Source organism: Anolis carolinensis, chromosome 2 (assembly GCF_035594765.1).
Source record: "Anolis carolinensis isolate JA03-04 chromosome 2, rAnoCar3.1.pri, whole genome shotgun sequence".
Classification (NCBI taxonomy): Eukaryota; Metazoa; Chordata; class Lepidosauria; order Squamata; family Dactyloidae; genus Anolis; species Anolis carolinensis.
In genome coordinates, this window is record NC_085842.1 from 218,943,683 (window position 1) to 219,004,630 (window position 60,948).

At 39.9% G+C, this 60,948-nt stretch overlaps 1 protein-coding gene and 2 long non-coding RNA genes across 4 annotated transcripts in view; 2 read left to right on the forward strand and 1 right to left on the reverse strand.

Moving 5' to 3' along the window:
- LOC134296545 (uncharacterized) overlaps positions 1 to 1,239 on the forward strand; it is a 3,169-nt gene extending 1,930 nt beyond the window's left edge. The window contains exon 2 of the long non-coding RNA XR_010003335.1: positions 906 to 1,239. This is a non-coding gene — a long non-coding RNA (uncharacterized LOC134296545). The remainder of the gene's footprint in view (positions 1 to 905) is intronic.
- A 12,097-nt stretch (positions 1,240 to 13,336) lies between these two features.
- Positions 13,337 to 15,964, reverse strand: LOC134296546 (uncharacterized). The gene is made up of 2 exons (XR_010003336.1): positions 15,345 to 15,964; positions 13,337 to 13,512 (listed from the first exon to the last, which is right to left on the reverse strand). It is a non-coding gene; the product is annotated as an uncharacterized LOC134296546 (long non-coding RNA).
- Positions 15,965 to 21,294: 5,330 nt separating this feature from the next.
- wars2 (tryptophanyl tRNA synthetase 2, mitochondrial) lies at positions 21,295 to 59,147 on the forward strand. 2 transcript variants are annotated; one of them, XM_062971804.1, is made up of 6 exons: positions 21,295 to 21,395; positions 45,178 to 45,435; positions 53,671 to 53,751; positions 54,904 to 54,989; positions 56,027 to 56,145; positions 58,682 to 59,147. In XM_062971804.1, exons 1-6 carry the CDS (start codon positions 21,351 to 21,353, stop codon positions 59,128 to 59,130), a joined length of 1,038 nt encoding a protein of 345 aa, XP_062827874.1. In that variant the 5' UTR covers positions 21,295 to 21,350; the 3' UTR covers positions 59,131 to 59,147. The 2 variants fall into 2 exon arrangements, with proteins under 2 accessions (XP_062827874.1, XP_062827875.1); XM_062971805.1 differs by lacking the exon at positions 21,295 to 21,395 and adding an exon at positions 33,417 to 33,455.
- The last annotated feature ends 1,801 nt before the right edge of the window (positions 59,148 to 60,948 follow it).

Genomic DNA, 60,948 nt, shown 5'->3' on the forward strand with positions numbered 1-60,948 from the left:
TCAAATTTGTTGTCCAACATGATGTTTTGGTGCTTAATTTGTAAAATCATAACCTAATTTGATGTTTAATAGGCTTTTCCTTAATCCCTCCTTATTATCCAACATATTCGCTTATCCAACATTCTGCTGGCCCGTTTATGTTGGATAAGTGAGACTTTACTGTACTGTATATATACAGTACACTCCACTTGCTTCACTGCCAACAAAACCTCTGAAGATGCCAGCCACAAATGCAGGTGAAACGTCAGGAGAGAATGCTGCTAGAACACAACCATACAGCTCAAAATATTCACAGCAACCCAACCCACTCAATACTGAATACTGGTCAGTCATTCCCCCCCCCCCCCGACAATTTTACTTTGTTGTTAGGGATGGCCCATATCTATCCATCCCTTCACATTAATTTTGTCCACAAGGCTGTGGATACTGTTTTTTCCCCATCGTGCATGTGAATAAACATATTTTCTGTTTCTGTGCATTAAAACTAATCGATTGGTATGTGAATATCTGCACACATGAACTTTCTTTTTCCAAAAATAAATTCAACCTCCCACCAATCAGTTCTGCCCATAACTTCTCTGCCGAGAAACACGGCAAAGCAATATTATCTCTAGGATAGACCACATGCCTCCAAGTCCAGATTTTCTGCAAAACCTTGGGTTAAGAGGTAAGGCTTTTTGAAACGGTTTAAATCCCAAAGAAACATATTGCAAAATAATTGTCACAAATGCAAAGAGTCGGGATCAAAGCACTTTGAGGGGAATATGATTTTTTTTAGTCCGTGAACACAAGCCCAGTTCACATACATATGGTTGTCTAGATCCTATGGGAAACCCTGTGGGGCACTGCAATGTGTTAACCTTGGCAGATAAGTTACATTATTTGTGTTTCTCCACTTCATGCAGCTGTGAAGGTGGGTAGCATTCCAGCCTCAGTGTCAGAGGATTTTCCAGCATCAAGGAATGAGAGGCCGCTCCCATCCTCTGCAGAAGCTGGAGCAGTGGCTGCGCAGAAAGGATGTCAGAGGTGCCAGAACTTGGAGGCAAGGAAAGCAAAGAGAATGAAGTCACTGTAACGGGAACTGTTGTCTGCCTGTCCGTCTGTCTGTCAGCATGAGATTCAGAGTCAATAAATACCAGTCAAAATGTGTGAGTCCTGCTGACCCACCATCCCGCTCTCTGTCTCGGGGGAAAGTAAACAAGGGTTTGGGAGTATTAAAGCTGTTGTGCCTTCTTCAGAGCTGCCATTGTATTTGTATTTTGAGTCAAATAATACTCAGTAGTGTTAGGTCCTCATGGGTACTTTAGTTATTTTATTATAGGATAACCTCTTTACGGTGAAACTGGATGATGTGCGTGTGTTTCTTCATTCGGTGAGGGTGTCTTCTTTCATATTTTGACACTGTAGCAAATGTCATGTATTGCTAGTTACATTGAAGCCCTGTTGCTGCTTTCTCTTGAAATTTGTTTGCAAGATGGGCTACTAAAGATGGTCAAAATGAGATGAAGCAGTAACTTTGCCATTCTGTACATTATAAGTAAAGGTAAAAGTTTTCTCCTGACATTAAGTCCAGTCGTGTCCGACCCTGGGGGTTGGTGCTCATCTCCATTTCTAAGCCAAAGAGCCAGCGTTGTCCGTAGACACCTCCAAGGTCATGTGGCCGGCAAGACTGCATGGAGCGCTGTTACCTTCCCGCCGGAGTGGTACCTATTAATCTACTCACATTTGCATGTTTTCGAACTGCTAGGTTGGTACATTATAAGTGATTAATAAAGTGGAGTTTTGATGCCTTTGGTATCATAATGGTTTATCACCCATTTCTTTGTACAGTATTACAAATTATTGTCCAATGGTATGGCCACCATGAACACCAAAAGCCAACTGCAGGGTGTGTTAAAATAGGTTATCATAGTGTATAACTGCTCTTTGTAGTTATACACTATGAATCCGCTCTCTAGATTCGAACCACCGTGTTAGATCCCAGCCACCCATAGCACCAGGGCCTGCAGTGTTTCAGGACATGCACTTTGACACAGATAATGCTGAGGATGATACTAACATTTCACCCTCCACGGAGGGGCCTTTACAGCTGCAGGTGCCCAAAGATATTGACTTTAGAGACTTACTAATTGGGGAAGATTCTTCTACTCCTCCCTCGCAGATAGAGCCAGATGTTGCTGAGACGCCTGAGAATGTGGTTTTTAATTGTAGACATTTTGTAACCAGAGAGAGAAGTGCAAAACAAGGGGTTTGCCAGAGACTGGCAAATAGATGGGATAATGGGTAGTGTTCACATGAGAAAGTTTAGGCAGTTCGTACTCCCTAAATTGTGAACAGCCCGGAATCTGTTAAAAGTGTTTCGATCAGTAGATTTGTTGCAGTGTCAACGTTGCTCTTCCTTGAGAGAGGTTTTATTTATTTATTTATTTACAGTATTTATATTCCACCCTTCTCACCCCGAAGGGGACTCAGGGCGGATCACATTATACATATAAGGCAAACATTCAATGCCTTAACATAGAACAAAGACAGAGACATCTCTATCTCCAGCTCTTGTTTGTTTCCAAGCCAAGTTTTTCCAGTTCCAGTCGGGCCGGGCTGGGCCGCGACTTTTGAGTAGACCTTGACTTTACTTCAGTTGATTCCTTGTTCCTGATTCAAGTTTGCCTGTGTAACGAAGTATGAATTTTTGGTTTACAGATGTTATGTTTAATTGTGTGTTTGTGTTTTAAAAGGGTAAGTATTACAGTTATTGCATCTCAGCACTCAGAGGCTGGTTGCCATGGAGAAGTAGGCGGAGCCAACTGCTGTTTTGTTAAAGAAGTGCAGAGTTTAAAAAAGGGATTCAGTCTGTGCTCTGATGAGGCACAGGGAAGATTGATCCTAGGTTGAGGAGATCAAGGAGAGTCAATTGTTCATTTTTTGAGTCAGTTAAAAATAAGTTTGGTGACTTATTTAATGTAGTCTGTGTCCTGGTAAGGAATATAGAATCTGTGATCGTATATCACAGGGTGACTGTGGTTTAAAAGTATCAGAGGAAGAAGTTCTAACTACTTTAAGTAAAAGAAGTGACACTTTAGGGAGTTTGACTCACCTCATTCTAGTATTGTAACTGTTAATAAAAGTGCCTCTAAGTGAGAAACAAAATTGTAACCACTAAGCTCTGTGCCTGAATAAACTTGTTATTGTTCCTCCAACATCAATGCCTCTGTCGCATATATTATAAACCAAGTTCCATCTAAAGTGACTAAGAAGAAGAAAGAAAGAAAAGAAATTTTAAAAGTCTCCTCTCTGAGTCTTTGATGGTTGCATCTTCACAAATTGGTGGCAGCGGTGGGATAAAAAGATTCCCCCCTTGCCTGAAAGAACCTTAGTCATTATTAGTCCTTTACAAATTGGTGGCAGTCATTATAAATACCTTTACAGCCTCAGCCTTGACTACCTTGCTGTCTTGATTGCTACGAAGTTTTTCCAGTGGATTGATCTCTGTTTCTGCCAGCCTTGTTTCTCTGTTTCAGCTCATGGACACTTTGATTTCTTTGGAGAGCTATCGAGTTCTCATTTTGGATTATAATATCAGACCTTTTCCTTTACCCATTTGGAACTACCATTGACTTTCTAAAAAGAACTATTCCTTACTCAGACTCTATACCTAATTTCCTTTGGATATATAATTGCTTTAATAGTGTGTTATATTGGCTCTTGTCTGGTTTTCGAGTGTTCGTGCTGCCTTGGGGTGTAACCTTTTGGTCAGCAAGTTCAGCAGCTCAGCGGTTTAATCTGCTGCATCACCATGGACTTTTTATATTAAAAAGCCTATTTTTAATGTCTCAGTGTCATGGGTCCCAATGGGATTGTGACTCAAAAAAGGTTGGAATCACTTCTCTAGAAAGTGTTTCAGCCAATGAACTGATGACATCAAGAAACATGGCTGAGCTTCTGAATATCATCCAGTCTGCAGAGTGGTTAGGAAATTCCCTCCAAAGGTTCCTCACCCCTGAAGGGTTTTGCCAAACAGGAAACACGTGGTTGTTGAGATCTGTGCTCTACATATGCCTATCAGATATTTACTTGTGTAGCTCATTCAAACATAGGTACTACTGGGTAGCCCAAACAAGCTGATGGGATGAGAAGAGCAGCCAGAAGCAAAAAAGGATAGGGTACATACCTGTATTTATGACCTAGCCATGTGCTGAATTTTTCTCTTCTTTATGATTATCAAGAGTTCAGATCATCTGTTGTATTGTCTTGTTTGCGTACTATGCACACTTTGGCTGCTAGATAGAAGCAGATATAAATAAGTGCAATGGCGGTGGTGGTGGTGCTGATGATGATGATTGATTGAGTGGAGAAGGCGTTGTCTGCCATTGCATTGTATCAGAGAGCAAAATGTTTTTGGTCAACCCTCATTAACCATATGGCTCCCATTTTGTCTCCTGTGTGGCAGACACCAGGTGTTGAAGCGGGAAGGGCTGAGTCAGAGAAACTATCAAAGTTCAGAGAAAAGAGATGCTAACCATATTTTTCCTATATGCATACATCTGCCAGGCTGTTTGTGCAAAGCACTGTTCACTCTGTGAGTTATAAGGCTGGATCTTTAAGCCAACAGAGTGTGGCAATACACCAGATCACACCCATATAGTCACACCATGGAGCTTCTTTCAAATCCCATTTCTCCTTTATTGGAAAATTTTGAGGTATATACCTCAAAAACCTGAGTTATATTTTGGCCACATCATGAGGAGACAGGAAAGCTTGAAGAAGATCATGATGCTGGGGAAAATGGAAGGAAAAAGGAAGAGAGGATGACCAAGGGCGAGATGGATGGATGGTATCCTTGAAGTGATTGGCTCGACCTTGAAGGAACTGGGGGCGGTGACAGCCGACAGGGAGCTCTGGAGTGGACTGGTCCATGAGGTCACGAAGAGTTGAAAATGACTGAACGAGTGAGACAACAACGACGATACCTCGCAACCTCTGAGGATGCCTGCCATAGATGTGGGCAAAACGTCATGAGAGAATGCTTCTGGAACATGGCAACACAGCCTGGGAAACACGTAACAACCCTGTGATTCTGGTCATGAAAGCCTTTGACAACACATTGTAAGGCAGAAGTGTTGCACAAGAGATCATACAACTGCATCTTCAGTCCTATGCCATTTACATTTACTTATCCGTCCCACTTAATTCAGCTGGACCTGCTCTCAGGTGACTATGTACACTCAACACTACCTTTCCATCATGGTGGGGCTCTATGCTTTTATGGGGCAAGAGGGTACACTGCTGGCAGCAGTGCCACTTATGTCAGACAGGCTTTTGCTGAGGAACCCGACTTAATGTGCCAAGTAGCTACCGATCAGCAGCAGCAGCAATGAAACAATGGTAGTGTCACTTCAGCTAACTTTGAAGGACTTTGAAGACAGTGCTAAACCATTTCTGAATGCCTTTTACTTTGAAAGCCCTTTGGAGAGATTATCTAAAATGAAACAAGAAATAGAGTTGGAAGGTGAAACTTCCCAGATGGAAGGCACTCAACCACTTACTGAGGAACAGCAGAGGACAAATATGAGCCAAATAAAATTCAGGTGCTGACATTCTCAGAAGTGAAAAAAAGTCTGAAACTGTACAATGTGTGTAGCAGAACAGAATGTGAGGAGCATGGATCAAGAAAAGCTGGCAATTGTAAAACAAGAAATGGAACAAATAACATAGTGATGCTTGAATGGGTTAAAATTGGCTTGAATGAGACATTTTCAATCCCATAATTACACAGTTTGTTACTTGGGAAATTACTCTCAAAGAGAAATTAAATAGGGTATATACTTCACAACCTCTGAGGATGCCTGCCATAGATGTGGGTGAAACATCAGGAGATAATACTTCTGGAACATGGCCATACAGCCCAGAAAAATCACAACAACCCTGTGATTCCAGCCATGAAAGCCTTCGACAACACACAAAAACTAAGTACAGTAGAGTCTCACTTATCCAACGTAAACGGGCCGGCAGAATGTTGGATAAGTGAATATGTTGGATAATAAGGAGGGATTAAGGAAAAACCTATTACACATCAAATTAGGTTATGATTTTATTAATTAAGCACCAAAACATCATGTTTAACAACAAATTTGACAGAAAAAGTAGTTCAATACGCAGTAATGTTATGTTGTAATTACTGTATTTACGAATTTAGCACCAAAATATCATGATGTATTGAAAACATTGACTACAAAAATGCGTTGGATAATCCAGAATGTTGGATAATCGAGTGTTGGATAAGTGAGACTCTACTGTAGCATGAATAGTGAGATAGCAAAGGCAGTCAAGGGATATGATGCAATGTTTTATTGAATAATGTTGATAAATCTTAGGAAAAAAGATATAGTCATAATTCAAATGTATTGTCATATCACAGAGGGAGATGAAGAAATATAATTATGTGCAGCCATCCAATAAGAAATTGAAGACATGTTGGTAATCATAAGTGATCGGACTGCAAAAATAGGAAACACAGCAGACTATTGCAGAAATCATGGTTCCAGAAATGATGCAGAAGAGCAACTAATTGGATTTCATTAGGCCAAAACATCGTTCATTAAAAACATATTATTCCGACAACCAAAAGGACAAGTGTATGGACATCACCTGACGGCCAATATAAAATCAATCAGACTGCATAATTTGAAGCAGAAGATGAAAAAGCTCTTTGCCAAAATAAGTCTAAGAGCAGAGTGTGGCACAGATAATGAACTGCTAATATTGAAAATTAGAATAAAGCTACAGAAGTATGCAAAATCAATAATTGCGCCAAAATACAAGCCCAAAAATATATTTGTAGAATTTAAAAACCACGTGTAGAACAGATATGTAATTAAACATATCTGTTCTACACGTGGTTTTTAAATTTGATCACAATTAAGATCACAAGACAGAAGAACTCTGGGCTTCTTGCCAAGAAGAGATGAAGACAACTGCTGCTCAGGTGACAAACATAAGCAAAACAGTGGGAGATACTTTGGAATTAAGCCTAAGACATAAAGAAAAACTGTATAATATACAAAGGGATTACATAACTTCAATATAAATGGGAACACCAACAAAATAGAGACCAATGTCTTCATATTTGCATTCATTACTTTGACGAAGAGGAATACCAGAATAATTTCCTAGAAACATTTTTGGTATGGTGCAGAAAAATAAGTTCAGCTATCTCAACATCAGAAGATGACATTGAGAGAATTCACAGAATTGGGAAAATATTTAGATAACCAACTACTCAGAACTCCATAGGAAATCTTATCATTAGATTTGCAAGATATCCTAAAAATAATACAAATCTATACAGCTCTGACTAAGAATAAAAGTTTAGCTTACAAAGGGAAAACGGTTGAGATCTATTAGGACCTGGCACCTGAGACAATAAGGAAGAAAATGGAATGGAAATCTATGACAAAAGCACTTAGAGAAGCAAATTTCAGGTACAGATGGAGTGTTCCCTTCACAATCATGTTATACAGGCAAAATAGAGGTGGCTGCAATGAGACAAGAAATCAGTTGCAATTTGTGTCAGGCTGGAAGTGAAAAGGAATTATTGGTAAATATGGAACTGTATTTGCACAAACACAACCAGATGAAAGCTGCTAAATGTCCAGCAGATGTGAACACAGCCGGAGTGTACTTGCAAATAGGCGGTAACAATGTGCCTCGCTAAATGATTCTTGCCTTATGTTGGTAAAATATCAGTAAAAACAACACACAATGAATGAGGAAGACGGCGACTGAGAAACTAACAGCTATATCTAAGAAACTAACATACAAATTAAGGGAGGATAAATAAAATAATATTTTTGAGGCCATATGTTTATTAGCTATATGTACCAAAGTAACAGGAAATTCAAACCACCTTTACATACTTTAGTTAGATAACTAGGTGAAATACCTCTATTATTAGAGAAACTGGATAATATAATAGAAAGTAATGTACTAGTTAGAAGACTGACAGGGAAGTAGTATGTAAATGTCTGTGACTTAGGGAGATGAGGGCGGGTGGATGAGATAACAAAGAATTGAAAATCATGATTTGTAACTATTATATTGTATACAATGAGTAATAACAATAAAAATAGAAATATTTAAGCAACAAAAAGAAGAGTTCTATAGATGCCGTGGACTGCAAAAGTATAAATAAATGGTGCTTACAGTAAAGCAGCCCTGAACTCTCACAAAAAGCAAATATGACTGGCCTGAACTGTTGCAGTTCAGACACATCATGCGGCAACATTATGGTTTAAAAAGATGCTGCTACAGTAGAGTCTCACTTATCCAACACTCGCTTATCCAACGTTCTGGATTATCCAATGCATTTTTGTAGTCAATGTTTTCAATACATTGTGATATTTTGGTGCTAAATTCGTAAATACAGTAATTACTATGTAGCATTACTGCGTATTGAACTACTTTTTCTGTCAAATTTGTTGTCTAACATGATGTTTTGGTGCTTAATTTGTAAAATCATAACCTAATTTGATGTTTAATAGGCTTTTCCTTAATCCCTCCTTATTATCCAACATATTCGCTTATCCAACATTCTGCCGGCCCATTTATGTTGGATAAGTGAGACTCTACTGTACTTGGTAAAGTTTATGTCAGAATGAAAAGGGGAAACCCATACTACACATTTGATTGATAAAATCAAGGAAGCCACTGTCATGATTTTGAAAGACCTGAGCAGGGTTGCTGGTGACCAGGGTTTTTGAAGCTTTCTTAAAGTTAGGAGATATTATATATATATATAATAATTGTACTCTGCTGTACAAGTTCTTATCTAGCCCATAAAATTGACCATGTCTACCTCGAAGCCTTGATCACGGGTACTTGATTCCTGATTGATTATATCTGATTAGATTTCTAACTGTGTCTACTTTAATAATATTTTAATATAATTGTTTTGGTTCTGTTTTGATTATGTTGTTTTATTTGTTTACTATGTTTCAGTTGTTGTATGCTGACAATTGACTGTTTTTGTATACTTGTTGGAAACCATCCTGAGTCCTCTTGAGGAGATGGAGCGGTATATAAATAAAGCCTTCGACAACACAAAGTTTTTATTATTATTATTATCAACACAACGACGTTGTATGGCACAGCAAACAAGATAGATATGCTGGATTTCGTTTCGCAAAACCACAAGTCGAACACTTCCCAAGTGTCTAGAGGGGATTATTATTATTATTATTATTATTATTATTATTATTATTATTATTATTATTATTATTATTATATACCAGTATATCGGTGACAGACAGACACACACACACACACACACACACACACATATGTCTGTCACAGTTACTGTGTTATATATATTTAGTTAGACAGATTATTGTCTAAATAAGCTTTGTGACCTTGCTCACCATCCATATAGTATCATTGACCAGACAGCAAAGGCTGTAGTCAAGAGCAGATAATTACTCTGACTGGGGAGGGGTAAATCTGGTTCCAGATTTCTGTTTGTTTATTTTGCCTTCAAACAGCTTGATTTGCAAGAATTTTTTTTAATTGCTGCAGATCAGACTTTGGTTAAAGATAGAGGGATCAGCTGCTCAAAAGCCAAAAGTTACCCCAGATGTGAGCTGTAGCAAAACTGTCAACCAAACAAAAGCTCAAGAGGTGGTAGATTCAAAAAACATTTCAGTACAAAGTGCTGTGTACCTTCCTCATGCTTTTGCTGCCACTGAGCAGGATCTGTAAAAACGTACAATGCACTCTGATGGATGGCGTTTCTCTGTATGCAGTAATTGCGTGCTGTTTTATAAGGCCATACATGAATAGTTGAGCTCATTCTGCAAAGTCAGACAGCAAATCTGAACACCTGCCCAGCACCTGAATTCCATCATGCCCATTGTTTATTTGTTCTGCATTTCACAAAATCAGTCCAGGTAGTCCCAGTGCTCAACCTTTTTTTCAAGATGTGTTGAAAGTACATCAAGATGCTCCAGCTAAAATGGTCTTAAACAGCATTAATTGTTGACAGTTTCAGTAGCATGCGCATGAGTGTTCCAGGGAGTTAATCAGCTATGTAGAAAGGGAATTAAATCCTTTTTCTTCCAGAAAATGACAGATTGCTTTAAAGCCCTTAGAGTGGCAATCCCTGTTTGGACGAAATACAAAGAAAGTGAAATACAACTGTTCATTTGCATTTACCTCCCTGCATTATATTTCAGCATTGCACAGTGTTCAATGCGCATAATCTCACTAATTCCAACAAAACTTCTGTAGGGCAGGACAATGATCCTATCCACATACAGCATTTGGCTCCAACTATAATCACCATCAGTCCTTGCACTTTATCCCTGTCCTTTTGTCCTATAGGTCTCACGTTAAATGACATTGCTCCTTCAGTTCTAATTTATTATTATTCATTTTGTCCTCCAGTCCTATTTTAGAAGTATATTGCACTAGCCCCCCCCCCCCCCCAATATTTCAGTGCTCATTACAGGATAGATTGTTGGTTGATGATGCTGTTTTGTGTTATGTTATTATCTTTTGTAATGTCATTGATTTTGTAATGTTATTGATTGTTTTAATCTATGGTTGGTTTTAATTGTTGTTGAATTGGGCATGTTCCCCATGTAAGCTGCCCTTCGGGGAGATGGAGGCGGGATATAAAAATAAAGTTATTACTATTATTATTACAGTAGAGTCTCACTTATCCAACATAAACGGGCCAGCAGAATGTTGGATAAGCGAATATGTTGGATAATAAGGAGGCATTATGGACAAGCCTATTAAACATCAAATTCGGTTATGATTTTACAAATTAAGCACCAAAACAACATGTTATACAACAAATTTGACAGAAAAAGTAGTTCAATACGCAGTAATGCTATGTAGTAATGACTGTATTTACGAATTTAGCACCAAAATATCACGATATATTGAAAACATTGACTACAAAAATGCGTTGAATATTCCAGAACGTTGGATAAGCGAGTGTTGGATAAGTGAGACTCTACTGTATTATTATTATTATTATTGTATGACACAGCAAACAAGATAGATATGCTGGATTTCGTTTCACAAAATCACAAGTCGAACACTTCCCAAGTGTCTAGGACTGTGTGATGTATTTTCAGATGATGCGCACAGATCCCAGTAAGGTGGCCTTTTGCAGTTGACAGATCGTAATTTTGTCAATGTCTATTGTTTCCAAATGCCGGCTGAGATCTTTTGGCACGGCACCCAGTGTGCCCATCACCACCGGGACCACCTGCACTGGTTTCTGCCAGAGTCTTTGAAGTTCAGTCTTGAGGTCCTGATAGCAGCTGAGTTTTTCCTGTTGTTTTTCGTCTATTATTATTATTATTATTATTATTATTATTATTATTATTATTATTATTATTCAGAAAATGGTGTGGCCACTGAATGAGTGGGCTTAACTATATTTAGGAAGTTTATAGGAAAGATAATATTTGAAAACTGTACTTCTGCTCTTATACATCTCATTCTCTTAATATTAGAATTTTCAGTTGTATAAAAATGATCCCTTCCAAGGATGTAAACCTGGAACGATTTTCAACTATTAAACCACCTTGGTGCATTACTTTTTGCTAAATTAGAAAGTGATTGCTCTGATTCTTTTTTAAGGCTAAAGGCTTGATGGTTTTACCTGACAAAGGCGTCTCCTCCTTTACACCAGGGTAGCCATTCTACGAACTCCATAAGGATATGGTTAAATCAAGTATTAATAAGGTTGCACTTTGAGAGGAGGAAAATATGTCAATCACAGTCTGCCTTTGACAAAAGGAAATTCCTTGAAACTGAGAATGAAGAGGGAGGGAGAACGTCTCCTCATGTTGGGTGGCCAGGAAACTAGAGGCCACCCTAGTGTGAAAAAGAGAGAAAGTTAGAGACATGAGGATTTGGGCGGGGGGAGTCTCACCAGATTAAATTCTACTCCAGTCCTGTGAGCATTCACACCAGGCCTTATGAGAATATTAACAAGGTTACAGGAGAAAGGCCTTTAGCCTCAGGAATTATTGGTGAATATGGAACTGTATTTGCGCAAACACAACCAGATGAAAGCTGCTAAATGTCCTGCAGATGTGAACACAGCCGGAGTGTACTTGTCAATAGGCAGTAACTATGTGTCTCGCTACATGCTTCTTCTGTTTCTTGCTTTATGTTGGTAAAATCTCAGTAAAAACAACACACAATGAATGAAGAAGAAGGTGACTGTCCTCCTGAAACAAAATGTACTTACAGATCTGTCATGGAGTTTCTCTTTTCTAGTGTCACTAATGTTACCCACTAAACTAGGTGCATTGCTTTCAGAATGTGTCTGAAGTTCATTCTAGTGTTTTTATATATATATATATATATATAAAAATTCATATACTGGTCTTAACACACAAATGAAGAAAACTTCTATGGTATTTCTTAGGGCCTTTCCAGACAGGCCCAAAATGTGGGACCTGTCATGCTTTTACCTGGGGCATCCGAATGATAGCTCAAGTAAAAGCAAATTAATGTAGAAAATTAATCATGGTTGAGCCAGGAAGGCATCGAGAGGACAGAAACCCAGGAGGAAGCAGGTTATTTTAACCCATTTCCTCCCGGTTTCTACCATGTCTTGAAGGACCCTTAGAAACTGCTCTATAAAACTACTCCTTTATATAGAAACAAATGTATTATGTTATTTTGTCAAAAGTAATCTCCAAAAGCAAAACCTATATACACCACATGGTTGTGCATCTCAAATCTATATTTATTTCATTTTCTAATCTATATTTAGATTTTTTTTCTGTTTAGTCTTTAAGCAACTTTCACTGTCACATTAGATTTTGTTCCCATTCTACCATCACTCATTCCAAAAAATCAAGGCAACATTTTTCAAACACTGTTATGCTCAAAGGTGGGTTGAAATTGCTCAGGACATTTTAAGGAAATGTCTTGGAGAATGTTCTTTCTACTCCTTCTCCATATTGTTGCAGATTTTCAGACCATCTTCTGAAGAGTAGTCACTGGAATCTACTACAACTCTAGTTTTGCCAGTGTGCTTGTCCCTCTCCCATTTCATTCTTGCAAAATGCAACAAGAATGTCAGATCTCCAGGGTGGCTGTTCTTAAATATATGGACAGAGGCAAAAATGCATTTTGATTATGTGTGAGTGCATTCTTTATATAGGCACAGGGAATCTATTCTAACTAGGAGAAGGAAGGACCAGGATACTCAACACCTTCTTTTCTAAGGAGATGTCCTCATATGAGCAAATCCATGGCATTCAGGAAAATGGCATTATAGAACAACAACAAGGATGATGATGATAAATACAGATGTTTCTAACTGAGTTTTTATTAGTTTTGTTACCAACACATTGCCTCAGACTGTAGGTGTGCATCTGGAGAAGGACGAAATCCCCTTGATCTTCCAGGACATGGAAACACAAATCCTTGTTCAGTCACAGATGTTTGCAATAGGGAACTTTCACCCAGCAATGTTCTGTTTTCAATCTACATATGACAGGAAACACAGATTTGAAATGAATAAAAAGAGCAGGAAAAGCATAATGGATGATAAAACAACAGCATGTAGAAAAATATTCTTCCTTATTCCTTCACCCCCTCAAAAAAAGTGCAGATGGAAAATATAGAGATATACAGTTTCTCTCTGAGCATGGTAAGTATAGCAACAGCACACTGGTTTCATTGGAACTGTATGATTTCATTTCCCTTCCAGCAACAGCTAAGTTATGCATTTTCGTCATGTAATGTTAAGTGATTTTTCACCATTATATGCATTTAATGTGTCTGTAGCTCTGAAATCAATGTGTAAAACATTGTTGAATAACCATGAAGGGAAGAGGGGCATTGCACTCCTCCGCAGCCCCATGGGCCACATGTGCATGTCTCATTGTGCTGGTCATGATGTCATGTCACTTCTGATCCCATTTTGTCTGATGGTCAGCCTTTCTTTACTGGGGGAGGAAGTAACCAACTAAATTTGTGGCTGGTTTAGGTGGAATTGGCTCACTTCTCGGTTAAAAAAAAAACCTTGCCCTCAAATTGATATGAAGGTAAGGGAATTCTTGTGTGTTTTGCCAATGTTGTGATGTGTCTCGGGCCACGAGGAGAGGCAGATAAGAATTATTATTATTACTATTATTATTGACACGACGACGTTGTATGACACAGCAAACAAGATAGATATGCTGGATTTCGTATCACAAAATCAAAAGCACGCAGATCCCAGTAGGGTGGCCTTTTGCAGTTGGCAGATTATAATTTTGTCAATGTCTATTGTTTCCAAATGCCGGCTGAGATCTTTTGGCATGGCTCCCAATGTGCCGATCACCACCAGGACCACCTGTACTGGTTTCTGCCAGAGTCTTTGAAGTTCAATCTTGAGGTCCTGATAGTGGCTGAGTTTTTCCTGTTGTTTTTCGTCAATGCGATTGTCACCTGGGATGGCAACATCAATGATCCAAACATAATTCTTTTCCACAACTGTGATGTCTGGTGTGTTGTGTTCCAGAACTTTGTCAGTCTGGATTCGGAAGTCCCACAGTATCTTTGCGTGCTCATTTTCCAATACTTTTGCAGGTTTGTGATCCCATCAGTTCTTTGCTGCTGGGAGGTGGTACTTGAGGCATAAGTTCCAATGAATCATTTGGGCCACATGGTTGTGCCTCTGTTTGTAGTCTGTCTGGGCGATTTTCTTACAGCAGCTGAGGATATGATCAATGGTTTCGTCGGTTTCCTTGCACAGTCTGCATTTTGGGTCATCAGCTGATTTTTTTATCTTGGCCTTAATTGCATTTGTTCTGATGGCTTGCTCCTGGGCTGCAAGGATAATTATTATTATTATTATTATTATTATTATCATTATTATTATTATTATTATTTTATTGTATGACAAAGCAAACAAGATAGATATGCTGGATTTCGTATCATAAAATCACAAGTCGAACACTTCCCAAGTGTCTAGGACTGTGTGATGTATTTTCGGATGATGCGTGCAGATCCCAGTAGGGTGGCCTTTTGCAGTTGGCAGATCGTGATTTTGTCAATGTCTATCGTTTCCAAATACATCATCGTTGTTGTTGTTGTTGTTGTTGTTGTTGTTATTATTATTATTATTATTATTATTGGAGGTTCCATCTTGTTTTAAGAGTTCATTTCCACTCCTCAGTTTTAAGTGTATTCTTTCGGTCGAGTGTGTCTCCACAGCTGGGAGGTAAGTTCAGAAGTACAAAGGGGCATGAAAACATATGTGAGGCTCACATGTTGCCAGCTTTGTGATATATAGTATAACTGGAGTGAAAAGCTATAGAAAAGCAACATACTTTCCCCATACTCAGAGCCATCACTATAGCAATATAATCCTCCACCTTGGGAATCAGTCTTGTATCATATGACATGACACAATAGGGAAAGGCCTGGTGGTGAATGGGAAGGAAGACAAGATATACTTCGCTTCTTCTTTTAGTCTCCATTCTTGGAGTGACCAGTAATAAGGAGCTCCTGTTTTAAGTAGTTTGGCACTTTAACAGAGAGGATTCTAGGCAATAAGGATGTAATTATGACATCATAATACTATTGGGTTGTTGAGTGTTTTCCAGGCTATATGGCCATGTTCCAGGAATATTCTCTCCTGATGTTTCACCCACATCTATGGCAGGCATCGTCAGAGGTTGTGAGGTATATGGAGAAACTAAGCAAAGAAGGTTTATATATCTGTGGATGGTCCAGGGTGGGGGAAAGAACTCTTGTCTGTTGGAGGCCAGTGTGAATGTTGTAATTAATGACCTTGATTGACATTAAATGGCCTTGCAAACTTCATGGCCTGGAGGAATCCTTTGTTCAGAGTCGTTAGCTGTCCCTGATTGATTCATGTCTGAATTTCCTCTGTTTTCAGAGTGTTGTTCCTTATTTACTGTTCTGATTTTAGAGGGTTTTTGTTCATTTTTGTGGTTTCTTCATTTCTGTTGAGATTGTCCACATGCTTGTGGATTTCAATGATAGTTGTTGGAGTGGTTCAGCATTTCTGTGTTCTCAAATAATATACTGTATCCAGGTTTGTTCATCAAGTGCTCTGCTATGGCTGACTTCTCTGGTTGAGTTACTCTGCAGTGCCTTTCATGTTTCTTGACTCATGTTTGGGCAATGCTGCGTTTGGTAGTCTCTATGTAGACTTGTCCACAGCTGCATGGTATATGGTAGACTCCTGCAGAGGTGAGAGGATCCTTCTTGTCCTTTGCTGAATGTAGCATTTGTTGGATTTTCCTAATGGGTCTGTAGATAGTTGGTAGATTGTGTTTCTTCATCAGCTTGCCAATGAAATCAGTGGTATAGTAAGAACTCTTTTCCTCTGGGTGGATCTTTGTCTTTACTCTCATGGCTTCTTCTTGGCCTTACAGCCTTTCTGATGTCCGTGATGGAGTATCCATTGGCCTGTAGAGCCCAGTTTAGGTGGTTTAGTTCACCTTGGAGGAGGTATGGTTCGCAGATTCTTTGTGCACGGTCTGTCAGGGCTTTGACTATGCTTCTTTTTTGACTTGGGTGATGGTTAGATGTAGGTGAAACGTCAGGAGAGAATACTTCTGGAACAAGGCCTTACAGCCCAGAAAACACTCAACAACCCTGTGAATCCAGCCATGAATGCCTTCGACAACACAGTAATACTATTGGTCAATCTGCAGCACAGTTATGTACGTCATCCATATTTTTACCCCTTCTTCCTTGGCAGATTTAGTAGTGGTAGAGTACAGTCCCCATCAGCCTATTCCCAATCCATGGAATATGACCACTGACTGAATAGTTCAGCCAATGGTAGCCAAGTACCATTATGAATAGACTAGTCAGTGGGAATCTATTTCTTTTTTTTCTTTTTTATTTATATCCCGCCCTTCTCACCCCAAAAGGGACTCAGGGTGACTTACAAGGGCACAAGTCGATGCCTTCATCATATATCAACATAAACAACACAAACTTTAGAATCACATCATCATCTTTTGTGGATGTTAAACTCAGCCAAATAATCCCTACATTTTAGGTAATATATTCAAAACCCAGCATTCACATTAAGTAAAAGAAAGGACTTACACTGGATTTGAAGAATGATTGCCATGTTGAGAAAATAAACTATTGGTAAAGCAGTATTAAATCAGTTAGAATTGACATAATTGACTTTTGTGAATCTGTTTCCAGCACTATCCAAAAGTGTGCATGATTATATCCAAGCCATGGGAAGCAACGTGTATCTCATGTCAGTATTGCCGCCTATCTGTAATCAAGTTATACAGCCAAGTGCTTTAAATTAATGTCTTATTACTTTAAGATCATATCTAATCAGAAAGAATGTCTAACAATCCTCTTAGTCTAAGCACCTACAAATAGAAATGGACAGCATGCCTTCATTAATAATAGGAACAGATTTCAGAAAACTATGGCCCTTTCTAAACTGCTATATAAAATCTAGGGTACTGTTCCATTATCTGGGTGGAGGCCACAAAGAGGCGCAAGAGAGAGAAGAATAGACCATTTTATTGGAGGAGGTGGGGATTGAAGGAGGAAAACCATTTCCCATTTTCCTGGTTATTCCCATTCTTCACTTCCCATGTCATAAATGAGGATTGTTTCCATGATGGGGACATGGGTGGGGGGAATAACAGGAAAACAGGGAGAAATGGTTTTACTTCTTCAACCCACCCTCCACCCCATAAAATGGACTTTGTTTTCTCTCTACCACCCCCTTTTGGCGTCCGTCCAAATAAGAGAACAGTACCAAATCCAGATTATCTGCTTTGAACTGGATTATATGGCAGTGTAGACTCATATAATCCAGTTCTAATCAGATAATAATAATAATAACAACAACAACAATAATAAATTTATTCTTATATCCTGCCCCATCTCCCCGAAGGGACTTGTGGCGGCTTACAGCAGGACCAAGCCCAGTAGAACAAATTTAAAATACAACACCATAAAATACATGAACATTGCAATGCATAATCATATAAAAACATGTAAACCATCATTAAAAACATAAACATAAGTGTGGATTACCCTCTTTGATAACCTGGATCATATGGCAGTGTAGAAGGGACCTATGTTTTTGTCTTGTTTGGAGGTTCCCTCAATGACTCCAATGTTAAGTGAGTAACAGAGAAGTTAGTAAAATAAGCGGAATGGTTCCCAAAAATTTGAGCTAAAAAAAGGCAAGACTTGAAGGTGATATGACCTGTGTTGTGTGTTACAAGTTTATTTTGTTTTAGGACCCTTCTACACCAGCCATATAATCCCGAATATCAAGGCAGATAATCCACATTATCTGCTTTGAACTGGATTATCTGAGTCTACATTGCCAGATAATCCAATTCAAAGGAGATAATCTGGATTTAATACAGGCTCACTGTCCTCTCTTGACCAAAACAATATTGCCAGTTTTGCCAGTATTTTAACTGAGCAACAATGACATACACACTATACGTTAGGCAAGCAATTGGCCCAATCTCACATGAGCATTACATCTGTTTTGTTGAAATGGCTGCCACGTACCATGAGGAATGGCTTGGGGAGTTGGGTATGGCAAATTGGAGGGAAGACGACAAAGTGGTGACAAGATAGCCCAGTTTAAATATCCAAGATGAAGTTGTGGAGAAAATAAAGCAAGACCCCCCCCCCCCGTGGCTCCACAGACATGAGCATGAACCAATGGATTCAAATTGCAAGAAACAAGAACATTAGAAAGAGCTTCTTTAATGTAAAAGCCGATCAATAAATCAAGGCTTCTTAAACTTTTCTGCCAGTGACCCCTTTCTGCCCAAAACTTTACAAGATCCTGGGTATATATAAGTATATAAAATAAGTTTCAAACATTTACTGATAAAAATCAACACTTTCAAGGCTTGCTAAATGGGTTGATTTTCTTTTATGAAGAACAGCTGAAGCACCTTCTGCAGAGTCCACTGTAAAAACTGCACAAGAGATTCATGCAAATGTCTAAAGCAGACATTAGGTGGCGGTCAGAAATGTTTCCCAATTTTTGGGGACTCCAGCACTACTTATTTATCATGTCAGAAGCAAACCAAAGGTACAGTTGTAATGTATTTAAAAACACAAACAAAGTTAAAAACTTGGCATTATACTAAATGTCCTTTGACCAGTACTGTTCACTTGGAGTGCCTCTGGTGTTGCTACAAGAAGGTCCTCCATTGTGCATGTGGCAGGGCTCAGACTGTATTGTAGCAAGTGGTCTGAGGTTTGCTCTTCTCCACACTCGCATGTCATGGACTCCACTTTGTGGCCCCATTTCTTAAGGTTGTCTCTGTATCTCGTGGTGTCAGAGCGCAGTCTGTTCAGCGCCTTCCAAGTCGCCCAATCTTGTGTGTGCCCAGGAGGGAGTCTCTCATCTGGTCTCATGGATTGAGGTTCCGGGTTTTAGCCTGCCACTTTTGGACTCTCGCTTGCTGAGGTGTTCCTGCGAGTATCTCTGTAGATATTAGAAAGTTATTTCTTGATTTAAGGCATTGGTGTGCTGGCTGATATCCGAATAGGGAATGGGCGGAAGATGTCACTGCCTTGGTCTTTTCATTGCTGGCTGCTACTTCCTGGCAGATGTCAGGTGGTGCAATACCAGCTAAGCGGTATAATTTCTCCAGTGGCATGGAGCGTAGACATCCTGTGATAATACAGCATGTCTCATTAAGAGCAACAACCACTGTTTTAACGTGGTGAGATGCAATCCACACTGGGCATGCGTATTCAGCAGCAGAGTAACAAAGCTTAAGGGCAGACGTCTTCACCTGTGTCTGGTTGTGATCCCCAGGTTGTGCCAGTTAGCTTTCATACGATGTTATCTCTAGCGCCCACTTTTTGCTTGATAGTCAAGCAATGCTTCTTGTAAGTCAGAGCACAGTCCGGGGCAACTCCGAAGTGGAATTCCTTCCAGTACTGACATAGGGGAACCCAGATTTTCCTTAGGCTGGGCTGTGGCACAGCTGGTTAGTAGCCAGCTGCAATAAATCACTACTGACCGAGAGGTCATGAGTTCGAAACCATCCTGGGTCTGATTTAGTGCCCAACCATTAAATAGCCTAGCTCATTGTTGACCTAAACAACCCGAAGGGCAGTTTCATCTCTCAAATAGGAAAATTTAGGGACTGCTTATGCGGGGAGGCTAATTTAATTTACAACATCATTAAAATGTCCAGCAGCGTGCGGAAGAATGAGGAAGTACTCCAAGGACTCGGGTGTCACAGTGGATGATGAAGCAGCAGGTCCCCCTGGGGCCGGAATCGAGAACACTCTCATGAAGCCAGAAGCTGGAAAATGTTAAATAGCCTCTGTGTCTGTCTGTATGTTGTATGTCTAATGGCATTGAATGTTTGCCATGTATATGTACATTGTGATGCGCCCTCAGTCCCCTTCGGAGTGAGAAGGGCGGGATATAAATACAGTAGAGTCTCACTTATCCAACATAAACGGGCCGGCAGGATGTTGGATAAGCGAATATGTTGGATAATAAGGAGAGATTAAGAAAAAGCCTATAGGTTATGATTTTACATAACACCAAAACATGTTATACAACAAATTTGACATAAAAAGTAGTTCATTACGCATTAATGCTATGTTGTAATTACTGTATTTACGAATTTAGCACCAAAATATGATATATTGAAAACATTGACTATAAAAATGCCTTGGATAATCCAGAACGTTGGATAAGTGAGACTCTACTGTACTGTAAATAAATTAATTTATTTGTGTTAAGAAGCACCAGAATTGTTGCTTCAGAGGGCCCTTCCACACACCTATATAACCCAGAATATCAAGGCAGATAATCCACAATATCTGCTTTGAATTGGGCCCCCTTTCTGACAGGCCCTTTATTCTAGGATCTGATCCCAGATTTTCTATTTATCCCCGATTATCTGGCAGTGCGGACTCATATAATCCAGTTTAAAGCAAAAAAACCTGGGATCAGATCCTGGGATATAGGGCCTGTTTGGAAGGGTGCTAGGTTATCTGAGTCCACACTGCCATATAATGCAGTTCAGTGTGGATTTTATACAGATGTTTGGAAGGACCCAGAGATAATGGCGCATGCAAGTCCCAGCTCCAGGCTCCACCGCCTAATCCAGGCATGGGCAAACTTGGGCCCTCCGGGTGTTTTGGACTTCAACTCCCACAATTCCTAACAGCCGGTAGGCTGTTAGGAATTGTGGGAGTTGAAGTCCAAAACACCCGGAGGGCCCAAGTTTGCCCAGGCCTCTGCTTCTAATGCCTACGCTTCCAGGGCTTGAGTGCGCAGGCGCAGAGTCACATGATCGCTTCCCCCTCCTTCCAACATGGCTGCGCCCGGAACATCCATGCGGAGCCTTCACTTCTTGCAGGTAGCCCGGTTTCTGTTGCTTTTGGGGTAATTCTTTGGCTTTGTTTTTACCTCTTGCGAAGCTAAAGGCAGCGTTCTTGCAGGCAGGGCTCTTCTCTTTCTTCAAACTAAGTGGCCTATGAATATATTTCACTCTTTTTCCCCGGCACATATTAGATACACAGAGCTGGCGAAGCTGCGAGCGAGTGTGTTGTGGTGGTGAGATCTGTCGGGCAATAAACTTGGGAAGACCCTAAACTTCCTGCCTCTCCCGGAAACTTCCTGAATAACCTTGGGGAAAGGAGAGGCAGGCAGGTCTAGAATCGTAGAAGAGAGGAGGAGAGTTCAGAAGCCATCCAGTCCGACTTCCTACTATGCAGGAACACCCAATGAAAGCAGCGTTGGCCCCTTCCATTCAGCTGAATAAAAATCCCACATTTTCTGCTTTGAACTGGGATATATGGCAGTGTGGATTCAAGGCCCTTCCACACAGCTATATAACCCAGAATATCAAGGCAGAAAATCCCACAATATTTGCTTTGAACTGGGATATCCAAGTCCACACTGCCATATATTCCAGTTCAAAGCAGATATTGTGGGATTTTCTGCCTTGATATTCTGGGTTATATGGCTGTGGGAGCCCCGGTGGAGTAGTGGGTTAAAGCCTTGTGACTTGAAGGTTGGGCTGCTGATCTGCAAGCTGCCAGGTTCGAATCCCACCTGGGGAGAGCGCGGATGAACTCCCTCTATCATGCGGGGACATGAGAGAAGCCTCCCACAAGGATGGTAAAACATCAAAAACATCCGGGTGTTCCCTGGGCAACGTCCTTGCAGACGGTCAATTCTCTCACTCCAGAAGAGACTTGCAGTTTCTTAAGTTGCTCCTGACACGGAAAAAAAATGGCTGTGAGGAAGGGTCCTCAGTTAACAAAACCTCAAACAAACAGGCTTCTTCTTCTTTTCTTTTTTTTACAAAGCTCTTTTTATCTTTGCCTTTTTTATCCTATCTGGAAATTTGGTTTGTTTGCTTAGTTCTTTTATACCTGGGTTAACATTTGGTAATTGTGAAGATGGGCTGCAGAAATGTAGGCTGGATCTACACTGCCCTATGTTCTAGGATTTGATCCCAGATTATCTGTTCATATAATCTAGTTTAAAGCAGAAAGCCAGGGAATCAGATCCCAGGATCCCAGGATTCCCTGGCTTTCTGCTTTAAACTAGATTTTGTGAGTCCCCACTGCCAGATACTCTTGGCTAAACAGAAAACTTGGGATTTTTAAAAATCATGTCAGAAGCAACTTGAGAACACTGCAAGTTGCTTCTGGTATGAGAGAATTGGTCGTCTACAGAGATATTGCCTGGGATCAGATCCTGGGATATAGGACAGTGTAGATCCAGCCATAGGCTTTTAGTATTGTGCTAGTTTTTCTACAGCAAAAGTGGAAATAATTGTCATTGAGGGCCTTTTCTGTCTTATGGTTGGCTTCAGTGAACCATTGAATCCATGTACAGAGAATCTGTCGATACAGCAGGCCAGCTCTTTCTCTCTCTATATATATATGGTGTGTGTATGTGTGTGTGTGTGTGTTACATAGTGGTTTCTGCTCTTTCGTTTTTACTCAGTTTGGATCCCTACATGTTATTGAACAACAACTCCCATCGCTCTTGATTATCTGCCATGTAGACTAGGTATAATGGGAATTGCAGCCCAACTGCACTAGTGGTTCTTAATCTCTTTTTAATCGCTGTTATGTGTGTTTTATTCATTTGTTCTCATGTTTGTTAAGATGATTATTGTTTGAGTATATGCATTTAATTGATTATGTATTTGTATTTTCACTGTGTATTGTATGGCATCAAAAGGCTGCCATTTATGCTGTAAGCCAGGAGCCCTTGGTGGCGCAGTGAGTTCAGCCCTTGTGCCTGCAGGACAGATGACTTGAAGGTTGGGTTGCTGACCTGAATCCAACCCAGGGAGAGCGCAGATAAGCTCCCCCTATCACTCCAGCCCCATGCAAGGACATGAGAGAAGCCTCCCACAAGGATGATAAAAACATCAAAGCATCCGGGCATCGCCTGGGCAACGTCCTTGCAGACAACCAATTCTCTCACACCAGAAGCAACTTGCCGTTTCCCAAGTCTCCCCCCACGGGGAGATGGGACAGGGTATAAATAAAGTTGACTTGACTTTTGAGGTTGGGAAAAGGTTAAAGAGCATTTTAACGTCAGGCACTATATCCGCAAGCCTTGTATCTAAATCCAAACCCCACTCTCTTAACTAAACCAAACAAGCTGCTGCCTTTCAGACGTTACTGTGTCCCAATTTTCATCAACTCTAGTCACAATGTCTAAGTATGAGGAATACATCTGGAGGGCCACAGAATGACATGGAGGTGACATACATTAAACAGCTTCGTTTGGGAAAGAGCAGGGTTCTGCTTTAGCTGATTGGACACTGGCTGTACCTGCCTGGCAACAGTGGGCAAGGCAAACAGCAGTTGTCTCCAGAATTCCTTACTAAGCATCATGTACAGTAAAATAAAAAAGAGGAAAGGCAGATATACCTATTTTATTAGCTCCCAGCAGCATGTCACAATAGAATAATTTTGGTTTTGGTAGAAATCAGGCAAAAAGTGGAAGCTGGTAATAAAGGGGGGGCAATGATTGTTGCAAGAAGATATCAGGTGGTCTCTAGACGGTTCAAAATGTTTTGTTTACTTATGCAATTCTTATCTGACCTAGTTGTTTCACTTTATATGTGTGTATTTTTAGTTGTGGAAAAAGATTTGTAGAACTATATTTTTTGCTGTTTAATTATTTTTCTTATGTTATTTCTGCCTCAGGCCCCAAATTTTCCATTAAAAAAGTCATATCCAGGGATATACATACTTCGATAATTGAAGTATATCTGGATATACTGCCTTCAGCTCCTTGAATTAAGGATGGGGTAAGAAAAAACCCAACAAATTAATTTTGATACTTGAAAATCAGAATGCATATAATGATACAGAGAAAAATAAAGCTTATATCATTGTATGGGGAAGAATAAGATTATAACCAGCCTATCAGGTCCTTTTTATAATCTTTGTTTTATAAACTATATATATATATATATATATATATATATATATATATATATAGAGTTAGTTTTCTCTCTTAAACTATTTCTATGTATCCACTTAACAATTCAAGATGTCAGTAGCATCCAAAGTTCAAAACCATGATGCCACATCACACTATTGACTCACATTCAGCTTGTGATCTACTAAGACACCTAGATCCTTTTCACATGGACTGTTTCAAGCCAGGTGTCACCCATCCTGTATCTGTACACTCTCTTTTTACTTCCTATGTGTAGTATTGTACACTTATCCCTGTTAAAATTAATTTTATTAGTTTTGGCCCAGCTCTCTAATCTGTTAAGATCATTTTGACTTTGATCTGGTTCTTTAGGATGTTACCATATGTCATCAAATCTAAGGTGCACCTTTTCCCTTTAAAGAGAATTAAAATGTGATGGTGCCTTAGATTTGTCAGTTTAGGGGGTATTTTTTAATTACCTCCAAGACAGTAGTTGAGGAGGAGGAGGAGGAAGGGCTCCAGCCCCAAACAGCCCTGCCATCCCTCTTTGTTTTTGTCCTCAGATTCAGCCAGATGGCTGTTTAATGGTCTTGCTAAGCCAGCATCACTTCCTGCTTCCCTGAGCTCCTCAACAGGCCCATAGAGTGGGTAAAATAGACTCATGCAAACAAGAGGACTCCTAGGTGTCTTCAAATTCCCTCCACACCCCCACAGGAAAGATTGCAGTACAAAAACAAGATATTGTGCGGGCAGAGGAAATGCTAACCATATTATAAGAAAATCACTTTTTCCAGAATTGAAACTTCAAAAATCAGGTGCACTTTACATTCGGTGCCACCTTAGATTCTGTGACATACAGTAGCTATCCATCTCAATGTGGAGTCATCTGCAAATTTGATAAGCATTGCCTTTATTTCATCAGCCAGTAAGCCCAGAACAGATTTCTGTGGCACATCACTGCTCACTTTTCTCCGGACTGAAGAGGAGTCATCCGTAAACAACTAGGTTTGGCCAGTTAAGCAATTCTCAATCCACCTAACAGTAGCATTTTTAGCCTATATTTTATTTACTTCATTGTGAGAATATCATGGGGAGCTTGTCAATGGCCTTACCACTACCACGCATTTTGGAGGTTTGGCAAGGGTGATTTCATGTGCTGACTCTTCCAGGAGCACCTACATATTTCCTGAGGACAAGCTCTATTATGCTTCTTGCTGTTCTGTATCATTCCTGATGCCAGAGAGATCTTTATTTTGATTCTGTAACTCCAAACATATGAAGTGATTTCTGCTCCTTTTACTTCTATGTGCAATTTTTTGCCAAGTGTCTACCTCCTATGTTTGTGGAGTGCTGCCCCCAGAGAGATCCCCTGTGTGATTCTCCAAAATCAGTATTCTCTGCAAGGCAACCTCTTCCTCCCTAAGTACGATGGAGTGTGGGTACATGGGCCTCAGGGTAATGGATCTTCTCTTCCAAGAGGACCCTTAACTTGCACTTGCTGCATATCCTCAGGCATGTGTTTGCATGAGCTCCCTTATCATCCATTTTTATCAGAATTTAGTACTCAATGAAACAGAAATATAGGACTACCCCACCAAACACCCTTGTTCATTTTGTCTTTGTACACTTTAATCCTGTACACCTTGCTCCAAGAACTGTTGCTGTAGCTATATAGAGAACTAGTGTCATGGGACAAGTTTGAAAATGTTTGGTCTTCTGCTCTTTTATCTTTCCAGATAAAATGCTTAGCACTTGAGTTTCTACCACTACTCTTGTATTGCCATGATGTTGAAAAAGAAAGCGTACCCCAGGATTTACTGGCATAATCAAGGATGCCTGAAGCACCATGGTGGGATAGAGGAAAAACCTAGAAGCATCAGTATTATTTAGAGAGCATTGTTGCATTCCTTAGTTTTGGCAGAGCAAAAGAAAGGCGAGAATAGAAGACCAGAGGCTAATGTCAATTAAACTATAATTGCAGAATTTTTTTATATATATATCATAAATTATGCCTTCAGTATTGTGCCCCAGGTACTGAAAAGTCTGGGAAATGCATTAACTCTACTTTCACTATGAACATTAGTTGTTTTTCTGGGATTGTGTGTTTATTTCTTACCATATCCAGAGCAGAATTAAAGTACAGGCCAGTGATCACTGGGATGCCTCTCTTTTATGAACTTGGAATTTACATCAGTAGGCAGAGGTGAATGAAAAAAATATAAATAGGTTATGTGTAGGAAGAGCAGAAAAACATTGAGAGGAGGGAATGAAATGAACAGGAGTTACAGGGAGAAATGAAAGTATTTTATGAATTGTGATATTCTGATATGCATGAACTGCTGTATTTAATGACCTTATTCATACTTGCTGGAATACATGACTATTTTAGACTAAGTTGGCCTAAAATGACTCCATTCATTTTTAATGCAGTAAGAATTCAGGCTTCAATTTTTAAAATCAGCATACACAATAATTTATTATTGTTGTCTCGCTGTTTCACACATTATCTTTCTAACAAATGCATTCTTGCAACCGTCCTCATAAATGCAGTCATGTAAGGTTTGATTGCAACAGGTACCAATTTTTGTGGTTGTAGACATTTGCTGAAATTTTCTAAGTTGATGCAAGATCAGTCTGGTTTTATGTACAGCAGGTCCTTGGTATCCCCTGGGACTGGTTCCAGGACCCCCTGTTATAGTATAAATAGTGTAGTGAAATAGTGTCCCTTATATAAAATGACAAAATCAAGTTTTCCCTTTGGGAAATTTAAAAATACTTTCAAGCCATGGGTAGTTGAATCTATGGATGTTGAATCCTTAAACATGGAGGACCAACTCTGCTGCATTTCTCAATTATGAAATTAATTTGTATCAGGACATATTTTCTGTGTAGCTGATACTCACAAACCTGTAGTGTATTTAGAGGGGAGGAGAGAACAAAGTACCTGTATTCAAAACAGAAAAGACATCAAATAATCCTATTCACCTTAAAGGTTTAGCAAAAGTATTTGTCATTTAGGTACCACATGATGCCTTACTGTTTCTGGCTAGCCCTTTAGTAAGTGCTATAAGAAATTTTGTTCATGCCTACCAAAGCTAGTAGTTTGAAACAGATGGCTTTAGTAGCATCTGGCCCACATACTTGCTGAATACAGATACATTGTGTATATTTGTATGTGGCTAATAGGCTTGCTCAAATAATTCGATTTCCCCGTTACCCGTTATTAATTCGTTATTTTCGTTTGTTTTGAAGCAATATAGAACCTTGGTTGTCCACACGTCTGGATATCGCGGTTTCGAATCGCGAGAGGCCGTTTTTTCTTATTTCTTCGTTTTTTTCGTTAGGAAAAAAAAGCTTTTGCAAATCACCCAAACTCCTTTCCTTTTGCCCCTCAGCAAAAGGGCCGTCACGGGCTCAGCCAATGGGAGGGGGCGAGGGGGGAGGAGGAGGAGGAGGAGGAGGAAGACGGAGGGGGGAAATGGCCGCCGCCGCCGCCTCGCCTCAGCTCAGGCCTGGAGAGACAGAGAGGGGCCCGGCGGTGAGGAGGAAGAGGCCCGGGATGCGAGGGAGTGTGGGCCAGGCCCGTCCTCGGCTGCTCCCGGGGAGGGAGGGAGGGAGGGAGGACTACGACTCCCAGGGGCCCAGATTCGCACCCTCCCTCCCCCCAATACAGGTCTCCAGTCCATACCACGCTACATGAACTTGAGTGGATACTGTGGTTGTGTTGTCGAAAGCTTTCATGGCCGGGATCACACTGTTGTGGTATGTATTCCGGGCTCTATGGCCATGTGCCAGAAGCATTCTCTCCTGACGTTTCACCCACATCTGTGGCAGACATAGAGGTTTTGACGTCTGTGCGAAGCTAGGCAAGTGGGGTTTATATATCTGTGGAAGGTCCAGGGTGGGAGAAAGAACTCTTGTCTGTGGGAGGCAAGTGTGAATGTTGCAATTGGTCACCTTGATTAGCATTGAATAGCCTTGCAGCTTCAAAGCCTGGCTGCTTCCTACCTGGGGGAATCCTTTGTTGGGAGGTATTAGCTGGCCCTGATTGTTTCCTGTCTGGGATTCCCATTTTCTGGGTGTTTCTGGGAAGGTAATGGCACTCCATGTAGTCATGCCGGCCACATGACCTTGGAGGTGTCTATGGACAACACTGGCTCTTGGGCTTAGAAATGGAGATGAGCACCAACCCCCAGAGTCAGACATGACTGAACTTAACGTCAAGGGATACCTTTACCTTTACCTATACACACACACACACACACACACACACACATAAGCAGGGACTATATATATATATATATATATATATATACACACACACACACAATATATATCACACACACACCAATTTAACAAAGTTTCAGCCACAAAAACAAAGTTTCTGAAGTAGAACAATGACTTTCACAGTAAAGACAACCCAATTTAACAGGAAATAAGACTTTCAAACCAGGAACAGATTTCTGCAATTATTAAAAAATGGTTTATTATAAAAGCTATGAAAATTCTCCAAAAATCAGAGGATAAGGGAAACGTTCCAAATTTTGGTGAGCTATCAGTGTTAAATATGTTCTACCACTGTACCAAGTTTGAAGAAGATCACTCAAAAAATGAGGGTGGGAGAGTCCTGTAAAGTCCTCTCCCTCTGTGCTGTTTTTGGGAATTGCGCATGCGCGTCCGCCATTAACGTATTAATTTTGAAAATAACGAATTTTCGTTAATTTCGAAAATTTTGGGGGGCCAAATTCGGAAATACCATCAGAAACGAAAAGCTACCCCCCTCTAGTTTTGAAACGAGTTTAGAATCAAATTTTTCATGGATCGATCAAGCCTAGTGGCTAAATCCTCTACCCTTCTTAACAAAAGATTTTGTATACATTGTGGCATACCATTTTTGTTTTAGGTACCATATGAAAGTATATGGTCTGTTAGAGAGTTGGTCTTTGACTGGTGAGTTGAAACCCACAAAATATAATATGTTACTTCCCAAGGAAACCTTTTTTGTATCACTATCATTATTTTATTTCATTTGTTTCTTTAGAGCAGTGGTTCTCAACCTATGGGTCCCCAGGTGTTTTGGCCTACAAATCCCAGAAATCCCAACCAGTTTATCAGCTGTTAGGATTTCTGGGAGTTGGAGGCCAAAACATCTGGGGGCCCACAGGCTGAGAACCACTGCTTTAAAGTGTTTTGAAGAACTGATGGAGGAGGGGGAAAAATAGGAGCAATTAGTGGAAAAAGGAAAGGAAAGAACTGAAAGCAAAAAAGAAACATGAACATGGAGTAAAACCTCTGGTTTTGGTTCGAACTAAAGGTGAGCTCCAAATCCCAGATAGTGTTTGTGGTGAGTCCTATAATGTCTAAATCTTTATGATCTCTGTCAATCTGAGTCACTTTTCAAAAGTATGCAGTAGACTTTTATAAAATAAGTTTTTTAATATTTCTGGTTTATAGTTCTAATGCATAATTTGATATAGTTTAGTTGCGGATTTATTTTGATTTATAAACATCCTAAACTGTATATATCTATTTGAGAACACATCTCACTGAGTTTGGTGGGGCTTATTCTCAAGTAGGTAATTATAAATCTGCATCATTAACTGGCTTTTCTATTGAATTTAATTTGAATTGAAACTTTGTTATGCAGCGGAGTACTCAGTACCTATGCAATTGCAATCTGCATGTGACTTGTTATCCATCTTTAAAATGACAGTGACATTTTCAAGCCAATAATGTTTGATGTGGAAAGGTTTTCCTCTTCCCATTGTAGCAGAATGTTGCAGTCCAATTGTCTATATATATAGCATATTATTATTATTATTATTGTTATTATTATTATTATTATTATTTGAAACACAACAAGATAAGTCCACAGCAGATACTCTGCTAGCTGTTGTATTGGATCACACGTCGGACACTTCCCAAGTGTGATGTATCGGTGAAGAATGTGTGCAGATCCCAGTAAGGTGGCCTATTGCAGCTGACAGGTGGTAATTTTGTCAGCACCAATTATGTTTAAGTGCAGGCCAAGGTCTTTAGGCACTGCACCCAGTGTGCCGATCACCACTGTTACCACCTTAACTGGCTTGTGCCAGAGACTTTGTAATTCGATCTTTAAATCCTCATATTGTACCACCTTTTCCAGTTGTTTTTCTTCAATCCTGCTGTGTCCTGGGATTGCAACATCGACAATCCATACTTTGTTTATTATTATTATTATTATTATTGTATGACACAGCAAACAAGACAGATATGCTGGATTTCATATCACAAAATCACAAGTCAAACACTTCCCAAGTGTCTAGGACTGTGTGATGTATTTTCGGCTGATGCGCGCAGATACCAGTAGGGTGGCCTTTGCAGTTGGCAGATCGTAATTTTGTCAATGTCTATTGTTTCCAAATGCCGGCTGAGATATTTTGACATGGCACCCAATGTGCCGATCACCACCGGGACCACCTGCACTGGTTTCTGCCAGAGTCTTTGAAGTTCAATCTTGAGGTCCTGATAGCGGCCGAGTTTTTCCTGTTGTTTTTCATCAATGCGACTGTCACCTGGGATGGCAACAACAATGATCCAAACCTTTTTCTTTTCCACAACTGTGATGTCTGGTGTATTGTGTTCCAGAACTTTATCAGTCTGGGATTCAGAAGTCCCATGGTATCTTGGCGTGCTCATTTTCCAATACTTTTGCAGGTTTGTGATCCCACCAGTTCTTTACTGCTGGGAGGTGGTACTTGAGGCATAAGTTCCAATGAATCATTTGGGCCCCATAGATCGTAATTTTGTCAATGACTATTGTTTCCAAATGTCGGCTGAGATCTTTTGGCACGGCACCCAATGTGCCGATCACCACCGGGACCACCTGTACCAGTTTCTGCCAGAGTCTTTGAAGTTCAATCTTGAGGTCCTGATAGTGGCTGAGTTTTGTAGTGCGGTTTTCTTGTACTGGTTTTTTGTCTGCTGTGCTTTGAGGAGTTTCTGATTTTTTATTATTATTATTATTATTATTATTATATTTTTATAACGGTACTCCATGCAGTCATTCTGGCCACATGATCTTGGAGATGTCTACGGACAACACCAGCTCTTCGGCTTAGAAACTGAGATGAGCAACAACCCCCAGAGTCAGATATGACTAGACAATGTCTGGGGAAAACCTTTATCTTTACCTTTATTATTATATTAATTCTGTTTATACCCTGCCTTTCCCCATGCGAACTCAAGGTGGCTAACAATCCCACACTTTAGTCAAGTTTAAAAAGTGTGACATAAAAGTTAAAAAACAATTAAATAGAAACAGTGTGGTATATATATCTTTTTTTCTTGGTATGGATGCATAATATGACACTATAATATTCTAACTGAAAAGAGATTTTAAAGGGGTGGCATATTTACATACCAAATAGTTTGACTTAATGCTAAGCAGCTTTTGCAGCACTTTTAGTGAAAGGTGGGTAATAAACGTTAAATTCCTAATATGGTCTTGTGTGTGGTTTGTTTCCACCATTTTTCTCAGTGGATTAAAAACTTGCATTCTTCAATTCACAGTAAGGCCCTGTGAAAGAGTTCTTTTTCTTCCTCTTGCCTCCTCATCGTCTTGTGTGTTTTAGCTGTGTCTCTTTTTGGGACCAGTTTAAAAATTCATACCTAGCAAACAATGAAAACCATGTGGAATTTTGTAGATCAAATTATAATTAAGTAAAAGTATGGAGTAAGTCTAAGCATGATCCTTCTCCGTTTCCTGAGTTGCTGCTGCCTCATTAATCAGTGTTCAGCCGGTTCCAGTGAAGCAGCCTGCTTTGTCCTTGGCACAGCAGCTTCTTCGTCCCTTTCCCCACCCCCTGTGTGCCTTCACAGTAGGGAAAACTAGAGAGGGAAACCATCAATCTTCCTTGTCACATATGTCAGCAGTGATTCCCTCTTCTCTTCCTGTGTTCCTTCATTCTTTCTCTCATTCCCCCCCCCCCGCCCAACTCCAAAAAAACCACACACACACCACCTGTATTTAGAATTAGCTTTGCTGCTTTAGATCAGTTCAGTGGCATGCTAAAAGTTTGATCAGTCTTGTGTCTTTAAAAGTAAGGCTGCAAACACAAGAAATGTTCACTTCATTTGATCTTGACAGTTGCCCGCTGAAGTCCCAAAACTGCATCTTAAATGTGAATATCAAAGTAGGGCAAAAGCATTTGTTTAATTTGCATCTTAATTTTTCTGTATATTTTTGGTGTATTTCTGTCTATAGGACATAGAATGACAGAAATAAATTGGAACATGCAAGCATAAAAAACCTAGAAAAATTAAGTCATCATAAATCAGCAGATGACGAAAGCATGCAAAAGCATGACTTGAATTGCCATCTTATTCTTTGTATTATTATTCCTCTTTTTGTGCTTTATCCGCAGTCTGGTCAGAAATGTAATTGCAAAACTTTCCTGGCTTGCAGTGAAATGAGAAGAACGCCCTCACCTGTCACATTTCTATGTTTCACCAGATAGGTCTGAAGCTTTATCCAAAGACCAGAGTTATTCAGTAAAAATGACAGAAAAATAAGTATAATACATTGGAATGGAAATAAAAATATATCTAGTCCTGGTACCTATGTGATCTCTTCTGGAAAAATACTAGACTGGTTTGGATCTCAGAATATAATTAGTTTATGGGGATTGTTGTTATGTCCTAGTAAGGACACCACCTGTAATATTATTTACAGGAAAGATAGAGTAACTAGTTCTAAAACCACAGTGCAGAATCCTAAAATGCATAAGATATTTTCACTGGATCGCTTTAGTCCGAGTCATCTTCTCGTGGTTCCATATATTTCTTCCCATCAGGAGCTCTTTGCTCTCTCTTTCTCTTTAAATCCTTTAACAACCCCACATCTTTTAAGCATACAGCCCTGTCATACTGACTTCAGCATTTCACTGAGGCACATTCCTGCTCCATGATTTCATAACACCAGGCTGAACTCCCTGCTATGCTGCCTTCTGACTCTTACAGGGTGAATAAACAGTGAGATACCTTTGTAGAAGGCCAGTGTTCTATTTGGGGTTTTAGTGCTAGAATCAGATATTTCAGTTTTAGAGGAAATTTTGGTCAGTTAAATACATGAGTGGTTGAATGTTGCTCGACTGTGTATTAAAAAGCACGGTATAAAAAACAAAAGAATAATAATTTTTGGCTATTTAAAAAGAGTTAAGAATAATCTCCATGGGGATGAACTCTATTATAACAGTATTTGGTTTATCAAAATGTAATAATTACTCTCCCGACTGGACCCTTTTATACCATTTTATCAGCTCATGTGTTAAATTTGATGGTTCCTTTTTTGGTACTTGAAGTACAATATTTGTTTGTTGCCCATGTCTACTGTATGCATCAATCTTCCCCATGCTCTAACACAGGCATGGGTAAACTTCGTCCCTCCAGGTGTTTTGGTCTTTAATTCCCATAATTCCTAACAGGCGGTAGGCTGTTAGGAGTTATGGGAGTTGAAGTCCAAAACATCTGGAGGGATGAAGTTTACCCATGCCTGCTGTAGCACGTATTTTCAGTTTTAACTACTGTAATTTAAAATTCAAAGACATTGTTGTGTTAGTCTGTAATATCAGTATGCAACACAATTTTGTAACAACTACGAAACCGAGAAGACAAAACACCAAAAGTTCTTCAAATGATAACTGTTTGATAGTGAAATACTCTGTGGCAGAACATCTTCCTTTGGAGTTTTTAGGCAGGGACTGGAGGGTCATTTGTCATGAGGGCTTTGGTTGTATATTTCTGCATTGCAAGCATTAGGAATGGCTGCCCCTTGGAATATCCACCAATACTTCTATGATTCTAGTTTTTTAGTCTAAGACTCCATCTACACTGACAATTTAATTCCTTTTCAGACTGGTATTGAAAGTGATTTTGCTATGCAGATGATTACACAAGAAATCCTGGAAACCATTGGTAGTCTGAATGGTGATTACACAAACTACAGACCGTTGAGTCCCTTTGGGGAGATAGGGCGGTATTGTTATTATTATTATTATTATTATTATTATTATTATGCATATTAAAGACTTCCCTTTGCATGTTTTTGTGAGAGTTTGTTGTCTGAGTGTCACAGTTTGTGAAGCTAGCATTGAACTGCATTAAATCATCAGTGTAGATGTGGCCACCATCTCTTTTGTCAGATGCAGAATATTTTTAACTGCCACCATATTTTTTTTAAAATGCTGACAGTTCTTGCATTTTTGATAAGTATTAAAACCATTTCCCTTTGTTTTGTTAATAGGTAGTGTCAAAGACAGAACGCCACAAGATAAAAGATAACAAAGTTTATTGGAGTTACAGAACCAAAAATGCCCGTAAAAGACAAGGGCTAGGCAAACACTGGCCTTAAAAGTAAAAAGAGACAAGAAAAACGTTCAAAAGATAAACCGGATTAAACCGGAGTTTAATCCGGGTTAAATCAAAACAGCTTGCTTCAGCCTGGGAATAAACAAACAGAAGCTGGTGAACAAAAAGTTCAAAGGAATGCAACTAATTGGCAGCAGATGCTTCTCTGCTGCCAAGAGCTATGTTTGAGTAACTTAGAGGTTACTCCTCCACACAGCAGGCAATTTCCCAATACAAACACAGCAGACGAGGGCAGAAGCAGTCAGCGAAGTCCCAATCCGTTCCGAAGGTCGTAAGGCAGATGCAGACGTTTGTCGTTCACCAGTTCCAACGATAGACACAGGTAGGAGAATCCGAGGCCGTAGTCAGTTCAGTCCGTAAGTCCAGAGTAAGCAGATGGCGTCCGTCAAGAAGACGACGGAAGGTCAAAGCTATTAAGATTAAGCAGAGGTTGCACAACAAAACCCCACACAATTCCTCCCGCCGTCTGAGCCCAATGTCCAGGATAACTTACGTAGTCAGCAAACGAATCACACCCGTCTTCAGGAAAACTTCCCACACAGATCCCAAGCGTTCGTCCAGATTACCTTGCCCAACGCAATTTGCTATTGCTCCCAAACCCCATTTTATGCCAGTTACAAGTCCTCATCGCTATCAGCTGTTCTCCTTAGCCCGGGCGTTTCCTCATCACTTTCCTCATCAGAACTGGAACACCTTTGACTACGCCCCACAGCATCCCCAGCTGTGGATCCCGTCCCATCCCTCCAGCTTGTCCACGGGTCTAATCCTGAAGGTCCCCAATCGCCTTCCATACTATCATTGCCAGTGGCACCCAAATCCTCCCTTACACGAGTCCATTCCATGTCATCCTCTTCCGAGCTAACCATCTCTTCCTCCATTCTCTCAGTAAACCCCTCAAAAGAATCCTCGTCAGATGGTTCTGCAAAGATATCTCGCAGCCGCTTCCTTTCTCGCTCCTCGAGAGTATCTGACTCTCGAGGAGTCTTACGCCCATGTCTCCCAGTAGTAGAGCCACGAGGCTCAACCATAACAGGTAGCCTGTTCATTGTGAGTGAGTTCAGTACCATTTTGAAATGCCTATTGGTTTTTTTTTAATAAAATAAAATTCCATGTTAGTCTGTACTTTTTACATACCCCTGTAATCTGTGTTCCTATGCTGCCTCCAAGTAAATACCATTTGGTTCAAGTGTACCATCCTGCTAGGTAGATATATAATTAGTATATTAATCAATGGGTATAATTCCTATTTTCTCCTGTTTGAGCATTTACCAAAAATGCAATTTGTAGAAACATCATCCAAATTATATATTGATATACTGCTTTGTTAATCATATGTACTTAAACAAAATGAACATTCGTTCATTTTAATGGTGGGCAGGAAGTTTTATTTGCTGTGTCTGCTGTGTTGAAACATGTGTGGTTTCTTTCCCCAGCGTCCAGTTGAACTCAGTATTACAATAAATGATATTGAGGGAGGAGACATCAGAGTGGGATGGGACATCTTTGCTACAGATGTACTGGAAACAAAGCTTCACCTTATGGCAGAACAAATTGTGTTCATGAGGTTTTTCTTCTCCAGCTTTTAGTAAGTGGGTGGACGGGTAAATGAAGTGTTTCTTGGATGCAGAAGTCCAAAGGGACTGATGTACGGATTGTAATTTGTAGAAGATTATGCAGCGAAAAGGATTCTAATTGGAAGCTTTACTGATAAATTCACCACTGGAAGATCTTTTTCCAAGGAAAAGTAATCCAGTTGGTCCCCAGATATTTGGAAACATTTGAAATGTAATCCATCAAACCTTGACATTTTTGGTTGCTCTAATACTGTCAGTTTGATGCTATGACTGAAAAAAAACCCCCAGGTTTGTAAGAAATATACAAATACATGTAAATCTTTTAATCTTTGTCCTCTCAAGCTACACATATTTCACTGCATAATAGTCGCACCCCTTTTTTGAAGGAGAAAAGGGGCGTGCAACTATTGTGCAGTGAAATTCGGTAGTTGTTCATGAGCAGTTATTTGTATTTATTTATTTATTTAGCGAGTAAGTATATTTATATACTGCCTTTCTCACCCCTGGGGGACTCAAGGCGGTTTACAACATATTAATGGCAATAATTCAATGCCAACATACAGATAATAAAATAAAATCACAATAACTAAACACTGACATAAAGCTATGAATTAAAATTATTAAAACCACGAAACATAGGCCTGTACAACATGTAAACACTAAGACAAAGCATTAAAAACATCCTAACATAAATATTAAAATCACACAGTCCAAAAATCGTACACCGTGGCCATTCCGATTGTTATAGCACATATTTCCTGATTATTCTTTGCACTGTATTACTGGCCAAAAGCCTGGTCCCACAACCACATCTTTGTTTTCTTTCTAAAGGCCAGGAGGGAGGGTGCTGATCTAATCTTACTGAGGAGAGAGTTCCAGAGCTGAGGCGCCACCACTGAGAAGGCCTTGTCTCTCGTCCCCACCAACCACACTTGCAACGTGGGTGGGACCAAGAGCAGGGCCTCCCCAGAAAACCTTAACCCCTGAGATGGTTCATACATTTGAACAGATAATCCCGGCCAGAACCATTTAGGGCTTTATAGGCTAAAGCCAGCACTTTGAATTGTGCTTGGTAGCAAACTGGCAGCCAGTGGAGTTGACGCTAACGGGAGTTGTGTGCTCCCTGTACGCCGCCCCAGTTAGCAATTTGGCTGTCGCTCGTTGGACCATTTGAAGCTTTCTTTGAAGCAGTCTTCAAAGGTAACCCCACGTAGAGCATGTTGCAGTAATCTAATCTCGATGTAACAAGAACATGGACCACCGCTCTTCTATCACTTTTCTCTGAAATCTGTCCAGACCATCAACATATATTTTATTGTTGAAGTATCTATAATGGGACACCTTTTGATTGTGGGTCTCATATTATGATAATACCTAGACTTTTTAAAGGAGCCCCTGGTGGCGCAGTGGATTAAACCGCTGAGCTGCTGGACTTGCTGACTGAAAGGTCGGTGGGTCGAATCCAGGAAGCGGAGTAAGCTCCCGCTGTTACTTCTTGCTTCTGCCAAAGTAGTAGTTTGAAAACATGCAAATGTGAATAGATCAATAGGTACTTGGCAGGATGGTGCTCCATGCAGTCATGCTGGCCACATGACCTTGGTGGTGTCTACGGATAACGCCGGCTCTTCAGCTTAGAAAGGGAGATGAGCATCAACCCCCAGAGTCAGACACGACTGGACTTAATGTCAGGGGAAAACCTTTACCTTTACCTTAGACTTTTTACATTTTAAATTTTATGTCACCCTGTACCTTTAATTAAAATAAACTACTGCAGTATAATTAGTCTACATTTTCAGTGGAACTATGTTTTCTCCCTTCTCCGTTTAATACTAGGCTTTCTGTTCAGGTATTTGCAACATTTTTCTGATTGGAGAAAACGAGAGAATGTATGACAATGCATGAAGTTGCCATATATTGAGCTGCTTAATGTTAGCTCATTAGACTAACTGTGATTGTTTTCCCTATGAATTCTTATTGAGAGATGTCTGGCATTTAATTTTCTGGATGCAGTCCATGTGCTATTTACTGACCTCTTGTAGCAATGCTATATGGCAAGCTACTTTTCAAAAAGAGTTGAGATTCAAAGGCATTTGATATATGATACGGTATTTTGTTTCTTTTTTTCTTTTAGAAGAAAACATAGAAGCCAATTCCACTGGATGTGTGAAATTCCAGATTATTGTCAAAAATGACACACCTGAGTTGAATTCTCCACGTTCTGTAACATATTAAAAGTTCCCAAAGGGGATGCAGGGAGGCCAGGATGGGACCTCACTGTGAAGCAGCAACCTATTATTTTCTGGAAATGGGTACATTCTTAAGTATCTAGTAATCACAGTAATAAATGGAGGTTTCCAGATATTGTGGCTGGAAAAATCTACAAATATTTTGCAAAAGAAGTATGTGATTTGAATGGGAGTTTTAGTTTACACTTTAACGTAGAGAATAAAGAGACCACCCGAGTCTATACTTTCCCCCTTAAGAAATGAAACTGTTAGTTATGATTGATGATTTACACTGGTTTGTATTTTAAAGCCACATGCCAGGTTATATGTGAAATTGTTGTAAAACCTTATAGAATTCTCCTTAATGTTTGGACAGTTATGCTTTGGGATTCCCACTTGTATCAAGAAAAGTACTTATCTCATGGAGAATTAAAACTGTATATATCTGAAAAATGTTCTGGCAATGAATTTTAAAAAATGGGAAAAAGAAATGGAATTAATAGAAGTGGAAAAAATGATGCTACTAGTATTTTCCATCTGTTGAAGGGTTTACATAATTCTTTCTTAACCTTTAGCCCAATGAACCTGATTTTTTCACTCTCAAAATCCTAATGTATTCAGGACTTTTACACAAATAATCACTGTTAGCCTTGAAATCTGGAAGGGGTGATATATATATTGTATTTTGTTGACAAATATGGTTGACCAAACATCCGGCAAGAAATGTCAATAGCCAAAATCTGTCCATTTTTTATTTGAGTGTAGTGGTGGTTTGTCGTAAAGTGGAGATTGTTGCACATGAAGTTGAATAGGAAGTTTCTTTGTAGCCCGAGATGTTTAAATGTAGTGCTGTATATTGCAAGTTCCAAACTAGTCAGAGCTAGATCTATAGGCAGATAGAGCAGAATATAAATAAAGTATATCATATATGTCAAGAGTCAGACGCCAATTAGCGAACAAAAATAGAGTTTATTCAGCAGATAAGCCAAAAAGTAATGTTAACACAGAAAAAACCTTGAAACACTTCACTAACAGTGCTTCAAGAGCAGTTCAAACAAAAATATAATTCAGCAACACAAGCAGGTGAAAACAAAGCTAAACAAACTTAGTGCAAACTGCACTTTCTGAGTCCAAGCCCTGCCAGCCGGCTCTGTAGTTTTCAAAGGAACAGTTCCCAAAAGAAAACACCAAATTGGTCAGGAAACAAACAAACAAACTAAGAATGCAGTAGACTGCTTCCACAATGTGGATAAAGCCGAAGGCTCCAAAAGGATGGTGAAAAGACGTCGTCCGGGATTCCAAGGTCAGGTCAGGAGATAACAGCGGTGTCCAAAGAGCAAGCCAGGAGTCAAAAGCCGATAGTAGTCATCAATCACAGGGCGAAGGCAGTAGCAAGGTCAAATTCCGGTCCAAGGTCTGAAGAGGGTGCAGTCATCCAAAACAGGTCCACGATAAGACACAGCGAGAGCCAAGCTAGGTGATAACAGCAGATTCAAATCATAGTCCAAGTCCAGTCTTCACAGAGATCCCAATAGCGCCTCAGCAACACCTTGCCACACGCAAAGTGCAGTGGCCAAACATTCCCATTTTATTCCCCTTCCTCCTGGGTGACCAAACACTCACACCCAAACACCAGGTGTCCCAAATCTACTCAGAGTCTGAGCTCCACACAGCTAGAGCTCGTGGATCTGGAGTACCTAGCAATTCGTCGGAGTCCCAATCATCCTGCCCACACTTAGCCCCATGAACACTTAAAGAACCATCCTCCCTTCTCCAAGCATCCCAGTTGGGATCAGCTCCTGCAGAAACCCCAGGTTCAGAAGTATCCATAGACCCCAAATCACCAGACATCTCCGGTGGCTGTGCCCATTCAGTGCCCGCTTCCCCAGCCACCACCTGTTCCTCAGCATCCATCTCCCCATCTGAATATTCCTCAGAAGATCCCCCATATAGCTCTCTAAGTCGCTTCCTGCGCAACTCCTCCAGTGAACCCTCATCACGAGGGTTTTTTCTTCCTCTTCGAATTCCATCCCCATCAACCATAATCCCCGAAGGCGCAGTCACAACAATATATTATTATATTACATGACTGTTTTGGGAGAAAGTTATAGGCAATTATCTTTGGAGGGATTATTAACACTGGCTCTACGTTGCATCCAGCAGATATGATTTATACCAGCATATTGGTCTTTCCTAACACCATACCTTTAGTGTATTAATAACATGCTTGCATTTAGACACCCATGTTTAAAGAGAACTAATTTCCAAAAAATGTGCATGGCTTTTAAAAATGAAACAAAGATTTGCCATATTTTCATAACTTTCCAAAATCTATTGAATTGAATCTACAATAAGCCTCTCATCCTCATTAACAAATATGAAGCTTAACACCTGGAGGGCCCTAGACTAGAGAAGCCAACTTTATGTATATGCTGCAGAATATGCAGGAAAATTGGCAGTAATTAGGAAAAAGTGTGGAGTTTCTCTAAGACTGCAATAAAATATGCCCTATAACAATATATATCAGAATTGACTGATGCACAAATTTGCTGTTTGAGTATAGTTCACTTGGAAGTTTTCCAGTCTATGGTTTTTCATAGTATAATGTTTCATAGACAATGACATTATCGTTTGACCTGTGATTTGATGGTCCTAGTCGTACTTATATTTCAGTTTATATTTCATCAAGTGGTATACATTCACCATGAGGATTTACTTGTTGTTAATTACCATCAAATTGACTTTGACTTAAAATAAGAAATTACTGGGTCGCTCTATTCTCATTAGGTTTTTCAAAATCGGAGCCATATCTTCCTTGATGGAGGCTACCCAATTGTAACATGCTACCCAATTGTAGTATGCCCACCTCTTTTTCTACTGCTTTCTTCCATATTTTCTAATAATTCATGTCTTCTCATAATACAGTTCAGCTGTTATATTTGAGGTTTCATTTGTCCCCAGACTGGGGGCCAATGGGGCCACGGGGGTTGTGGTGGGCATGGGGCCTTCTATTTCTCCTTTTCTTGTTGCTGTGTGCCACAAGTGTCTGTTTCACACAGGAAACTGAAAGGAGGAACCAGGCAACTCTTCCTTTCTGCACTTGCCTGATTGCTCAGTACTTCGTTTACCTGGAAACCTGGTTTTACCTCCTCCCTCCACTCATGTTGCCATTTTTCATAGTAATTTCCAAACCCCATTGCACATTTGCAGTCTCATGAGACTTGTAGTCCCCATTGAAATGGTGTAGGGCAGCAAATTCAGGAAAGTGAAACCCACAAAAGTGGAGTGTAATAGTAGCTAATTTGTCGATTTCAGCAAAATCAGCCAATTTCAATACCCAGTCCTCATGCATTGGGATTTCAGTATTTTTTTTTTTTATTTCTGTGTGATTTTCCATTTCCTTTCTCCGTTTAATCCTCTATCAGTTGCAATAAAAACAGCTCAGGTATCAGTTAAGTATTAGCATTCAAAATCTTCTGTATCAAATAGTATATTTGATTCCTGTATTTCTGAGCCTTTGGAGAAGTCTATGATAAAATGTTCCAATCTGTTGATTGTATTTCCAACATACATTAGAACCCTCTTTATGTATTTTGGCCAATTTTTCTGGAATTGAATAACTGCGACACCTTTTTAAAAAGTTATTCCTGTAGCATATATTGATTTCAGTGAGCCATTTTACAAGAAAGGAGATTCCACCTGAACATCAGGAAGAACTTCCTGATTGCCAAATATAAGACATCCCTCGCAAGTAAGACTTTGGAGGAGGGAGCCGCCGCTGCCGCCAAAGAAGGCGCATGAGGCGCGAAGGAGAAAGAGGGAAAAGCTCCCTCCTCCTCTGCCGAGGAAGGCGAAGGAGAAAGAGGGAAAGGCACATGTCTTTCCCTCCTTCTCCTTTGCCTTCTGCGGCGGTGGCAGCTACCTCCTCTCCCGCCAAGGAAGAAGAAGGAGGGAAAGACGCCCACCTTTCCCTCCTTTGACTTCCTCGGCATTGGAAGGAAGGACTAGCCTTGTCTTCTGCTGCTCTAGAGAGTAGGACATGGAGCAAGGATTCAAATTGCAGGAAAGAAATTGCAGCTAAATGTTAGGAAAAACATCCTGACAGTCATAGCTATTTGCTAGTGGAATATGCTGCCTTGGAGTCTAGTGGAGCCTCTTTCTCTGGAGGTTTTTAAGCAGAAGCTGTATGACTGTTTGTTGGGATTACTTTTATTGTGTTTTCCTTCATGGCAGAAGTTTGGACTGCATGGCCCTTGTGATCTCTTACAACTCTATGATTCCACGCAGCCATATCAAGGCAGATGATCCACAATATCTACTTTGAACTAGATTATCAGAGTCCACACTGCCATATAATCCGGTCCAATGTGGATTTTATACAGCTACTAGCTGTGCCCGGCCACGTGTTGCTGTGGCGAAGTATGGTGGTATGGGAAATCAAGTATTGAGGAACTGGTTGTAGTTAAGGAAAAGGGTAAAGTTTTCCCCTGACATTAAGTCCAGTCGTGTCCTACTCTGGGAGTTGGTGCTCTTCTCAATTTCTAAGCCGAAGAGCCGGCGTTGTCCGTAGACACCTCCAAGGTCATGTGGCAGCTGGCATGACTGCATGGCACACTGTTACCCTCCCGCCGGAGCAGTACCTATTGATCTACTTTCATTTGCTTGTTTTCTAACTTCTGTGTTGGTAGAAGCTTAGGCTAACAGTGGAGGCTCACTGCGCTTCCCCAATGCGAACCTGCGACCTTTTGGTCCGCAAGTTCAGCAGCTCAGCACTTTAACATGCTGTGCCATTAGGGGATATTGTTTCCTAAAGCTTGTTAATATACAGTGTTTCTGTTTGTTTGTTTTTTTGTCTGTTGGAGGCAAGTATGAATGCTGCAATTAGCCGGAATGATTAGCATGTAATTGCCTTGCAGCTTTAAAGCCTGGCTGATTCCTGCCTGGGTGAATCCTTTGTTGAGATGTGTTAGCCCTGTTTGTTTCTTGTGTGCAATTCACCTGTTTTCAGAGTGTTGTCCTCCCCCCCCCCCTCCCGGGCGCATTCGCATATGTCCGATTGTCCCTCACCAATTAGTTTTTGGATGCCTGAGATGGGGAAAACTTTCATTCTTCTTTTCCTCAGCCGCATCATCCTCCCCAGCGTGCGGTAAGCTGTCTGCCATGGCGGTTAGGCTGCTCGCACGCTGCTGAGGTGTAGTTCGCCCTCTCCCCCCCCCCCCCCCCCGGGCCGGGTGCATTCGCAAATGTCCGATTGTCCCTCACTGATTAGTTTTTGGATGCTTGAGATGGGGAAAGCTTTCCCCCTTTTTTTCCTCAGCCAAGCCCTCTGCCGTGGTGGTTGGGCTGCCCACGCGCTGCTGAAATACAGGTGCCAGCCCCACGCATGCGCACATAGCTGTTTTTGGATTTTGGGACATGGACTTCGAATTGTGTTTTGGTTTTGTCGTCTAAACACAGCGGGGAGGACCATGTGTTTTGTTGCCAAGTTTCGTGTTTTGTAGTTTCACTGTTTTTATTAAGGTAGAAATGGACAGAACAGATTTATATATAGAGATGTAGAAGGAGCCTAAGATTCTGAGATCTTAACACCATGTAAAATTCACTACCTTTGACCACTAGTAAGATTTGACAAAGAAAAATAAATTGGCACTACTAATTTCTCAGTCTGTGGATAAAGCTCACCTTTAGGCGCATCTACGCTGCAAACTGGCCCTTGGGATTTAAGTAGCTAGGTATTCTTATTCAGTCACTTCCTGGAGAAGATGGTGAAATGCTAATGGGACAGAAAGAAGGCTGACCTGCTTAGTGCCATCTTTGTCTTAGTCTTCTCCCAAAAGGAAAACAATGCTGTCATTGAAGAAGACAGAATAAATTATTTTATTTATTATTTATTTAAAACATTTATATTTGCCCTTCTCATCCCAAAGGGAACTCAGGGAGGAACACAACATATATACGGCAAACATTCAATGCCAGCGCATAAAATAAACCATAAATATACATAAACACTAAAAACAGTTACCTTCACATTAAAACCATTATTTAAAACCATCGCAAGACAGCCGCACAATTATGAAGGAATCCATAAAACAGTGGCTGACCTTCCTCTCATATTCTTTGGTATACTCCATTATCCAACAATAGGTTTACAATTTTATCCTTAATGTCTCTTTCTTTGCTGAACCCAACTTCCTTGTATGGTAAAGGTCCGTGTAAAATAGTGAGCATCATTTTGCTTCCATGGGATATTTTTGCAATAGTCTAATAGTTTCTATTTTCTTGGATCTTGGAATGTATAGTCAACATTTCCAATCTGTGGGCTGTCGTTTTGTTTTCCGTATTTGTTGACAGATGTTTGTCAGAAAGTGAAGGGATTCTAGCTCTGTAATCTGAAAACTCTGTTAGAATGCCATCTATTCTGGTGATTTATTTTTCCCAAGTGCTTTTAGTGCAGTTTCTGCTCCACATTCTCAAATTATGAGTTCACAAATGATACGGAATTATTGTTTTCTTACAGAATAAAGGCTTGAAAAGAATTTTCTCGGGTATTCAACCCACTGGGATCCCTCACCTTGGAAATTACCTTGGCGCTATCATAAACTGGGTGAAGTTGCAGGAAGAATGCAGCTCTGTACTATACAGCATTGTGGATCTCCATTCTCTGACCACACCAAGGGAGCCCGCTGTTCTACGCACAAACATCCAAGACATTGCAGCTGTTCTCCTTGCCTGTGGCCTAAATCCACAGAAATGCATCCTTTTCCAGCAATCTCAGGTCAGTATTTCCCTCCCTCACCCTCTCTCTTTCTCTCTGGTTCACTTAATGCCATTTGAACATGTCCTTTTTTCTATACCCTATACCATGTTTACTCAAATTTATTCAAATCTAGTGCATTATCAAATGTAATGTGCACCTCAATTTTTAAAACCCTGAAACTAAAAAAAACACATATTTGCTGGCAAATGTAATACACAGCTGCAAAAAGTACATGCTTTCAAATTTGGCCAAAAAAGATTTGATTTACAGTTGCTATCTGCTTAGAACTGCTTTGTTAAAAACCAAAGTGTTAGGACACCAAATCTTCCAGCAATTGAAAAGAAATACCAGAGAAATAGATAACCCCTTAAGAAGCTTGTCTTGTTTATCTTGCCTCAGCTTCCTTAGGTGAATCTATGCTGTAGAATTAATGCAAATTGGTACCACTTCAATTGCCCTAGCTCAATTTAGGTACGCTTTATGCGGTAGGCTAATTTAACTAATCTACAACACCATAAAACTGCTCACGAGGAAAAGAAGAGGAAGAACAGCCACCAATGGACGGTGAAGCAACAGCTTCCCCCTGTGGCCGGAATCGTGAAGCTGGAAAGAAGTTAAAAATGCCTCTGTGTCTGTCTAAAACTGAATGTTGTTTGTCTGTTGGCATTGAATGTTTGCCATATATGTGTTCATTGTAATCCGCCCTGAGTCCCCTTCGGGCTGAGAAGGGCAGAATATAAATACTGCAAATAATAAATAAATAAATAAATAAATAAATGCTTTGGAATCTTGGGAGCTGTAGTTCTACAACTGCCAAAGAGGGATGGTGCCTCCCCAAACGACAAATCCCATGTACACTGAATAATGATATTCTCAGTGTTATCGAACAGCATACATGCTTACAGTATAGGCGTATCCTACCGGTAGGTGATTCCAAAGTCCTTGGATGCATCTACACTGGAATTAATGCAGTCTGACACTACTTTCACTGCTGTGGTTCAATGCTATGGAATCATGGGGACAGTAGTTTACAAGGTATTCAGACTTCTCTGCCATAAAATGCTGGTGCCTTACCAAACTAAAACTCCCAGGATTGCTGAGTACTGAGCCATGGCAATTAAAAGTGGTTCCAAACTTAGCAGGGTCAGTGCTAGTTTATGTTTAAAAGGTAGACTCTCGATGAATACCAGTTAGAGTAGGTTATATTTCAGGTGAAGGAGTTGGAAAAAATCACTTTGTGGGATGCCGTTTGGCAATACAGTAGAGTCTCACTTATCCAACATAAACGGGCCGGCAGAACGTTGGATAAGCGAATATGTTGGATAATAAGGAGGGATTAAGGAACATCAAATTAAACATTAAATTACATTATGATTTTACAAATTAAGCACCAAAACATCATGTTTTACAACAAATTTGACAGAAAAAGCAGTTCAATACGCAGCAATGTTATGTAGTAATTACTGTAGTTACAAATTTAGCACCAAAACATCATAATGTTTTGAAAAAATTGAGTACAAAAATATTGACTACTAAAAGGCAGACTGCATTGGATAATCCAGTACATTGGATAAGCGAATGTTGGATAAGCGAGACTCTACTGTAGCTCTCATCTCTCTCTCTCCCTCCGTTCCCATTCTATCTGGGCTTCTTCCCCACCTCACAAGTCCTCCATTTGGCTTCAGAAGCAGTCCAACTTTGGGAAAAGGAAGCAGAAAATATTTTAAAAGCAAATATAGCTTACTTTTCTTGTGTCTTTTCCTCCTCTTTTCCCAATGGCTACTGTGTGTTTGCAAGCCTCATGGTACTTCCCCTTTTATTTTGCCTCAGCACGTAGATTACCATAAGACTCAATACTGATGCACACCTTAGTTTTAGCCATGTCTTTTACAGTAGCCATGTTTGGCCATGTTTCTTTATGCCTTCATGTATCTGTTTTAGAATTTAGGAAGAGTTGTATGTCTGAAGTGTATATGGTTAGTGCAGCTCAATGGTGCAAGTACAAGAAGAATAACTAGGCTGTTTGTAGTCCTGGTGCATGCATTTATTTTGGGTCCCATGGGAAAGCCTGGCTTTCTGTTCTGCTCCAGTGGTTTTCATCCTGGGGTCCCCAGATGTTTTTGGCCTACAACTCCCAGAAATTCCAGCCAGTTGACCAGCTGTTAGGATTTCCGGGGGCCCTGGTGGTGGTGCAGTGTGTTAAAGTGCTGAGCTGCTGAACTTGCAGACCGAAAGGTCCCAGGTTCAAATCCTGGGAGCGGAATGAACGCCCGCTGCTAGCCCCAGCTCCTGCCAACCTAGCAGTTCAAAAACATGCAAATGTGAGTAGATCAATAGGTACCGCTCCGGCGGGAAGGTAACGGCTCTCCATGCAGTCATGCCAGCCACATGACCTTGGAGGTGTCTATGGACAACGCCGGCTCTTCGGCTTAGAAATGGAGATGAGCACCAACCCCCAGAGTCGGTCACGACTGGACTTAACGTCAGGGGAAAACCTTTACCTTTAAAGGCCAAAAATATCAGGGGACCCCAGGTTGAAAACCACTGTGCTAGGCTATAGTGGCACCAGGAAGAACTTATTCGTTTGTTTATTTATTTATTTTATTTCTTTATGTCATATTTTTCTTCAAAATGTGATTCAAAGTTACTATATATGAATACACAAGCCGAGGGTATGAACTCAGAAGCATTTTACAGTTTAAGGTGGAAAAGAGATGGTTCATAGTTCAGCTGTTTCAGTGGTAGCAATGATAATTTCAAGAACTCCAGTTGTTTAGTATGCATAACTGGTCTCTAGCACAGAACCAGATCATGCACAGCAACACCCTATTTCTTTATGGTTTTCACAACTCTCAATAATTCTGAGTTGTCTGCATTTGTTTTTATAGAAAGAAACTGTTCCACCAAACATTAGGATCTGTAGTTGACCAACTTACTGTCTATCTATCTCTTCTGCATATTTCATATCACAGGTACTGTGTCAGGACATATAAAATGTGTGTCTTAGCTGCTGTGGGATGAACAGCATGGAAAGACAGGCCATGTTTGAGCAAATGCGTGAGTTAGGGCCTTTTACCCTAGCACTTAAGACCTGGCTCTTTACTAGAGCCAGGTCTAGAGCCAGTTGATTTTATCAATATTTGTATGTTTTTATCCTTTACAATTTTATCTTGTAAATCGCCTAGAGCATCTTGGATGGAGGGCGATTAATAAGTAATTAAATGATGATGATGATGATGATGATGATGATGATGATGATGATGATGATGATGATGATGAAATGGATATGGAGATACAAACAGAATTAATGAGAAATATAGTGTTTGATGTGTGTGTCCTTGAAGGCATAAATCTCTTGGTCACAACGTTACAAAGGAAAAATTCAGCATAACCATTGTAGATTTTTCAGATTTGTAAAAGCTCAAGCTCAGCCAAGAGAGAGAGTTAAAAACAGCTAGGAGAAATAGACTTTATTTCAGTGACGTAAGAATTCCAGATGGCAACTGTATGTGATGAAGAGAGAAGCTCCAGAAGGTTTCTTCAAATAGGAACTATTATATTGTAAACATCTGAGTGCTGTTTTCGTGCCTCAACGTTAACAAAAACGGGAATTGTTGCAGACTGCATGCTGATTTGAGAAAAATTTGCAAAATGTAAATAATGGGATGTAAATAACATAAATAATGTCAAATAGGAGTACTTTGATTGTGTGTTCATGCATAGCAGAATTGCATTGTGGTTTCTTCTAACTATATGATACTTGATTCTGTGGTTAATAAAATATGTAACATATATAAAATTTAATTCAGTAAAGCTCCATGTAATGTAAAATGTTTGCATGTTATCAAGAATTTAGAGGAAGCTTGATACCAGGCAGAACACCAACACAAACCTAAATCAAGATATGAGAAAGAAGACTTGACCAATATAAACTCATAGCAGGTGCTGCATACCGAGCAACGACTGATGTGATCAGCTGATCATTTTAATCGGATGGAAGTTCGGTGGATCTGGTATGTTAATGTTGCCTCTAAGAATCTGATTAGAGAAAGAGCAGTGTTACATCACCTCTGGGGAGGAAGCTGTTTTTATCAGTGAGGTAGATTACAAGGTCTTTAGTCTATTCCAGATAGTGATGGTGCATAACCAAACTACAACTCCTAATATTCCATAGCATTGAGCAGTGTGGTGTCAAATTGCATTAATTCTACAATGTAGATACTCTCATAGACTGCTTATTGAGTTTTTCATATCCACATGATAATGATTTTGATCATCTAAAAATATTGATGTGCTACTGTAACTGATGGACAAATTTTCAGGAAGCTACCCTTAAATGTGGGAAACAGTATTTAGGAAAGCTTAAACTACAATTCTACATGTCTACTGAAAAGTGAGTACCCCTGGATATAATGAGTTAAATGGGTATAAGATTACTGCTTAGAGGTGCATCAACACTGCAGAAATTCTTCAGTTTAACACCACTTTAGTAGTTCTTGCTCAATGCTATGGGGTTTAGGAGTAATCCTGATAACCCGGGTCCTTTCAAAATTAATCAAGGATAAAGTTTTGTGGCCAAGGAAAAAAAGAAAATAAAATAAAATTTCTCAGTGGAAAATTTAAAAGTGGTTAAATAGAATATGGTCAGTATCTCATTCAAGAAAATGAGCATCCAGAGTTAGAATAGCAAGACAAAACATAAAAGTAGAAACATTTGATCTTATTTGGAATCTGTTTACATGGATCAAGTCAATACTGGCCTTAAACTTCCTATGGATCAAGGGGGATTTTGGAAAAATTATTATTAAAGGTTTCATTTTATATGAAAACAAGATTTGAAAGACAATTTATAACAGGCATGGGCAAACTTCCGCTCTTCATGTGTTCTGGACTTCAACTCCCACAATTCCTAACAACCGGTAATAATAGTTTTATTTGTCCCTACTGAAATTTTATTTGGTCTTTTCATCTCTGTTAAGATCATTTTAAAATTCTGGTCCTGTCTTCTGCAGTATTTGGTATATAGAAAGAAAGAAAAACCAAAAGGACAAAATCTATAAAACAAGCATTGCTATTAAAGCTTTGGATCCAACATTAAAAGGAATATATTAACCAAACTCAATATTTTTCCAGTTTCAAATTGAGAATAATTGGGAAAGAGAAGTAAAGTGGATATGGGGAAAAGACAGCCTTGAATCGGGGAAACAGAATCCTGAAACAACAGATAATTGAACTGGTGCCCAGTAAGAACTCTGTAGAGAGTTATAACATATTGGATGATCACATCTTTGGGGAAATCAGCTAATGGGGGAGCTATAACACTCATGTTCTTCCAAGTATTTTTAGCAATGCTCCAGGAAACATTTTCAGAGGAAGATCATATCTGCACTAAAAACATATTCTTCCAGCAGGAGATATGAAAGGTTTTGAACTGCAGCATATTAGATCACTGCATTTCATTGGTCTCAGTTCCTGGAAAAGGGTTAGCTGTTAGCAACATCCTTTGCAAATGTAATCCTATGCAGTTTACTTGGAGATGAGTCACACATTGAGTTGGAATTTGTGCTCAGGTAAGAGTATCTAGAATTGCATACTTAGACTGCAGCTACACTCTACTTGCCTGTGAGTTGGGCTCATTTAACACAGTGTGACTTACATCTGAGTAGACATGCATAAAGTTGCACTGTTATGGATAAAGTTATGGATAAAATGGAAGTACTGGAAGGTAGGGAGTTGGTTATGCAATAGAAAAAAAACTGGGTTGCTGTGAGTTTTCCAGGCAAACAATCTCTTTGTCATTACCAATGTAACCGAGAAGACAGACGTTTTCTCTATCTTACAACTGGATATTTTTGCATTTGATTCCTAAGTGTGTTTGAATTGTCATCTTTCTGACTATTATGAAAATATCTGGCTATTGCTCAATGGAACTGAGCAAATACGTTCATTTGAAACTCTGTTTGAAAATACAGAAAAGATGAACTGTGAGAAAAATATGGAACAACATCTTAACAGAAAGAGAATATGGAAACTTCTTGTGCTTATTGCAATGTAGGATGAGTAGTTGTCAAACTGTAAATGGGGTACTAATGTTTGGAAAGCCCATAACGTTTAAATCTCAAGATATGTGAATGAATGTACTCTAATTGTTTGTTCTGTCAGGTTGAAAAATAAAAGACCTTTCCCACAAAAGACGATTCAGTAAACTTTTTTGCTATTAGTTAATAGGTGAGTAGAAATGGTCCCGCACGCCAAGGTCCTGTTTTCTCCCTCCTCCTCCTCCCCCTTTGTATGTACATCTGTTTCTTTCTCACTGCGGCCCGCTTTTTGTTGGGAGATCTGGCCAGAAAACAATATACATTACTTTCCAAGCCACATCAGAATCCATTTTTTGCTGTTTCAGGAGTCATTACAGTTTATGCCTAATGCCAATGAAATGGGAAAGAAAATGTGTGGTTTGCAATAAGATCATCTGAAATAAATGCCAAGTACTCAGCAATATTTTCTTTATCTGAAATTATTTATTCTATATTCTGCTTTGGATTCAAACTTGGTTTAGTCTGCATTCAGGCCTGGTTTGGAAGAGCTTTGTTTTCCGCTCTATAGAATCCACACTGGGAAGTAAAGAAGGGGAGAGCATCCTTGTTAGCTTTGCTGGACTTTCTAGTAATATTCAATATCATTTTGTTGCTGTTATGTTTATTTTTATTGGAGGGAAACAGCCTTCTCAATCACTTTACCCAAAAAAGGGAGGTTAGACACTGGTCTGTAGTTATTAAGATCCAGGGGATCCAGGAAGGGCTTTTCAGCAGTGGTCTAACTACAGCTTCTTTTAAACAAGATGGAAAATTCCTCTCCCTGAGAGAGGCATTAATAATTTGTTGTGTTTGAGATCAAATTGTATCTCCTCCCTAGACGACCTGCCAAGAGGGACAGGGATCAAGAAAGCAGGTTGTCTTCCTTAGTTGCACCAGCAGCTTGTCCATATCAACAGTACTCACCTATTGAAACTGATCCAGTGTAGTCCCACTCACAGAGTTGCTGGACACCTCATTGTTGTTTTCTGCTCCAATGACAGTGTCTTAAGTAGGCTCTTATGAGAGATATTTTATTTGCAAAATGGTTGTTAAAAGCACCACAGTGAGCTACTGAAGATTCTAACAATGGGTTCGGAGGGGATTAAGGCTTTCACTACTCTGAACAGCTTAGCTGTACGTGAATCAGCAGACACAATGCTTGCAGAGAGGAAAGCTTTCTTTGCTGCAAGTATTGCCACCTTATAGGAGCAAAGGTACCCTCTTTACCATGTCTTGTCACATAAAAGTCGAGTTTTCCGCCAACTGCACTGCAGTCATTGTCCTTCCCATTTCATTTCCCTGAGAGTTGGTATATAAGGAGCCCGTTTTGTCACAGGTTGGAGAGGACGTTTGGGTGCAATCATGTCAATAGCCCTAGTTAGATTTTGATTCCACTTATTGACCGGGGATTCAACAGAATCATCGGTGATGCCAGCCATAGAACCCTCTAAGGCAGTGGTTCTCAACTTGTGGGTCCCCAGGTGTTTTGGCATACAACTCCCATAAATCCCAGCCAGTTTACCAGCTGTTAGGATTTCTGGGAGTTGATGGCCAAAACATCTGTGGACTCATAGGTTGAGAACCATTGCTCTAAGGCCTCCTGGAATCTCAAAGGATCCATTAGCCTTCGAGAATGGAGCATTTTAATAGGTCCTTCACCCCTACAGGGGCAGGTTGTAGGTGTGATACTAGCCCTGACCAGAAAGTGATCTGTTCAAGACAACTTGGAGGTATTGATCACCTCCGCCCACAGATCCGTATGTTCCAAGCTGAATATCACGTCAAGGATATGATCTGCCGAATGTGTTGATCCTGAAACCAATTAGGATAGGCCCCTGAGCTGCATCCAAAAAGAGATGATACATTTTATTCAGAGATACATTCTAGCTACTGTAAAATATATTCGATTCTAATACTATAAGATATTATACCAGAATTCTAAGAAATAACCCCTGTCTGCTTTGATCGCTCATTAATAACTACAAGATGGGGTCCAGCAATAAAAAGAACAGGTATACAATATGGAGACTAAATAAAACAACCCACTTAAATAAAGAGATGGCAGTAAAAATAAAAGTACATTTGAAAAAAATACTTTGTGTTTCATACTTCTTCCTTCTGCCCATCATATGTTGATCATAAGCTGCTCATAATTTCACATTCTGATTTATTTCAGGTGCCAGAACATACACAACTTGCCTGGATTCTGGGGTGTTTCACAAGTGTACCACGTCTGCAACATTTTCCTCACTGGAAGGTATGTATGTTATAGTTAAATTGTCTAGAGATGTCTGTCACATCATTTTCACACACCCAAGAACATTTTGAGGTTGTCTATATTTTGTGTCTTGCCTTTCATCAATACAGAAGCACCAAACATGGTCTTGTCGTCATCTTGCTGTGGCCTCAACATACATTGAGATTCTTTGACACTCCCCTTCCAGTAATGGAAGGATCTTAAAGACAATCCTGCTTTCTGATTTTTCATATACTGTACTGTCAAGTATTTCCCTGGTAGCGCAAGCGTCTGTTGATGTCTATATGTTTATGCTTGAGATGGCTAGTAGAATGGTAAAAGCCTAGACAAGTGCTGGTAACTATTAATGAGAAACTTTTTCATCAGCTATCCCCAAATTATGGAATGACCTGCTGGAGGAAATCCATCAACTAGATTTGCTACCAATCTCTTCCAGCAACCCTATCCAGATGGATTTTAAATTTTGAGTTTTTAAGTTATGGATTGATTGTTTTTCATATGAGTTTTTAACCTATTTTTAAATGGTGTCCGTGTTTGTTATGCGTCTATTTGTTCCTGTTGTTTCCTGCTTCCTCAATCTATAATGAGAGACAGGTGGTGATGGTGGGGATGGGGATGGGGATGGGGATGAGGATGATGCAAGACTATAAATGTTTTACGTTTTGCTAAAGAAAAATATTCATCATTTGTAGAATAATTTTCATGGGAATTCAGAATGTATATTCTCTACCTTTAATGTATGTGTTTGTAATGGAAAGTGGCTTTTATTTTAAGGGACAAATTCCAAGCTGTTAAAAGTGCTAGGAGCTGCATTTCAACTATGAGTATTTAAGGTAGACCCCAAAACACTTACTCAGCCCAGATCTCTGCATGGTAAAAGTTAAGAAGTATTTCTGCAGAGGAAAGCTAGCAGGCTGATTGGGTAATATTAGGCCTAACAATTACCCATGTCTGGTTTAAGATAATATTTGAATTGCTTATTTTGGTGATTTCTTAAATTACAAAAGCCACATTTCATATCTTCAGTTTATAAGAGAACAGTTTAGTCGTAACTATTATTCTTTTTTTGTGTGTTAAAGATTAAAAGATTGGCCCTATATTAGTCATGTAAACTATTTGTTTGTTTGTTTGTTTGTTTGTTTATGGAACTAGATAAAGAATGCCACCCAGATGAATGAAGGGACAGCTGGCCTCTTCACTTACCCTGTCCTTCAAGCTGCAGATATTCTTCTCTATAAGTAAGAATAAACAAAATTAATATGAAGGTTGCGATAAAACAATGAAAGGGAATTATTTTGTTGCATAAACTAAATAAAGGCAGGCCCCAAGTTTCGAACAAGATAAGTACTTGAGGTTTGTTCTTAAGTTGAATGTGTTTGTATGTCGGAACAGGTATATTTTTAAGTGTAACTCCAGTCATATATGTGTGTGTGTGTGCTTGCATGCGTGCACATTCTTCGGATCACATAGGGAAGGGTTAACATCCCAGTGGTGCTTATTTTGCTGTCCGTGCCCCTATTCAAAAGATTTCGCCTCACTTTCTGTCCCTGTGAAAATTGATTTTGAAAAGTTTGGCTTGTTATGGAAACAAGCTTCATTGGGGGCATCTTTTCCCCATAATAACTCTTTCAAGAGTGCACTTCCCTTCCAACAAGGAGATTTCTCTCACTTCCAGTTGCCTCACCCCTGTTTTTAACTACAGTATCTGTCAGTAGGATGTTTGTAATTTGGGGACTGCCTGTATTAGCTTTTCTTAGGTTTGCTTTACTTTTAATGTATGTGTTCAAAAGTGATGGGAAATGGCTGAAAAGGCTGGGAACTAAAGGACTTGGGGTCTTGAAAGTGTGGCTGAAGGACCCTCTGGAGTGGTCAAGTGGGCATAGTGAGGAGGAATGTTGACTCCCTTAAATATTGACACAACCTGTAGTTTATATCAGTGTGGTCCAATCTTTAGTTACCCAAAGGCCAATCAAACTTTAATATAGGAATGTGAGGGCCAGAGACATTCCAGAAAGAAAACCAATTACATAATTAATACTGAATTACATAATTAAAATATTAATATTTAATTACATAATTAAAATATTTTTCCAGTAAGAAGGGCAAAGGCCAACAAAAATGAATTGGTGGACCGCATGCGGCCCACAGGCATTGGACCATTCTAGTTTATATAATCTAATGTACTAGCTTAATTCAACATTTGTTTTTAGTTCTTCTGATATAGTTTTAATCAAACAGATGTGACCGTGTACTTATATGTATTCTTTAATGGAAGGTCAACACATGTTCCTGTTGGAGAAGATCAAGTCCTTCATTTGGAGCTGACCCAAGATACAGCCCGCCGCTTCAACAAGAAATACGGGGACTTTTTTCCAGTACCCAAGGCCATTTTAAGTAAGAAAGAAGTATAAAATCTACCTGATACTTTTTCTAGAGCAGGGGTTGGCAACTGCGGACCAGTGTTCCCCAAACGTGGATGCAAAGCCCCCCCCCCATACCCCAGCAAACCCATATACTTCTGTTTTCCTTTGTATTCCCTTTCAAAATGGTGATAAGAATTGATATTGCATCACTATGCAATTAGTTCCCAGATATCTGGATGATGTTTTTTTCCTATATCAACCAATTTGAACCCACAAGACGGAGTGAGCTTCTGTCTGTCAGCTTTAGCTTGAGGGGACATGAGAGAAGCCTCCCAGTAACGCACCCAGGTGTCCCCTGGATAATGTCTCTGTAGATGGCCAGTTCTCACACACCAGAAACGACATCGCTTCTGACACTGTTTTTAAAAAGCCAGTCTCAGCTCTTAAGATCTTTGGAGGAAACCCTGTTATCCATCCCACCACCTTCCCAGTTACATTTGGTGGCCATCTTAATAGTTGCTCCTAGACTTTGGAACTTCCTTCTCAGAGAGGTTTGAATGCTCCCCTCCTTGCACTTTTTCTGCCAGCAAACATAAACTTTCCTATTCCAGCAGGCTTTCAGGAATGGACTATAATGGGCTTTTAATGGTTATGTTGTTTTAATTTGTATATTCTGCCTTTTAATGAATTTTAAATTACTTTAATTCTATAGATTGTTCCATTGCTCTTTGGAATGGTGTTATATATATATATATATATTAGTGGTGTGTTTTTAATCTGCTCAGTTTTTGAATATTCTGTAAACTGCATTGAGTGGGATATATATATATGTTCTTGTGGTTATGATTGTTTTGACAGGAACAGCAGAAGAAAATGTAGGTGTTTTGGGGTAAAATGGGTTGCTAGTGGAGTGAGAGTAATCTCATGTATTTTCAGCCATTGAGGTTAAAAATTTCCTAAAAACCAGACAATTTATTAAAGAAGTGAAGCGGAGCTTTGAGGAACTGGTGACTTCACAGGCCATGGAAATGGGGCCCAGAGGCACATGGACTGCACTTTTCCCACTGTTCTAGAAGTCTGGCAATACTTATCTGTATTTAAGAGGAGGGGCTTGTGAACACATTACACTATGTAACAAAATTTGGGGGAAAAATCTGTTCCTGGTTTTAAACTGTTATTTTCTGTTTAATTGTGCAGTATTTACTTTGAAAGTAGTTGTTATACTCCAAAAACTTCATTCTTGTGGCTGCCACAAACTATGTTGAATTGGTTGAGACTCTAGGAGATATTCACTGAAACACTATAGCAAAACATGTGGAAGGGTATAATAAACTTTTCCCATGTTTTTATGATAGAACCAATTAGGAAATGACATTTATAACCCAGGAACAGAAATCATGTTACATAGTGTTATTTGTACAGGTGAAAAGAAACTGTATGACACCTTTGCAAACCAAAGTAAAATATATATATACAGTGGTCCTGCCTTATCAGCCATGATTTGGTTCTAGGAACCTTCACAAATACCAAAAACACCAATGATTGCATTCTATAAAATGGGTGTGATGTGTGCTTCAGCACATCTGCATTCATGTTGTTGCCATTTAATAATATGGGGTGTGGCAGTCTTTAGTTGGTAGAAATTGTGGATCCAGAGGGACCATGGTATTTAGACAAGAGATTCTTGGTGAAATATGTATGTGGTATAATGATCATGAGCCAGCATAGTGTAGTGAAACCATGTTGGACTAGGACTTCAAAAGACAACAGTTCGAACTTTCATCTGTCATGAAAACCCACTGTGTGACTTTGGACACATTATATGCCTTAGAGCAGTGGTTCTTGACCTGTGGGTCCCCAGATGTTTTGGCCTACAACTCCCAGAAATCCCAGCCAGTTTATCAGCTGTTAGGATTTCTGGAAGTTGAAGGCCAAAACATCTGGGGACCCATAGGTTGAGAACCACTGCCTTAGAGGAAACTAATGACAAACATTTTCTCAATAAATCTTGCAAGAAAACTTAAAATAGGTTTACTATGTTGGAGTAAACTTGAAGGCACATAACAATAACACAGCCCAACCAAAAAATGTCTTGGTGTCTTGGGTTTTAGGCCTGTTCCTGGAGTGGTGTGGATTCAGAAAATTGCATTGGATAGATAGATCACATGTGCTTAAGTTTCTTAGATATGGTTATGGTTTTTCTATGGGCGAACATAGAACATGTTATATGTTCTGTATCCCAAAAACTAGAGCCAACTGGGGAAAACTGGTGCCATTTTTTAAATCTGCAAGTCAAATATACTCAGAAACAGGGCTAACATTTGCGTCACCAAAATGTATATTAGTCAGTGTAATCGCTCCTGCCGTTTGTATAGTGCGTTCTAGTGTGTTTCGCATACTATCATGCAATCCTTATAGCAACTCTATAAAGAAGATCAATAATATTATCTCTGTATTACACTGCTGAGTGGGAAGGCTGAATGGCTTGTCTAAGACCACTTAGAGAAATTATGGTGAGATGTAGACTAGTTTCTCTTGTGTAATGCATCTCTTTCTCTTGCTTTTAGCTACTACAAAGAAGGTGAAGTCCCTCAGAGATCCTTCATCCAAGATGTCAAAATCAGACCCTCAGAAGTTAGCCACAGTATGCGTAACAGACAGTCCTGAGGAGATACATAAGAAATTTCGTAAGGCTGTCACAGACTTTACTTCTGAAGTGACTTATGACCCAGAAGGCCGCCCAGGTGTCTCCAATCTCGTGGCTATTCATTCGGCCATCACTGGGCTCAGCACAGAGGAAGTAGTACACCAAAGTGTTGGCCTTGATACTGCTCACTACAAGGCAGTGGTAGCAGAGGCAGTCATTGAAAAATTTTCTCCAATCAGGAATGAGTTTAAGAGACTAAAAGAAGATAGAGCATATTTGGAAAAGGTTTTATGCACTGGAGCAGAAAAAGCCAAAGAACTTGCCAGCCCTGTGTACTTGGAAATCAAAAGACTAGTAGGGTTGCATTAAACTAGAGACAAAAAGGAGGTGTATCAGTTATGATGTTGAGTCCTGTTTTCTAGCATCCATTTTCTTCCTCTATGTTGTTAGATCCCTGAGGCATGGTTTGTTGTTGTTTATTTGTTCAGTCGCTTCTGACTCTTCGTGACCCCATGGACCAGCCACACCAGAGCTACCTGTTGGCCGTTGCCACCCCCAGATCCTTCAAGGTCAAGCAAATCACTTCAAGGATACCATCCATCCATCTTGCCCTTGATTGCCCCCTCTTCTTTTTTCCTTCCTTTTTCCCCAGCATCATTCTCTTCTCTAGGCTTTCCTGTCTTCTCATGATGTGGCCAAAGTACTTCATCTTTGCCTCTAATATCCTTCCCTCCAGTGAGCAGCGGGCATTATTTCCTGGAGGATGGACTGGTTGGATTTTCTTGCCGGTCCAAGGCACTCTCAGAATTTTCCTCCAACACCACAGTTCAAAAGCATCTATTTTCGTTCGCTCAGCCTTCGTTTTGGTCCAGTTCTTGCATCCATAGGTTACTATGCATCCATAGGTTACTATGGGGAATACCATTGCTTTAACTATTGCCCAAACTAATTTTGTCCATACATTAGCCAACCTGGAATGTTTCAGAGATAATGATAATAATAATAATAATAATAATAATAATAACAACAACAACAACAACAACAACAACAACAACAACAGCAACAACAACTTTATTTGTATTCTGATCTATCTCCCCAAGGGGACTCAGGGCGGATTCCAACATACAATGGCAAACATAATTGACCAAAAGTGCAGGCATACAACTCATTACTCAGCAGAAATTGAAGTTAAATTTCATATTTTACAGAATCTAAGATCCCTTTATTGCAAGACGCACACCTGTTTTTGAAGCTTTTTTTAATCTTAAAATATTATTTAAAATTTACTCTGCAAGTTTCAACTCAGTAGTCATCTTGTCTTTGTGCTAGCTCTGGGGGTGTTGGAAAGGCAGGAGAAGCAGAGTGCAGGGCTTCCCTTAGCCAGACTGGCAAACATCTGGCTGGTTGAAGCTGGCAACAAAATGCTACAGACTTGCAGAGTCTCCTCCTCTTCCTCCTCTCTCTCAAAGGTAAGAGATTAAAAAAACCAACAGAGCCATTTGGGGCTAGAGCCCTTTCCCCTCCTTCTCTCTCAGAGGTGAGTAAATTTTAAAAAAAAACAAACAACCACAGCTGTTTGTGGCCATCCATCAGGGGTGCTTTGAATGTGATATCCTGCTTCTTGGCAGGGGGTTGGACTGCATGGCCCATGAAGTCTCTTCCAACTCTATGATTCTAATCCCCACAGGATTGCTTCACACTTGCATTAGAAAAAGAGCAACAGCTGTTGCCTGTGGTAACCACTAGGGGGCTGTGCATCTCAAGAGGAGAATTTTCTGAAAAGCTCTATCCTGGACATAAAGTTAGAATCTCAAGAAATTTGGATTTGAAAATAAAAATAAAAGGATTGGTGGGTTCCATCTTCTAATTGTTTAACAACAGAAACACTATAATGATATCTTTGGTCTAAACACTATAATGATATCTTTCGTCTAAATTAGGCTTCTAAAATAAAGAAAGCGAAATAATATATTTCTGTCTGGAGGTACTCTTAAAAATGTATCTGTTCCAACTAACTGCCTCATCACACTAAGCATGAATCCACTTGAAATCCGGTTTCTGCCTCCTGCAGAATTCTGGGGTTTGTAGTGTGGTGAGGCCCAGGACCTGTCTGGCTGAGCTGTTTAAAGCCCCCTCCCTAAAGTGGATTTAAAGTGGATCCAAACTCTAGTGTGATGATGGCATTAG

Bases quoted from the DNA above. Each gene is read 5' to 3' on its own strand.
- wars2 (XM_062971804.1), top strand. From the start codon at position 21,351: ATGGCTGCGCCCGGAACATCCATGCGGAGCCTTCACTTCTTGCAG. The intron at 45,436-53,670 runs GTCAGTATTTCC...GATTTATTTCAG, and splicing joins TCCTTTTCCAGCAATCTCAG to GTGCCAGAACATACACAACT. The intron at 53,752-54,903 runs GTATGTATGTTA...TTATGGAACTAG, and splicing joins AACATTTTCCTCACTGGAAG to ATAAAGAATGCCACCCAGAT.